The sequence below is a fragment of the Quercus lobata genome, chromosome 9 (genome assembly GCF_001633185.2).
Source record: "Quercus lobata isolate SW786 chromosome 9, ValleyOak3.0 Primary Assembly, whole genome shotgun sequence".
Lineage (NCBI taxonomy): Eukaryota > Viridiplantae > Streptophyta > Magnoliopsida > Fagales > Fagaceae > Quercus > Quercus lobata.
In genome coordinates, this window is record NC_044912.1 from 28793780 (window position 1) to 28853495 (window position 59716).

The window sequence follows — 59716 nt, forward strand, 5'->3', positions numbered from 1 at the left end:
AAAAAAAAATTTTCTTTTTCTTGCTTTTAAAATAAATATAAAATAAACTATCAAAAACTACATAATGCTAAATAAAATGATGGTTTTTTTTTCCTCCAAGTTTCATATGTGATCATCTTGATTGAAATTTATATGATTTAAAATAAATTATTACAACGATAAAAATATTGTATTTTATTTTGAACAACTAGCTACAGTTATAACTAGTATTTATACCAGTTTACTGTACTTGCAAAAAATTTAGCTTTAACTTCTTCTATAACACATGATTTTTTGGTTCTTTGGTAGTGAAATAGTTTTTTTTTCTAAAATACAATCACTATTGTGAATGTTTTTATTGTTTTTATTAAGTTTTTTGGTTGAATAGTTATTATTTGGGTTAGATTAGCTAGGCTGATTGGAAAAAAAGGACCTAAGGTTTTGGAAGGGGGCCCAACTACAAAAATAAAATTTATAATAACTATATTAAAAAATTGGACCTAGGGGGCCTGGGCCTCCACCTAGGTTCGTCCCTAACACTCGTGTAAAAAAAAAAAAAATTAATTCAAATGCACATGGATGTTTACTTCAACATTGAAGGATTCTTTTCCTATTTTTTTTTTTTTTTCCTTGTTACCATTTGGCAAAAAGTTTTTAAAAAAATATGTTTTTGGTTTTCTTATTTTTGCTTTTAAAAATAATAAAAAATAAACTATCAAAAACTACATAATGCTAAATAAAATGAGGGTTTCTTTTTCCTCGAAGTTTCTTATGTGATCATCTTGATTGACATTTATATGATTTAAAATAAATTATAACAACAATAAAATATTGTATTTTATTTTTAACAACTTGCTACAGTCAACATGTATTTATACCAGTTTACTGTAGTTGCGAAAAAATTAGCTTTAACTTCTCCTATAACAAATGATTTTTTGGTTCTTTGGTGGTAAAATAGTTTTTTTTTTTTTTTTTTTTTTTTTTTTTTTTTTTTTGTAGTAGCTAAAATACAATCACCATTGTAAATGTTTTTATTGTTTTTGTTAAGTTTTTGGGTTGGATAGTTGCTATTTGGTGCAAGGGTTGTGAACTGATGGTAAGGAAATTAAGGGTAGAAGTGATTGTGGGTAGTTGAGTTTGAGGACAGCTCTGCCTCCAGAATAGAAAGAATGAGGAATGAGAGAATAGAGATAGAAATTAGGTTGAATCAATGACAGTTTGCTTGAATTCTTATTAATGACCAATCTGGCTTTTATACAAGAGTACAACTCTATTTTGACTGCATAACTACCCGTGACTGCATAATTGCCCCTGTTTTGTTCCCTAACCAACTGACCTAACTAACAACAGTTACAAATCTCAACCTAACTAATCACAGTTACAGTATTAACCACAGTTAAGCCCTAGTTAACAAGTACAACCAACTAATACAACCATCAACTTGTACAACAACCAATACAACAGTTACAACAGTAGCATTATAAAGTGATCCTAACAAGACCCCTTCCCTTAGAGCACCTTGCCCACAGGGTAAGGAAATTTGGCTTGCAAATCATAAAGGACTTCCCAGGTAGCATCTTCCTTGCACTCACCTTGCCACTGGACAAGAACCTGAGTCACAGTCCTGCTTCTTAACTGAATAGATTTTCTGCCCAAGATCAGCACAGGTTCTGGGATAGGCACCAAATCTGCATTTACAGCAAGCAGTGTAGGCCTAGGCACCACCTTGTCTCCCAACTTAGCTTTGAGGCAGGAAACATGGAACACAGGATGAATGAGAGATCTCGAGGGCAAGTCCAATTTATAAGACACCTCCCCAATCCTTTGAATGACCTGAAATGGCCCATAGTACCTTAGAGCCAACTTCCCAAGTTTCTTATGATGCACTGAGAACTGCTTATATGGCTGCAACATTAGATACACCCACTCCCCTACTGTAAAGGACCTCTCCACCCTTTTTTTGTCTACAAACCACCTCATCCTCTCTTGAGCAACACACAAATTCTGCTTAAGCAAGGATAGAAGCTGCTGTCTTCCTTTAAGCAACGAGTCCACTGCCCCAACCCTTGTAGTACCAGCTACATAATCTAGAACCCTAGGAGGAGGGTAACCATATAAAGCCTTAAAGGGTGTCATCTTAGCAGCAACATGGAAATTGGTATTAAACCAAAACTCTGCCAAGGGTAGCCACTCAACCCAAGTAGTAGGTTTGTCAGTTGGAAAAGCCCTTAGGTAGTGTTACAGGCTCTTGTTTACCATCTCAGTTTGGACATCAGTCTGAGGGTGGTAAGAAGAAGACATAGTCAACGCCACTCCCTACAACCTCATCAATTCCCTCCAAAAATGAGAAGTGAATATAGGATCTCTATCACTTACAATGGTAGAGGGCATACCATGCAATTTAAACACAGATTGTAGGCAAACATTAGCTACCTTGGCAGCCGTGTAAGGATGAGAGAGAGCCATAAAATGAGTGTACTTGGTAAGCCTATTCACTACCACCAACACCACAAACTGCATATGAGACTTGGGCAGCCCCTCCACAAAATCCATGCTCATATCTAACCATGGTTTTTCTGGAATAGGCAAGGGTTGCAGCAACCCAGCTAGAAAACAAGTCTCATGTTTGAGTTTCTGGTAGACATCACATTCCTTCACATATTGTTTCAAGTCTTTCCTCAGGCCAGACCAGTAAAAATCTCTTTGAAGCCTCTACAAGGTCTTAAGGTAGCCTGAATGGCCTCCCAAAGGGCTGTCATGCACTTGATGTAGGATTGTAGACTTCAAATCACCACTAAACTCACCCAAATACAGCCTGCCCTTATAAAATAGTAACCCATTGCAAAGAGTAAACCCAAGATGAGCATCAGAACTTGATTGAATAGCCTGCATAATAGACTGTATCTTAGTGTCCAAAGTATAGCTGTTCTTGAGATTAGACAACCAAGCTGGAGTAGGAAATGAGATAATGCACAATGTGCCTTCTGAAGTGGGAGAAACATCTGAAATAGTTGACATACTTGGAATAGAAACATGCAAATTAGATTTGACAGAAGCAGAAGTTGACATTTCATCACTTGACCTTCTTGAGAGTGCATCAGCCACCACATTCTCTTTACCTTGTTTGTACTCCACAATGAAAGCATAACCAAGGAGCTTGGTAATCCATCTCTGCTGTGCCGGTGTGCCTACCCTTTGTTCTAATAGGTATTTGAGACTTTGATGATCTGTTTTAATAACAAATGGTCTTCCCATCAAGTAGGGTCTCCATTTCTTGACTGCCACCACTAACGCTAGTAGTTCCTTCTCATAGGTAGAGAGTGAGAGTTTATTACCTTTCAATGCTTGACTATGGAAAGCAATAGGCCTATGATCTTGAATTAGAACAGCCCCTAGGCCCACACCAGAAGCATCACACTCCACAGTAAAAGGCTTGGTGAAATTAGGCAAAGCCAACACTGGAGGATTTGAGACAACCCCTTTAAGTTTCTAAAACGCATTAGCAGCTTCTGGAGTCCAAACAAAGGAATCTTTCTTCAGTAGAGCAATCAAAGGTGCAGCAATTTGTCCATAACCCTTCACAAACTTCCTATAGTAGCCAGTGAGACCCAAGAAACCTCTCAAGGCTTTAACATCTCTAGGTACAGGCCATTGTTGCATAGTAGCAGTCTTTTTTGGGTCAGTTCTCACTCCCTCACCAGAAATGAGGTGACCTAAGTACTCTACCTCCCCATAAGCAAACATACATTTTGATTTCTTAGCAAATAGTTGATGCTTGACCAAAGTCTCCAAAACCAATCTAAGATAACCAAGATGATCAGACAAGGCTTTACTATACACCAATATATCATAAAAAAAAATAAATAAATAAATAAAATAAATAAAAAAAACAAGAACAAACTTCCTTAAAAAAGGCCTAAAAATGTCATTCATCAAAGACTAAAAAGTGGAAGGGGCATTAGTTAAGCCAAAGGGCATAACCGAAAATTCATAGTGGCCCTCATGTGTTCTAAAAGCTATTTTAGGGATGTCTTCTTCTTTCATTCTGATTTGGTGGTATCCAGACCTTAGGTCCAACTTAGAAAACACACAAGGCCCCCCTAATTTATCCAACAACTCATCAATGACAGGAATAGGATACTTGTCCTTAATAGTGTCTTGATTCAAGGCCCTATAATCCATGCACATCCTCCAAGACCCATCAGCCTTCCTTACCAAAAGAATAGGTGAAGCAAATGGACTACAACTATGCCTAATTGAACCAGCAAACAACAACTTTTGAACTATTTTTTCAATTTCATTTTTCTGATAAAAGGGATACCTGTAGGGTCTTTGGCAAATGGCTTAAGCTCCTTCCCGAAGCTAAATTTGGTGCTCATGCCCTCGAATGGGAGGTAAACCCACAGGAGTAGCAAAAACTAACTCAAATTCCAGCAACAGATCAGCAACCTGGGTAGGAACTAGGGTAGTCTGATCTGTAAAATTAGCAGTGGTATTACATGCAATCTACAAGACCAGTCCTCTTTTCACAAGTTCCTTCAAGAACTGATTGCCTTCTTAAATGTGAGACCCTGCTTCCTTCAAACCATGTAAGAGCACAACCTCTTGTCCATGAGTAAAACACATAGTTAGTAGATTGAAATCTCATTGAATGACCCCAAGAGTACTCAACCACTGAGTCCCTAATACCAGATCACACCACCCCCCCATAGGCAATACATGTAACTGAACCACAAATTGGTGCCCTTGTAAACAAAGGGAAACTATCTCACACAACCCTTGAGTCCTAAGTAACTCACCATTAGCTACCTTCACTTCCAAAACTTGTGAAGTGTCCATAGGAATGTGCAACTGAGAAAACAGTGAAGTATCAACAAAATTATGTGTGCTACCTGAGTCTATCAAAATTACCAAAGATTTATGCATAATCCTCCCCATTACCCTCATGGTACCAGAAATAGGAGTACCACTTAGAGCATAAAGGGTGATTCCAACTTCTTCAACACTACCCTCTTGACCATTCAAGGAACAACCAGTAACAGAATTCTCACCTCCCTCTTCCAATTCAACAATTCTTATTCCTAAACCATTATTTGGCACAAACTCCACACAATCCAAAAGAAACAACACAGCATTTTTGCACTTATGCCCAGGACCCCATTTCTCATCACAATTATAACATAATCTTTTTTTCTTCCTCTCTTCCATTTGAGCAGGTGATATTCTTCTAATTGGCAGTTTATTAGACTTGTTATCTATTAAAGGAAGGGCTTTGGGTGGACCAAGAATTGAGGGCTTACCTTGATCCATCTGAACCTTGGAAGACTTCTTACAACTCCAATTGTACTCTTCTTGAATCTTGGATAATCCAAAGGCCTCATTTAGTGATTGAGGTTTGAGCATACGAACAGGGAGCCTTATCTCATCCTTCAAGCCACTGAGAAAACAACTCAACTTGAGTGCAGGGGATAACCCTTTGATCCTATTCGACAATACTTCAAATTGAGCTTTATACATTGCCACAGAAGCCGTTTGCCTCAACCTAGTTAGCATTTCCATAGGATCATCATATGCAGTCATGCCAAACCTCACTTGCATAGCTTGAACCATGGACTCCCAGTCACAGAACACACCCGTTTCTTCACTTTCTTGGAACCAAATCAGTGCTTCTCCCTCCATATGAAATGAAGCTAACATCAATTTCTCTCCAATGGGGGTATTATAGTACTTGAAGTATTGATTAGCCTTATACATCCAACTTGCAGGTTCTTCACCAGAAAATTTGGGAAATTCCAACCTCATAGGCCGAGACACATGCAACAATGAAGAATTAGGGCTTTGATTTTCCCCAATTCTTGGAGATTGAAAAGACCCACCTTGATCTAAAGAACTCAATTTTTGCAAGATTGTAGTCTGCTCTTGACTCATTTCATTCAACGTGCGTGTATGAATTTCTTGTATGGTTCTCATCTCTTGTAACTACTTTGTGTGATGATTAGTTGTACTTCGAAGGGAAGCAATAACCTCGTTGGTTGCAACAGAAGCACGAGTTTCCGCCATGGATGCCGAGGAAAGCTTGCTCTGATACCAATTGCAAGGGTAGTGAACTGATGGTAAGGAAATTAAGGGTAGAAGTGATTGTGGGTAGCTGAGTTCGAGGACAGCTCTGCCTCCAGAATAGAAAGAATGAGGAATGAGAGAATAGAGATAGGAATTAGGTTGAATTAATGACAATTTTCTTGAATTCTTATTAATGACCAATCTGGCCTTTATACAAGAGTATAGCTCTGTTTTGACTGCATAACTGCTCGTGACTGCATAATTGTCCCTGTTTGTTCCCTAACCAATTGACCTAACTAACAACAGTTACAAATCTTAACCTAACTAATCACAGTTACAGTATTAACCACAGTTAAGCCCTAGTTAACAAGTACAACCAACTAATACAACCATCAACTTGTACAACAACCAATACAATAGTTACAACAGTAGCATTATAAACTGATCCTAACATTTGGATTAGACTAGTTAGGCTGATTAGGAAAAAATTGGCCTAAGGTTTTGAAAGGAGGGCCCAACTATAAAAATAAAATATATAATAACTATATCAAAAATTGGAACCAGGGGCCTAGGCCCCCACCTATGTTCATCCTTGACACTAGTGAAAAAAATAATTTAAATTAAATGTACATGCATGCTTTCCTCAACTTTGATGAATTCTTTTCTTTTTCTTTTTCTTATTACTGTTTGGCAAAAAGTTAAAAAAAAAAAAAAAAAAAAAAAAACCTATCAAAAACTACATAATGCCAAATAAAATGAGGGTTTTTTTTTCCTCCAATTTTCTTATGTGATCATCTTGATTGACATTTATATGATTTAAAATAAATTATACCAACAATAAAATATTTTATTTTATTTTTAACAACTTACTACAGTCAACTAGTATTTATACTAGTTTACTATAGTTGCAAAAAATTTAGTTTTAACTTCTCCTATAACACATGATTTTTTGGTTCTTTGGTGGTAAAATAGTTTTTTTTTTTTTGCTAAAATACAATCACCATTGTGAATATTTTTATTGTTTTTGTTAAGATTTTGGGTTGGATAGTTGCTATTTGGATTAAACTAGCTAAGCTGATTGGGAAAAAAGAGGCCTAAGGTTTTGGAAGGGATACCCAACTATAAAAATAAAATATATAATAAGTATACAAAAAATTGGACCCGGTGGGCCCGGTCCCCCTTGGGCCCCTACTTGGGTTCATCCCTGACACTTGTGAAAAAAATTAATTTAAATTTACATGAATGCTTTCTTCATCAATGAAGGATTCTTTTTTCTTTTTTTCTTTTTCTTATTACCGTCTGGCAAAAATTTAAAAAAAAAATCTTTTTTTGTTTTCTTTTTCTTGCTTTTTTTAAAAATAAAAAATAAACTATCAAAAACTACATAATGCCAAATAAAATGAGTGTTTTTTTTTTCCTCCAAGTTTCTTATGTGATCATCTTGATTGGCATTTATATGATTTAAAATAAATTAAACCAATAATAAAATATTGTATTTTGTTTTTAACAACTTGCTACACTCAACTAGTATTTATACCAGTTTACTGTAATTGCAAAAAAATTAGTTTTAGCTTCTCCTATAACACATGATTTTTTGGTTCTTTGGTAGTAAAATAGTTTTTTGGCTAAAATACAATCACTATTATGAATGTTTTTATTGTTCTTGTTAAGTTTTGGGGTTGAATAATTGCTATTTGTGTTAGACTAGCTAGGCAGTACATGCATGCTTTCTTCAACTTTGATGGATTCTGTTAGGTTCTAAGACTTTAGAAACTAAATGTATTAGAACTTCAATGTGTAATGTGTTGGCAAACCATGATAAAAACTTAGAGTCTAGTTTTATACTACTCAAAGTGTGTTTATTTATAAAATTGGAATTGAGTGATTGCAAGATTTATTTGTCTAAATCTGCAAGGCTCGATCGATCAAACCTTGTGCAGATTAATTTTCTGTAGAATTTTCCAACTCAGCTCAAGCTCGGTTTGACGTGTAGGGTTTTATATTTTACTCCAAGTATAAAAGGAAAAGCCCTAACTACATTAGATGTCGTTAATGTGTTGTGCGTTGAATCTCTTGTGAGATCTAGAGGTGTTTATTTTCATACACACTTAGGGCACGTTTGGTACACTGTAATGATTATTACATGAGAATAGGAATAACTATTACAAGAAATATATTAAGTTGGAATGTAATAAGTATTATTATTCATTAGTTTGGTGACCATTTAGGAATAAAATCCTGAATATGCATCCACAATTTAGTAGAGTATAAAAAGAATGTGTAATTAAATCATTTTTAAGTCAAATTTAATTAACAATAAGGAAAAATTATTTTCTTTCATTTTGAAGATGTGGCAACTAATGGCTTTTTAGGAATTTTAAAAAAAAAATTATTACATAAAGTGAAGGAATAGATATTCAGTATTTTTAATAAGGAATAGTTATTCTTCATTTTGAAGAATAGCTATTCATAAGGAATAACTATTCATTGTATTAAAAACATAACTAAACAACTGAATAGTTATGTCATATGAATATCTATTGCATTATAGTGTCTATTATAGTCTACCAAATATGCCCTTAAGATTATCAAGATTCATGTCAAGAACTTGGTGTTCGCTTCAGTTGCTGCATAAAGAATTTAAAGAAGATCTGAAACCTTTGAGTAGAGTCTCAAAGTCACAAGTGGGAGTACTTGTGGTTGCAGTGAATCAAGGAAAAAAGTAGTTCGTGGACTCGGAACTGTTACATGGTCATGGTAGTAAGTTTTCTACTCGAGGTAGTAATAGGATATTAGTGGTTTAAGTTTTATTATACAAATTTCAATTCTTTTACAGTGGATCTATTTTACCTTGAGAATAGCTAAGTTAAATCCTCCCCAGATTTTTTATCGGTTTGGTTTTCCTGGGTTATCATATCATGTGTTCTCTATATTTCCGCATTATTTACATGATATGATTTGATTGTGTTAACCTAAATCTAAATAATTTATCTAAGTAATCACTTGGCTAAATAACTAAGTTAAATGACTTGTGTTTTAAGGGGTCTAAAAACGTACAAATTCTTTTCTTTTTCTTATTACCGTTTGGAAAAATGTTTTAAAAAAATTGATTTTTTGTTTTCTTTTTCTTACTTTCTTAAAAAAATAAAAAATAAACTATTAAAAACTACATAATGCCAAATAAAATGAGGGCTTTTTTTTTTTTTTTCTTTTCCTCCAAGTTTCTTATGTGATCATCTTGATTGACATTTATATAATTTAAAATAGGCTAAAATGCAAAACTGACCCTACAACTTTCTTTAGAGTTTATTTTAGTCCTCTAACTTTGATTTCCTTAATTTCAATCTTCTAAGTTTTAGATTTATTCAATTACGGCCTTTCCATTAACTTTGTTAAAAAATTTTGAAAAAAAAAAATCTGGAATATATTTTTCAATCATTAATTGAATTTTTTAATTTAAAAAATTTGAAGAAAAAATTATAAAATTGAAAAATTAACCACAATATATAAAAAAAAGTTAATGGAAAAGCCTTAATAGAATAAACTTGAAAGTTAGAGGATTGAAATGAACAAAAGAAAAGTTAGAGGACTGAAATGAAATCTGAAGAAACTTAGAGGCTTAGTTTTGCATTTTACACTTTAAAATAAATTATACCAACAATAAAATATTGTATTTTATTTTTAACAACTTGTTCAACTAGTATTTATACTAGTTTACTATAGTTGCAAAAAATTTAGCTTTAGGTTCTATAATACATGATTTTTTGGTTATTTGGTGGTAAAATAGTTTTTTTTTTTGCTAAAATAGAATGACCATTGTGAATTTTTTTATTATTTTTATTAAGTTTATGGGTTGGAAATTTACTATTTGGGTTAAACTAGCTAGGCTGATTGGGAAAAAAGGGGTATAAGGTTTTGGAAGGGGGGGGGTCTGTCCACAAAAATAAAATATATAATAACTATATAAAAAAAATAAAAAATTGGACCATGCTTTCTTCCACATTGATAGATTCTTTTCGGGTTTTTTTTTTTTTTCTTATTACTGTTTGGCAAAAAGTTAAAAAAATTTTGTTTTTTGTTTTCTTTTTCTTGCTTTTAAAAAAATAAAAGTAAACTATCAAAAACTACATGATGCCTAATAAAATGAGGGTTTTTTTTCCCTCCAAGTTTCTTATGTGATCATCTTGATTGACATTTATATGATTTAAAATAAATTATACCCACAATAAAATATTGTATTTTATTTTTAACAACTTGTTACAGACAATTAATATTTATTCTAGTTTATTATAGTTGCAAAAAATTTATCTTTAACTTCTCCTATAACACATGATTTTTTGGTTCTTTGGTAGTAAAATAAATTTTGTTTCTTTTTCTCCAAGTTTCTTATGTGATCATCTTGATTGACATTTATATAATTTAAAATAAATTATACCAACAATAAAATATTTTATTTTATTTTTAACAACTTGTTATAGTCAACTAGTATTTATACCAGTTTATTGTAGTTGTAAAAAATTTAGCTTTAACTTCTCCTATAACACATGATTTTTTGGTTCTTTGGTGGTAAAATAAATTTTGTTTGCCAAAATACAATCATCATTGAATGTTTTTATTGTTTTTGTTAAGTTTTTGGGTTGAATAATTGCTATTTGGGTTAGCCTACACCAAAAACTGATTGTTCTCTTAGTTTGATGATAAAGAGCTATCATTAGGAGCAGAGACCATAGGTTGAAACTCTCTCTCAAAAAAAAAAAAAAAGGCTAGGCTGATTTGGAAAAAATGGGCCTAAGATTTTGGAAGGAGGGTCCAACTACAAAAATAAAATATATAATAATTATATAAAAAAAAAATTGGATCTAGGGGGCCAGACCCCCACTTGATCCGTCCCTAACACTAGCGAAAAAATAAAAATAAAAAAATAATTCAAATGCACATACATGCTTTCTTCAACATTGAAGGATTCTTTTCTTTTTTTTCTTTTTCTTGTTACCGTTTGGCAAAGAGTAAAAAAAAAAAAAAAAAAAAATCGTTTTTAGTTTTCTTTTTCTTACTTTTAAAAAGAATAAAAAATAAACTATCAAAAATTACATAATGCCAAATAAAATGAGGTTTTTCTTTTCCTCCAAATTTCTTATGTGATCATCTTGATTGACATTTATATGATTTAAAAATAAATTATACCAACACTATGATGGGTTGAAAATCTAAATATTGTTTAATCATTTAAATCAAAATACGAGAAACGTTCTAAAATGTTTAGTGTTTGACCGAATGGAAATCCACCAGATCAGAGAGATTTTCGAGGTTTTTCTTTATACCTAACATGCCATATATATACATATAATCTGCATATTCTACCATTTAAAAATGAACAGTGCCCAAGATGCAAAATCATCTTAGTCACGCATGCATGCGTGATTTATGCCTTCTTATTCATGCATGCAAGTGCGTGTAGGGGATGGCCCCCCAAATTTAGAAAAAAAAAAATCCTTATTATATATAAAATTATTTTAATATTTTGAAATTTTAACTTCCAAAAATAAGAGGTGACTCCTCCAAATATTTAAGTCAATCCAATGATACTCTTAAAAATTAAAGTACTTAGTGTAATTGTTATAAAGATAGTACTTTATTTTTCTTAATTTCATTTTTTATTGTAAAATGTGCTCATATATGTGTTAAATTTTTTATCAAGTTTGGCATCAAACATGTCTGAATCTATTTTTTTTCAACTCATTATGTGGCTAGTGGCGGCTCTAGGATTTTTTTATAGGGTGGTTATTAAGAAACTTAAATTATACAAAATCTAATAAAAATAGAACTTCATGTATTGATAAATAAATAAAAAGGCAAATACATAAAGTCTTACAATTTCCTTCTAATAATAATTTTTTTATATATATTTTGAAATCATTGCATGATAGTCTCATTATCAATGCTGCAAACTACATCTCTTTCAAAAATTTAGTTAAATAAAATTTTTCTTGGATCTTTTCTTTTTGTTTGTAGAGACATAATATATTGTTAAGGGGGCAAAAGTTTAAGGACAAAATTTGGCTACAAACTTAGTTGTAACCTAAGGCTACAACTCTCACTAAACAAATTAACATGGCTACATATTTATGCAGATAGGTGCCCCTTTGGCTGCTTCTCTTATTCCATTACTGATTGCTTCTAGCGGCGGATTGAAAATCTAACCATTGAATTGAATGTTTTTTATGTTATTAAAACACATGTCAAATTTCATGTCAATCAGATATTATTTACTATTCAATCCATACACATTTAAAAAAAAATAATAATTTGAGACTACAAAAACTTGAAATTTAAATATTTGATTGATAACATAACTATTGATTTTTGATATTCTTGAAATTTTGCAAATATGTATGATATAAGAAAAAAAAAATGTAATCCAATAGTTGATTTTTTAAAATTCACATCCAATAGAAAAAATATTGAGTGGAGTTATAACTTTGCTCTACAAGACTACAATCATGTTTTTTGTCAAACTTTGTTCAAAATTTAATTATGTTGGGCCTAAAAAATATTTAGGGTGGTCACAAATTTTTTTTAAAGGATAAAAAAATTATAAATTTTTTAAAATTTATATATAATAATTTTGTTTCCCAAGTCATGGACCACCCTGGACACAATGTGGAGTTGTCACTGTATGGGGTGATTAAACAAGTTATTGACTCATCAAAAAAAATATTGTGACTAAAACTATACATTAAATGCTTCTTTAGTTGCCACATAATGTGTTAGAGCAAAATAGCTCCAAACATGTGCCTCCTAGTTTTTTTAAATTTCATTAGTTCAATTGAAATATTTTTTACACACTTTGGTATAAAATTTGATACAAACATATTTTTGATAAAAAATACTAAACTTCTTTTTTTTTTTGAGTATGTGTGTGTATATATATATAACTTATCAAATAAAAAAGTGTATATATATGTGGAGGTTTCTCTTGACTAATATATTAGTGTCACATCTCAGCCTCCCAAACAAAAATTTCTAGCCCCGCCCCTGGGTGTATGCAAAATCATCTTATATAAGGTCATGGCATGCCAGTGGACACATTGACAAGTCCATGACATGCTAGTGAACATGCTGTCAATGTGTGTGTGTATATATATATATTCACATATATACAGTGGCGGTTCTAGGAATTGTTTTTAAGATGGTCATTTAAAAAATTAAATTATACCAAATCTAATAAAAAGAGAAATTCATATATTAATGACAAATAAATAAATAAATAAAATAAAGAAACAAACAAACAAACATATGCAAATACAAGGTCTTACAATTTTCTTATACGAATTTTCTTATTTTGAAATTGTTGCATGATTTATCAATACTGCAGGTTTCATCTCTTTCAAAATTTTAGTTCAATAGAATAATTCTTGAGTTTTTTCTTTTTGTTTGTAAGGACCTAATATATTGTTAAGTGGACCAAAATTTAATAACAAAATTTGGTTACAAATTTAGTTGTAGCATAAGGCTACAACTATCACTAAGCAAATTAACAAGTTTATATACTTTAAAATTCTAACTATTGAATTGCATGTTCTTTATGTTCTTAAAATACATGTCAAATTTCATGCCAATTGAATTTTATTTACTATTTAATCCATAAACTTATTTTTTATATATCATGTTAGACTACAAAAATTCAAAGTTGAAATATTTAATTGATAACACAGCTATTGATCTTTGATCTCCTTGAAAATTTTCAAGTATAGAGGAGAATATAAGAAGAAAGTGTAGTCTAATGGTGGATTTATCAAAATTCAAGTCCAATAATATATATATATATATATATATATATATATATATAACTCGAAATTAAAATATTTGATTGATAACACAATTATTAATCTTTGATCTTCTTGAAATTTTGCAAGTATAAAAGAGGATATAAAAAGAAAATGTAGTACATTGGTAGATTTGTCAAAATTCACGTCCAATAAAAAAAAAAATATATATATATATATATATATATATGTGTGTGTGTGTGTGTGTGTGTGTGTGTGTAGAGAGAGAGAGAGAGAATGGAATTGTAGCCTTAGTCTACAATCAAGTTTATTACCAAATTTTGTACAAAATTTAAATATGTTGGGCCTAAAAATATTTATGGTAGTCATATTTATTTAAAAAAAAATCATAAATTTTTTATTTATATAATATATATATATATATATATATTTATGGTTGTAGTGATCCTGTAATCACCATAGACTCAATGTGGAGCCGCCCTTGCATATATGTGGGGTCTCACCATCACAGGCCTAGAAACACCCTTTCATTTAGTCCAAAGGAAGAGTAGGTTCCACGAAATCCATTGCCATTAATACCTTATAATCCGATAATCATTCCCACCTAAAATACATAATCTAATGGTAGAGTTTTAAGAACTCTATAGTAAAAATTATTTTAAGAATTCCAGAAGGTTGTACGTAATCTTCTTTAACTGACTTTCTCCTTGTTCTGAAATCCACCCGTATCCTTTTTCCATGTCGGAAACATGAGCACTTAGTTCTTGCCCATATGTTATGTTTGCATGAAAAAAATTGGGTGATTTTGATTGCTAAGCTCTTGTACTTTTTTATTTGACCTATTAGCCATGTGCTTGTGAGAATGAGCTAGCCTTATATAGTTAAAAACTCACACCATACTAACTACGAATACAAGTTTTTTGTATCACTTTTTGTATTTTACTTTATATTTTATGTTTCGCCAATCTTAATAGGTCAAATGTTCGATTTTTTTTTTTTTTTTTAATTTTGGTTATTTTATAAGAAAAGTAAATATGTTATAATTGGTGATTAATGGAACACAAAAAGTGATTCTGAGTATTTTTATTCACTACCAACTAAGGATTTTTTTAATTCCAAATTCATAATATTTTAACAGACCCTTTTCAAAAAAAAAAAAAAAAAATTTATCAGATGCATGAATCGTGATTAATCATTTAGAAGCAAGCCATCAAAACCATCCCTTATAGCCACCACAAACATGTGCGCCTATGCGGAAATTGCATATCTGTTTTTTCTAATCTCATAACTAAAAAAGGTTCATTGCCATTCAAAGTTCAATAAAATGGCAGCTTATGAAACACGAAAGGCGCATAGAGAATAATAAGACAGTTATATATATATATATAGGATTGGGTTCAAGTTACACCTAGTGTAACTCTAAGTAATGTTACACCACCCAATAATTTGTTATAGAATTTATATTTTGAAAACCCACCGTTGAATTATATATTCTACATGTTCTTAACAATCATGTCAATTGAATGTTATTTACCATTCGATCTATAAACTCATCTTTTATGCATTATTTTAAACTACAAAAACTTGAATTTAAACAATTGATTAATGACATGGCTATTAATTTTTTATCACCTTGAAATTTTGCAAGAATAGAGAATATACGAAGATAATGGAATCTAATGGTAGATTTGTCAAAATTCGCATCCAATTAAAAATTATTGAGTGGTGTAAAAATTGTTTAGAGTTACACCAAGTGTAACTTGAACTCAATTTTATATATATATATATATATATATGAGTATCTAGGACTTTTGAGTAACCCAACCATTCAACAAAATACTAAATGATTGGATAATTTCTTTTGAACATAAGATATAAAAGTATTTAACTTTGAGGGGTTGGTTTAATGATTCTTAGGACCTCGTAAAATTTAGGAAGTTTTTTCATCTCTTAACTGTTAAGAATTATGCTAAGCATTTTGTAAGTCAACTAGTTAGTATTTTCTAGTATTTCAAAAAAACATCTAGGGTTCAAATCTTACTACCCAACAATTGAATTATCAATAAATAAAATAAAAACTATTAAGAATTAGAAAATAAATGAACCTTGATCAGAGTCACATTTTTCAGTCGCATAAACTTATGCCTATTGACAGTGGCAGCCCCAAGATTTTCTTTTAAGGGAGTCAATAGTGTCTTGAGCTAGGATTTTGTTGTGGGGAGTAAAAAATAAAATGATTAATTTTTTTTTTTTATATATATAATTGTCATATTACATATAGTAATCTAGCATAGTATTCTAAATAGTATACAACACAACTATATTGTAAAATAGTCTAAAAGAATTATTAATAATTTAAAGATTTGTAAGAAAACAACGATAGAATGCATAAATAAATAAAAATAAATAACTAATCATAATTTAATAATAATTTATTATAATCATATGTAATATCAATTAAATAAAAATATATGATAAAGAAGAATAGTAACACACCTAAGAGTAGTTCTGAGAGTAAACGTTAAATTAAGGAAAATAAATAGTAACTTATATAAGATTTTGCTTTTGAAGTGTATGGATTTTTAACCACATATGTGGTCATTCTCTTGGAATTGGAGCAAGCACTAAAAGACTTTTTGGACTCGAAAAACTATAGACCACTTATCAAACTACTTAATTAGATAGAAAGAAAATATAGAAGGGAGAAAGAGAGAATGAGAAAAGAATCATAGATGTAAATACAAATCAGTTGGTTATACAAGTGGTGTAATTTTTGGTTGATCTGATGAAGAAGAAAAGTGCAGGAAAAAATAGTTTCATTCTACCATCAACAGATTACATTAATGTAAAATTATAATAACGTAATATTACGGCGTAATGTAACATCATGACAAACCAAAAACTCCTCTAGCATTTCATGTGAGTAGGTATGAGTCATGCAAGTCCAAATTCATAAATGCAAAAATTGTCCATTATGTGAAGTTAAAATAATACCATCATAACTTACATCATAAATTAAGGAAAACTTTTAATCTTCTAACTAAGGAAAGGTTGGACCTATATATCCCACCCCACTTATATTGAGCTTAATTTAGAATCATAGTGAGCTGCCAAGCTAAGTATCAGAATCTTTCATCGTCTTTTTTTTTTTTAATAGCTTTTAGGAGTTACCATGAATTTTCCATATTCATGACGGATTAGCTAGCTAGCTAGAAGTGACAAAGTGTGCACATTTTTTATTGGAAAATGGAAACTCCTTTAAGCTTGACGTAAATTTTTCATTTTTCTTTTTTTAAAGTTACTCATTTCAGATGCATGGAAAATCCTCTCTTAAAAATTAAAATAGTCCCATTATTTCTCAACCGGAAATATGATATTCTTTCCATCTTTTTATGAACTGCAATATAACTTGCGTATGTCACATTGTTTTTTATCGCTTCTTTCAATTTGTTGTTCCCAAACCCTGAAGACCTGTACTGTGGTTCAAGATTTTCGAATGGCTTATTTCTTAGAGAAATTGAATATAATGTATGAATCTATCAACTAGAGTGTCGGAAACTTAAGAAGCAACCATTGAAAAGTAATGCACGAAATAATTTGCATGATTATATAAATTAAAACACCATCATTTCAAACTCATGCTACAAACTGTGTCCAGTATGTAAACTAATTACTCCATTTTAAAATTATATATTTTCAAATTAATAAAATCCTCTGTTAAAAAAAAGAAAGAGGACAACTAATATATCTTAATTTGTTGTTTTCAAGTATATGAACGTGCCATTTTAAGGTCACTGCCTAGCAGGTAGCTATTGGTAACTGCAAATTGCAGGATATAATGGATTTAATTTGATAATTTGACGTTTGGACGAGGAATTAGGCACATTGAAGTTGGAACATCTAAGAATCTTAGACTACTCACCGTATTTTATTAAAAAAAAGAAAAAGATTACTCACCATAAGATACTGGCTTAAAGTCAATGCCTTGTTGGGTTATTATTGGATTGAATAAGAGATTTGAGATTCAATCCCCGTCTACACCAAAAATCATTTGGTATCTTGGTCTGATGATAAATAACTATTATTAGGAACAAACGTCATAGGTTGAAACTCTCTCTCAAATAAAAAAAAGTCAAGGTCTTGTTATTTGCATAGACGGATTCAGGATTTTAAACTAGTGGAGGCCAGATTATAATAAAAAAAAATAAATAAAAAAAAACTTTAAATAGACATCTATATAGTATTAAAAAATTATAAATATACAAAATCGTCGTTTCTAAATACATTAAGATGTAATCATTTACCAAAAAAGACAATAACAAAAACAAAATAATATTTTTTCTAATTCTAGGCTGGCTCGGATTTTTATTTTTTTCTGGGTTAAAGTTAGAGCATTTATAATGGTGGTGCTAAAAATTTTAGCTTTTAATACCTCAAAAAATTACTTTATCTATTTTACCACCTCACTTTATAATACACCTAATATCAAATATTCTATTTTTGTTTATCACTTCATTTAAAATAATATAAACAACTCATTAAAATAATAAGGAAGAGAGAGAATTTGAGTTTTTTAATTGAAGGAAGAGATATAATCTTAATAAAATATTTTATTTTATTTTTAACAACTTGCTACGATCAACTGATATTTATACTAGTTTATTGTAGTTGCAAAAAATTTATCTTTAGTTTCTTTAATAACACATGATTTTTTTGTCCTTTAGTAGTAAAATAGTTTTTTTTTTTGCTAAAATACAATCGTTATTGTGAATATTTTTATTGTTTTTATTAAGTTTTTGAGTTGGATAGTTACTACTTGAGTTAGGCTATTTAGACTGATTGAGAAAAAGGGGACAACTACAAAATGAAATAGAGAATGACTAAAAAAAAAATTTAAAATTTGGACCCAGGGGGCCTTGCCCCTTAGGCCCCACCTGAGTTCGTCTTGGTTATTTGCCTGAAAAAGAGAACAAATAGTTAGGGATGGCAATTTTGCCCCGCTCAGCTTTGACCTGCCCTGCCCCGCCCCACCCCACCCCACCCCGCATGGGTTTTCCCCGCCCCGCAAAGGTGGTGGTGGGGCGGGGATGGGGCAATATTTTGTCCCTGCACCCCGAGGTGGGGCGGGGATAGGTTTAGTATTTTTATCCCCACCCCGCCCCGTCCCCGCCCACACTAATAAGGACTATAATTGTAAATTTAATAAACCCTAAATCACTAATATTTAAAGTGAAACACAAGACATTAGATAAAATATTTTTTATTCTAAACCTACTGTTATTGCCACTGACCCTTCTTCCTTTTCTATAGCCTATACACGTTTTTCAATTTTAAGCCAAACTCCACTCCAAGTCTCCAAGTCTAAGATGTTGCTTTTTACTTTTTAGGTTCATCTCATTCCTTTTGTTTTAGTCTTTCTTAAATCTTTTTTTTTTTTTTTCCAATTTGAATTGTTGGAATATTATTTTCCTCTTATTTATGGTGATGAAGCTGAAAATGAAATTCAAAAGGTTAGAGATACTTGTTATGAAATGATTCGTGACTATACTTCTGGGAGAATGGGTAGGGAAGGTACTCGTGACACTTGTGTAAGTGAGGATCCACAAGTTGATGACTCCCTTATGGACTTTGAAAGATATCTTAGTCCGAAAAAGAAGGGTGGGAATATTAAATTGGAGTTGGAGCATTACCTTGAGGATGATCTAATGCCAAGAACTTTGGAGTTTGATATTTTGGCATGGTGGAAATCTAATGGGCCAAAGTATCCTACTTTGCAACGTATTGCAAGGGATATCCTAGTCATTCCAGTGTCAACTGTTGCTTCGGAGTCAGCATTTAGCACAAGTGGTAGGCTACTAAGTCCACATCGTAATAAACTTCATGCAAAGACCGTGGAGGCATTGATGTGTGCTCAAAATTGGTTATGGGCTGAAATCAAAGGTAATCAAATTTACTAGTTAAACTATTTAATGATTTATGTTGCTGCATTCTTCATTGTATTTTTCAACTGTTTGATTGAATTTGTTTTACTTTTTTTAGGCCTTTCATCTATTGTAGATGGAATTGAAGCTAATACATTCCAAAACATCCTTGATGATTCTGATGATGAAGAAGAAAGTTGTGTCACTACATTGGGAGAAAGGGAAAATCATTCTTAAAGATCTAGTCAATTTTTATTTTGTTATGAGACAATGTTTATTTTGTTAAAGAACTAGTCAATTATCCTTTATGATTTTGTTCATGTAAAGACAATGTTTATTATGTTTATTTAAATGCTTGGATTTTAAAACATTTTGTTTTGTTGTGATTTATGTTATTGTAGCAAAAAATTTATTTATATATATAAAATTGTATTAGAGGCGGGGCGGGGCGGGTCCCACGGGGCCCCAAGGGGCGAGGATGGGGCAAGGTAGTATGCCCCGTACCCCGGGGTGGGGCGGGGATGGGGAAGGGCAACAACCATGCAGGGTGGGGACGAAGATCCCATCCTCTGGCCCTGCCCCGCCCCATTGTCATCCCTACAAATGATGACTACTCATCATATGCTTGCTTGTGTAAGAATTGGTTTCCTAAAATATTATACGGTACTTAAATTATTATTTTATTTCTTTAGTGAAACATTTAAATTCAATTTAAATATTCAAATTAATATGTAACGTAAACATCTAAATAATTGTTTTCTATATGCTTTTTTTATTATTTGTCAAGGTCAAATTTTACCTCCAAAGTTATAGGCCCATGCATTGCAGACTTTTTAAAAAATTACAAAATTGTAAATTATTATTATTAGTAGTAGTAGTAGTAGTGAAGGCTGAGAGAAAATCCAATTAAATTCTAAATTGGAGTCTAATTTTGCGTCACATGTCTCATCTAATTTTTAAATTTGTGTGTCAGGTGAATTATTATATGCAAAAATCAAAGAGTCTAAATTCAATTAGATTCTAAATTGAATTTTAATTAGAATTCAATTTTGTGCCATATGTCCTATCTAATTTTTTAATTTTTGTGGCAAGTAAATTATTGGGTGCAAAAACTGAAGAGTTTAGATCCTAAATCATATATATATATATAAATATATATATATATATATATATATATATTAATATTAATAGTCAAGAAAATCCAATTAAATTTATATAGGATTCTCAATTTTGCGTCATGCGTCCCGTTTGATTTTTTATTTTGTATCAACTGAATTATTGAGTGTAAATATCGAAGAATCTAAATCCAATTAGATTCTAACTTGGATTTCAACTGGAATCCAATTTTCCGCCACATGTCCATCTAAGTTTTTAATTTTTTGGTGCAAAAATCAATGAGTTTAAAACCAATTAAATTCTAAATTATATATATATATAATGAAACCATTACATATTTTAGAAATGTATGGTTTTAAAAAAAGTGTAACTTAATACCAAATATAATCTGAACATCTTCTATAAAAAAAAAAAATGTATAATTTAAATCGTATAATTGTAATTTTTTAATTATACCCGTATATACGTACGAGCTACATACTAATTATTGTCAGGGACGGGTCTAAGTGGGGGCCCAAGCCCCCTGGGTCCAAATTTTTCTTTCTTTGTTATAATATTTTTTATTTTTGTAGTTAGTCCATTCCAAAACCTAAGGCCCTCTCTTTCCACAGCAAACCTAACTAGCCTCATCCAAATAGTAACTATCCAACTAAAAAACTTGACAAAAACAATAAAAATATTCACAATGGTAATTGTATTTTAGTAACAAAAATATATATATATATATATTTTTCCACCAAAAAATCATGTGTTATTAGAGAAGCTAATTTTTTTGCAACTACAATAAACTGGTATAAATACTAGTTAACTATAGCAAGTTGTTGAAAATAAAATATAATATTTTATTAAAATTATATCTCTTCTTTCAATTAAAAAACTCAAATTTTCTCACTTATTTTATTACTTTAATGAATTATTTATATTATTTTAAATGAAGTTATAAAAAAAAAAAAAAATAGAACATTTGATATTGGGTGTATTGTAAAGTGAGGTGGTAAAATAGATAAAGTAGCTTTTTGAGGTGCTAAAAATCCAAATTTTTAGCACCACCAATGTGAATGCTCTAACTTCAACAAAAAAAAAAAAAAAAATTCTAGCCAATGTAGTATTAAAACAAGACATTATTTTATTTTTGTTTGTTTTTGTTGGTAAATAATTGTATCTTAATGTATTTAGAAATAACAATTTTGAATATTTATAATTTTTTAATACTATATGGATGTCTATTTAGAGTTTTCTTTTTCTTTATACTCCAGCCCCCACTAGCTTAAAATCTTGAGTCCGTCTCAGATTATTGTAATGCATAGAAACTCATAAGTATTGTTATTTAAAACATTAGGTAAAAGTAACAATTAACAAAAACATAATCATAATCATAATCATAGATTAAAAAAAATAATGTTGTTTTTTCTTTATCATCATTGAAACAATAAATAATATTCTATTTCTATTATGCCTATAATTTCTATTGTTAAAACAGTCGATTCGAACAACAAGGTTGAGAGTTTGGCATTCACTGATCAAATAGAGACAAACACACAAAAACGTTATTACTTGTGCTCGACGCTAATAAAAAGAGAAATTCAATCCACTGAAGAGTAAAGAAAAAAATAAATAGACTTAGGGTATATATGGGTAGCGTTAGGTTGGTGTACTTGATATATTTTTGAACCGAACCCGTAAGGATATTGAGTAAGTCAATCCATAAATGGTAACTAGAAAGAGATAGAAATGTTCTAGGGCCGAAAATCCCCAAAACACCCTTAAAAGCGCTATGCAAACGTCATGCAAATGTATACATTTGATTGCTAGAGTTTGAATTTCAAATTAGTTTTGACCCAAAAAAAAAAAAAAAAATTTCAAATTAGTTTTTAGAGGCTTTAGCTACGACATGCATACACACCAAAGGATAATTTTAATTTCATCCATATGTATTTAATTGTGTCTATCTCATATCTCAACTTTTAAAGTCAAATCAATTTTATAATAAACTTTATCAAAATATATATATATATATATATATATATCATTAAAACTTATAAGAATAATAGTGATTTGGTCTTGAAAGTTGAGAGATAAAACTAAACCAATTAATAGTTTATAGATTGATTTAGAAAGTCAAATTGAAAAAATTAATTGTGTAAGGATGGGAATGAGCTTGCCCATGCCTTTGCTATTAAAGCAGATTTAGTTGTAGATACTAATATGTGGTTAGAAAACCTACTACCAAATTTGGATGATGTATTCCAATAGAATTTTTCACAATAAAATATTCTTACCTTTTCTTCCAAAAAAAAAAAAAAAAAATTATAGGGACAAAACTGAAACCATGACCAAATTATAGTTTTTCCATTAAAATATTACTCTAATTAACTCAATTATCAAAAGTTTCAAAATTTTAAGGGAATTTTAATATTTATTCTAAATTATTTTGTAATTAGTTGTAATTTTTTTTTTTTGATTAGTCTTATGTGATGTACATTTGTTATGTAACTTAAAACAATTAAACTATATTTTTGAAATATGGTCTTTATTTTACATATGATATTGAATTAAGTAGTACATCACACAAGAATAATATTAGTTTATAGGCAAAAATGGATCTTACACCCACTTACTTTGCCCAAAAATCATAATAGTATTTTAAGTTTTAAATTGGTCAATTTTAGTTGTTCAAGTTTGAAATTGTTCATTTTAGCTTATTAACTTTGCCCAAAAATCTTTTTAGTTCTTTAAGTTTGGAGTCATGGTAATTTTAGTTCGTAACTTTGCTAACCCAGTCAACTCATTCCTTTCGTTCATTGTTATTGATATGGGTGCTTTGTTAAGTCACTCAAAATGACATTGTATAGGTATTTTGAGAATCAAAATATTGTTTAGCTAATATTTTATTAATTTAATGTGGTTTTAAAAACTAAATTGAACCAACTTGTTCAATAAGAAATCGAACCCTAATTTAATCCGATAAAAACCACTAAAACGTGTGGTTCAACCATAAAAACTATCAATTAAACAGGTAAAAACTAGGAATTGGGCATTGTTTCAGTTCTTTAACTAGTCCAGTTTTTAAAAACATGAATTTAACAAAAATTTAAGGAAAAAAAACCAAAACAAAACAATGTTTCTAATGACTCTACCAATCTAGTTAGAGTAACATAACATAACAAAAGCCTGGATTTTTTTTTTTTTTTTTTTCACAAAGTAAAGCTAAAATACCTCCTAAAGCTAAAATTCCCAAATTCATTTTTTTTCACACACAAAAAAAAAAAAAAAAAAAAAAAAAAAAAAAAAATTCAAGAGGGGTTTTAGCTTTGCTTTGTGGGAAAAAAATTGAGAGTTTTGTTTTGTAATGTTACTCCCTATGAAGCACGGGTGCGTTTCGAGACTCGGGTGCAGGTCCGGGTGCGAGTGCGAGTGTGAGTGCGGGACTCGGCAATTTTTGAAAAAGGTGGGTGCGGGTGCGGCGGGACTCGGCAATTAAAAAATTTTTAAAAATATTTTTATTTATATTTTTAATACATTGCTAACCATACTTTTTCACATTATATAAACATATACCAAATTTAAGAGCAATAGTAGATAATAACTAAAATATGATGTTCATAAATTAAATACAACCCACAAGATTGAAACTAAAACATTCTATGATGTTCGGAAATTAGAATACAACTCGCAAGTTTGAAACTAAAACAAAAACATTCCATGATGTTCCATGAGACTTGAGATTGAGAGTGGGTCGGTGAGGTTGTGAGTGAGTTGAGAGTGAGATTGTGTGTGACTGAGTGGCTATCTCAAAGATAGAGAGGCAGAGAGCACACAACAACACAGAGAGGCAGAAAGCAAAGCACACAGGCACAGAACCGATAGACGAATAAGAGAGAGCTGAAGTTTGATCTTAGTGTGGATGCGTGAGAGAGTTTAGCCCTTTAGGGTTTGTTATAAAGTTCAAACGGTGTGTTTTGCACCCCTTTTTTTTTTTTTGAATTTTCGCCTGAATTGACAGTTTCGCCCGATACGGCCTGAGTTAGCGCGAATCAACCCGATTCAACATGATTCGGCCCGAGTCTGAGCCGTGTTGACGCGAGTCGTGGAAAAAAAAAAAGAAGAAAAAACTGGACATGGCACCAACGTGCGAGCAACGGTGTCCCTCGTGCGTTGCCACGTCAGGCCGCATTGAATGCAGGTGTGACACGGGTTTTGCCACGTCCGTGTATCCCAGGTTACTCCAAGTAGATAGACAACGTCATTAGAAGAAGTTTGAAACACTGTTCTGATTTTTTTTTTGGGTTCAATTAATAAATTATTGTTTTAATAATATTTTAATTCTTAAATTCTTAATATACACCTATAGAACACCATTTTGACTAACTTAAGAGAGCACTCTTAACGGCAATGAAGGAAAGGACTTATTGGCAGAGTTAGCAAACTTACTAAAATAAAATGACCAACTCCAAACTTTAAGAAATAAAATGATTTTTAAGTAAAGTAATAGGATCAAAATGACTAATTTTAAAGTTAAATGACAAAAATTATTTTTGGGCAAAGTTACCAATCTAAAAGGACCAATTTCATATTTAAAAGACTAAAATAAATATATCAATCAATGAAATAGTGGGGGGAGACATTTACATGTTAGGTAACCTAAGAATAAGACAAATATCGTTTAATTCTTTATTCACTTTTAAGGGAGAAAAAAAGTAAGCTAGAGAGAGAGTTTCTTTTAATGCTTGAGATTTTGTGATTACCATTGCCTTACTACTGAAAAGGACAAGAGAGAGATAGAGCGTGTGTATAGATCGTACATGTGGTAGGATTTTATTTTTATATTTAAATATAATTAAATAATATTTATTTAATTAAGACTATTTTCATTATTATCTTCTAAATTTTTTTAATATATTTCTTATTCATTTGTTATATTTTCACTCAAATTTTTATTGTGTCTTATTTAATATTAATACCAATTTTATCTATAGATGCCCTTTTAGATTCAATTTGTTTTTCTAGTTTTCTCTTCTTTTTTTATTTTTTATTTTTTATTTTTTTCATATCTAGATAGATATTTTCTAATAGCCATTTATAATTAACAAAATATTTATAAATAAATGAAACGTGATTTATAATAGAAAATTATAATTGAACTAAAATAAAATTTAAAGTGTAAAACAATAGATCTAATTTATCAAAAGCTTTACTAAATAATATGATCACTTTATACTCTAAATTTGTACAAATAAAAATTTATTTCATTTACCTACAACAAATTTTAGGTAGCAAGTTGTTACTTGCTGTAGCTAGTAAGTAAAAAAGTAATTTTAGTGGTAATGACCTATGTTAGGAAAAAGTATTTTGTATCAAATGATACCATGTCACCCATATCCAAACCCAAAAAGATGAGAGATATATGTATAAAAATAACTACCCACTAACACATTTTTTCATTTATTAATGAGGTAGTTATTTTTCACTGATATATTTCACATTTATTGAATTTTGATACCGCTGACATGGTATCATTTAATACTAAATATCTCCTCCTAGGTTAGAACTAGTAACAACTTGATATCCAAAATTTGTTGTGAGGTCTAAAAAAAAAAAATGCTACATCTACAACATTTTCACAATAAATTCTAAGTAGTAAGTTGTTACTTGTTGTCATTGGTAGGCAAGAAAAGTAATTTTAATGGTAACATCCTAAGTTAGAACTAGTAATAGCTTGTCATCTAAAATTTGTTGTGAAAATATTGTGAACTAGCATTACTCTAATAAAATAAAATAAAAACATTTTACACCCGTGACATAATGATAATAGTTTAAAGTTTTATACATGTGATAGTACCATAGTAGTACCAATAGATCTCAGGTTTCTGATTTATTTCCTCCGACCATAAAAGGCAATCACCCTCAAATTGTTTGGTACATACGGAATCTACAGATACTTTCACTTTCACCTCCAACTTTATAATTGTTCCTCATTAAAAAAAAAAAAAAAAAAAAAAAAAAAAACCTCCAACTTTATAACCCAATTTTTCTTCTTTTTTAATGGCAACACAACCAAATATCCAGTGGTAAGAATCTTTTAATTGTTGGATCATATTACCAATTTACCACAAAGAGGGCGTTTGGATTCCAAGGAATCATGCGTCCACGTTTTAGTGTTGTGTTTTCCTTTGGTTTTTTTTTTTTTTTTTTTTTTGCCCGCATTTGTTGACTTTGGGAGACAAAATATACTGTTATGAACAGTATATGTACTGTTCATGCACTGTATGAACAGTACATATACTGTTCACATATTAAAAAATATTAAAAATAAGTCCCACGGTATTATTTACACATTTAAAAATTATTTTGTTACAGTGTTTTTAGTTTTCAATTTTCAGTTTCAGCAACAATAAGTTTAACCCAAACGGAAGAGTAATTCGAATAGTGGAAAGTAAAGGCCAAACTCTCTCTCTCTCTCTCTCTCTCTCTCTCTCTCCATACATGTTTTCTCCCAAGAAAAATCCTCAACTCAACCATAGACCACTTTAAAACCTGATTTTTTTTATCATGGTAATCCGGTAATTCTCTGCTTCTACTGCAGTATTTGTGCAAATATATGTAAGCACTATTGTTGTGTATTTCAACTTTTTTATTTTTTCTTAGCATTTTTGGATAATGAAGAATGAAATTAGATGGTGGCTGTGATGGGTGAAGAGAAACAAATTATTTAAATAAAGTAAAATTTTTTTATTAAAATATAATTTAGAATAAATAATATAAGGTGAGTGTTTTTGAGAAATAATTCAGTAAAATTATATATAAAAAAATAATAATAAGTTGTTATGTAAGTAAATAGTAATTTACGCATGAGCCGACGTGAATAACGTGTTTTTTAGGATAACTCATGCCTCAAATCAACTGTGTGATATTTTGCATATTTTTCCCCCTAACTCACACTTTTTATATAATAAAAAAATTATTTGGTGAGAACACTATTTGTTGGGATAAACCTATGACGCCCACGTTTTTGACCAGTTTTAACTTTTAACCCTTCGCGCTTTACACAGTTTCACCAAACACTTAACGTACGATCAGCTGTGTTTTAAGACCAACTTCAAAAAATCTACAAAAAAAAAAAAAATATACAAAAACTTCAAAAATCTACTGTGTTAATTTTTTGTTTTCCTCTATATAAACACACGTGCTTCTGGTATTGTGCAAATCTCTATTCTCAGCTTCTGGTATTCTGATATCTGGTTTCTCTCAAGGCTTTTTTCATTCCTCATCTGGGTTCTCTTTCTTGTTTCTAGATTTTGTGTTGAAACAGTGAACAAAATGCAAAATACTGCGCATTTCGTGTTCGGAATCTTTGGTGGGTTGTATTCAATTTCTCTGCGTTTCTTTCTTTCTTTCTTTCTTTCTTGGCCTTTTGGACTTATGGTTCCTCTGTTTTGTTATCTTTCTCTGCAGGAAATATTAGTGCACTGTTCCTCTTCTTGGCTCCAATGTATGTATCATTTGAGAACTCCTTTTGGCTCTTATAAATCTGCCAACTTTTGGTCCTTTTTAACTCTTTTCTCCTAAAGGGTGTTGTTCTTTTTGATTCTTGGACATGTTTTTACAATCTTTTCTACTCTCTTTTAGCCTTTATATTATATATATCTGATTAATCTGACTGACATATTCTATTACTGAGAAGTTGTTAATCTGTGTTATTCATGTGAGGAATTGTGAATAATTTTGGTACGTATTGTAGGATAACATTCTGGAGGATTATAAAGAGCAAGTCCACAGAGCAGTTTTCGGGCATTCCATACGCGATGACCTTGCTCAACTGCCTTCTTTCTGCTTGGTATATAATATATGCTTCTTATTTCATCAACCGAGTTCTTTTTAATTTTTATTGTTTCTTTTCTTTATTTGTTACCTCTTTTTAACCCCTATACTTCTCTGTTTTTGTCATGGATTATGAGTGTCTTTAATTACTATTATTATGGTGATGATAATGATGGGGATTTTATAGTTAATTCATGTTAATTTCATGGCCACCCGGGAATTCAGGGGCCTCTGTGTTGGTTGGTTGGACTTGGGAGTCTAGGCTAGCAATTAAACAGGATGACAATTTGGTTTAGCATTTCTTGCTTTAGGAAAATTTAATGCTTGGTTGATTAATATTAATGTTAATTTATTCTGTACTGTGCATGGAACTGTTTAATAAAATTTCAATTGGTGTGTCATTCATAAGAAATTTTAGAACTTTCCCAAAATTATCACTATTTTTTTTTCAAAGAAACATTCTCTCGTTCTGCTAGTTCCTTCAATTTTAAATTGTAAAGAAATAAAATAATCAAAAATCAAAAATATGAACCACAAAATCTTTTGAAATTCTCCTTTTTTTTCCTTTTTTTTTTTCAATTAATTGTTCTGCCAATAGTCCAAAATGATTTCCTTGTTTCATATTTTCAGAGTTGTCTAGTTCAATTGTCTTATAATTACTGATTTTATACATGAAATAAATGTTGAACAGGTATGGCCTACCCTTTGTGTCAAAAAACAATCTTTTAGTTTCAACAATCAATGGCACTGGTGCAGGAATAGAGGTCATATATGTGTTGATCTTCATCGTCTATGCCCCAAAGAAAGAAAAAACCAAGATTTTGGGTCTCTTCGCGTTTGTGCTCACCTTTTTCGCAGCCGTGGCCTTGATCTCCCTCCTAGCCTTGCATGGCAATACCAGAAAGCTCTTCTGTGGCTTTGCTACTGCCGTTTTCTCCATAATCATGTATGGCTCACCTCTATCAATCATGGTGAGTTGTAACTTCTAAGCTATTTCTTGATTTTTTTTGTCTTGTTAAATATTTAATGAAGGAATTGACTGGACCCTGATTGATTTGGTTTCAAAGATTATGCCTCAGCTACTGGACCCAGGTTCAGTTATTTTCAATATGCAATTTGCACTTTTTTTGTGTATATTATGATAGCTTGGTTACGGGGGAGTGTGACAGCTTTGGTCCATTTCTTTATGTTAGGCCAATTTCTGAGCAAGTTAGCCAATCAAGAAATTGGTTATCCCACTCAGGAATCAGAATATAACACTATAAGACAAAATTTTGGTATAGTATCCTAATTTCTAAGAGGATTATATAAAAGAATTTTAAAAATTTTAGCATTTAACACTTCAAAATTTTACTTTATTTATTATATCACTCTAAAGATACATCAAAAATTTTATATTTTTTATCATTTTATTTAAATAATATAAACTACTCATTAAAATAATAATAAAACAACCACACAAAAAATTATAACAATCACCTCCTACACCACCCCTACCACCGCTCCACTTGCCATAACCTCCATTGTAGCAACCACAACCCACCACAGCCACCACTACCACAAGTCACAGCACCATCGTGGCAACCACAGCCCCTGCAGGAAGAAAAGAACCAGCCACCGCAAAAACACCCAACCACCACAAAAACAAAATCTCAGCCAAGCACTCACCGATGATTGATCTAACCCACTGCAGGAAAAAAAAAAAAAAAAATTGTAGCCCAAAGATCCAACTCACGCACTCACCGATCTCACCACCGTGCCTCCAAATCAAACCCACAAATCACCGCCACTGTGAGTTACCATCAAAACCAACTGAAAAAAATTGGAAGCTACAGGGGGATCGATTTCAGAGAGTGAGAAAAAAAAGAAAAAAGGAAAAAAGAGTAATAGCAGGTCTGAACAGAGAAGGAGGAAAGAATAAAAAAATAGAGAAATAAAATAAGTTTTTTAAAGAGAAGAAGAGAGAGAAAGCTTTAAAATAATTTTTTTTGTTAAGATATAGTTACAATAAGCTGTCAAAGATTAGCTAAGGTGTTATTTCATTTACCTATAACACTTTTGATGTAGGCTCCGTTTGGATACAGTTGAAAATTGAAAAATATTGTAGCAAATAATTTTTAAATGTGTGAATAGTATCGTGGAACTCATTTTTAATGAAAAAGTTATTGAAAAGTGAAATTTGTGGGTCCGTGAATAGTGCATAGTGTGCACTGATTTGCTGAAAAAGAGTGAGAAAAGTCAAAATTTGTGGGTCCGTAAACAGTGCATGAATAGTAGCTGTAAGTCTCACAAACACATGCAAAAAAAAAAAAAAAAAAGGGAAAGAAAAACGCCAAACGCAGACACTGGGTTTTTCAGCCCAATCCAAACGTAACTGTAACCCACTTTTTAGAGTTTTAGCATTTAAATTATAGCATTTTAGCATTTGACATCTTAGCTAAGAATGCTCTAAGTACTGTATCCTAGCAGCTTAGGTTGTCAAATTGATTTCAACAAAAGGATTATGTTGACCAGTTCAACAAAAATAGTTTTACATTTTTTAATATTGATTAAATTCAATAATATACAATTCTTAAATACAGTACCTAAAAAATTGCATGTAAAATTTTACCAGTATATCAAAGCATTAGCATTCGAGGATGTGAAAAAAAAAAAAAAAAAAAACCTATTTTCCATCCTCAAACACTACTTTATCTATTTATCAACCATTTTACAACCCACCTTACATCTCAGTTTTTATCTTTACATACAACCCAATAAAATAATATAAACTACTTAATAAAATAATAAAAGTATTATTCTCTCCTTTTCCCACTCACTTTTTCTCTTCACACACAATCACATATTATAATAATATTTTTTTTAAGGTCCGGTTAATGTGTGCCCTTAGGGCATATATTAGTAAAATCCTTTTTTTTTTTATGCAACCTTACTATTCATAGGTGGCAAAATTTTTTAAGTATACAAATCCGGATGGATGAGTTTTAGATGACTTAGGTTGAAAAATAACAACTGAGGGTGTTTACCCCCCAATGCTAGTGCTCTTATTATTTGTTTTAAAGTTAAACATACAATTATGCTTCCTAAGAAAGTTTGGTTAAAACATACTTTTGGTGCATGAACTTATATGGGTTTTATATGTATATGCAGAGGACTGTGATTAGAACAAAGAGTGTTGAATTCATGCCATTTTTCCTGTCACTGTTTTGTTTCTTGTGCGGCACTTCCTTTTTTCTCTTTGGTCTGCTCGGCAATGACCCTTTTGTATATGTAAGCATCTTCTCTCAATTCCTTAACTATTACGTTATAAATGCTTCGTTGTATGGCTGAGAAGTCTTGGGAAAAGGAAATATTGGAATGTTGTGGATATATTATCATACTCCCCAAAAGTTTAAGATCAGTTATAAATTTTTTCAACAAACTAATCGAGGTTGGTCACATGTATTCTTTTCAATTATTCTATTTTACTTAAAGTTGCTCTCTTTTTTCCTCAAAAAGTCATAGTTTTATTTTTATTTCCTTAATGAATATGTTAGTATCTTTTACAAATTTTAATGTTATTTTAGATCCTCTCACTGCCCATATATAAAATTCCTTAACATTATCTGTTTGCATATCCATAGTAAGAAAATTTGTGTTCCACAAAGAGCTTAGGCATGGCCCATTTACAGCCTGGGTTCCCAAATTTTGAAGCTGCTATCTCAAAAATAAATAAAAATGAAATTGCATTGCTAAAGTTCCCTCAGTTTCAAAACAAGTAACAATATGGTGTCTTATAAAAAAAAAATACCAATATTGTGTATTAAATTTTATAAAAAGGGAAAAAGCTATTACACACAAGCGAAATAAAAAGGACTTAAAAGTCGTGTTTTTTAGTTTGGAAATTATGACCTCAGATTATGATTTCAGCTGATTTTCTCACGGGTGTGAATGTATGTATAATTAAGTGTGTATAATAAACACTGCTCGCTCTTATGGAAATGTGTAATGTTGTTGCAGGTGAACAATGGGTTCGGTTCTTTTCTTGGGGCCCTGCAGCTGATTCTGTACTTTATCTACCGTAAAAACAAAGGCAAGGACAAGGACAAAAACGAGAACAAAAACAAAAACACCGCTATAGTATCCATGGAGCTGGGACTTCCTGATGAACCCAACAAAGATAAGGAGCTATCCAACACAAACGGTGCTCAGGATGGCCACGTATAAACTCGTAGCTTCTGCCCTTTTGGGGGCTTGGGACTGTACCCCCAATCATTTTCTTCAATCGTGCTCTGCCTCTAGTATCAAAAATTTAGTTCTATTATGTGCTGAATATTTACTCTGTTCCTAATAATCTTCTAATGAAACAATGCTATTTTGGAAGGCACAGATCATGGTACAAACAAAATGTAAAATGTTGACTGAATCTGGGGATATGTCTTTTGAAATGGTTTCGATTTCCATTTTTTTTTTTTTTTTTCTCTCTTACTATAGTGGATTAAGATTTTACATATGATAAAATGTTCTGTAAGAGGGTACTATCTTATCATGTTCATCACATGATCGATGAGATGAAGTACTGTTTTAATTTCATGAAGCTACCCAATGTGCTAATGCCATGACTAGTTCATTGTGTACATTTGTATTTTGCTTTATTATAATAAAATGGATCTGTATTATCATAGGCTCTGTCCTCCTAATTATGTTGCTTTCGCTTAAGTTTATAAATATTTTGGTTTATATATATTTATATATCTTGTGGCGGTGGATGATTGCCGCTTCACCATGGAATTGTCAGGTTTCAATTAAAGGCGCCTGAAAGAGACAATTAAATTAATATGCAGCATTGTACGTGGGATATTATCTGCTAGCATATGTAACCTTCGAAGGGTTTGGTTGGGGGTTGGCTCAACATAAACACGACGACAATGCCATTAGTATTTTCTGGAATTGTTGATTTTTAGTGATGAGAAATCGTTTACAAATCTTTAAGGAGATTGTCACATAGAGTGAGTATTAAGATAATATGTTGGAAGACCACTTTAAAGTTTATGTTTGTGGGTTTATCAACCAGTCATTCATAACTATCGTCCAATGTGAGGGACTTCATCGTTCACACTAACGCATCTAGATTTCCAAAATAATAATAATAATAATCTTGATAATATCATTGAAAATGTAATTTATAGAGGCCGAAAACTCTAAATTATTTGTAAAAATGTTTTGATTTTGATTTTGATTTTTTCTTTTTCTTTTTAGTGTAATCACCTTTTATATATTATGATAATTCCCAATTTTTTTTAATTGAAGAGCACAAGCAAAGACAGGAATTTTTTATTAGACGTTTCGATTATCATATTAAAAAATAATTGAACTATAGGCTCACACACACACACACATATATATGCATCTATATAAAGACATGTTTTGGACTAAATTGTGATAAGGCCAAATAATAGGGGATAAATTGTAATTTACCACATTTAGGACATCTAATTTTTTTTTTTTTTAGGATAACTCATAACTTTGATATTAAAATTATTTTAAATCAACATAAGTGTTTTTGTTGAAGCAAAACCCTCAAACTCAAATCTATCATATATCTTATTTTAACTTTTGTTTGATCTCATTATATGATGATGCACAAAAATTATCAGTGAGTTGATCGTCCACATACATGCCAATGGGTGTACCTGAAGAACAAAAGCGAAGAACCAAACAGAGAGCACCAGTGGGGTGCCGGCCAAAAACCCTCCGAAGGTTAAGTCAATGGTGGAAGAATCTCCAAGAACTCAAGAGTGCAAGAGCTAGGGAGAATTCACGTACCTAAACAAGGTTAGGGTTTGTTGTTTATATAGTAGCAAATAGTTGACCTAAATCCCTTGATACGGGGAGAATTTCCTTATAGAGAGAGGGATCTCAAGATCTTGGGGATCACCTTCCCATATAGGGGAGATTTGGTTGTGCAGTAGGATCTTTGGTCATGGTGTACAAGTTATTTCCATGTAGGGACATATGAGTGGGCCCCACGCAAGTCCCATAAGAAACCGTAGGGTGATGGATTGTCGGGATGGGGGTTGGATCGTCATCCAACCTGACTTAACGACCCATGGGATTGGCCATTCCCATAGGATTAGTTTAGGCAAAAGGTCGATGATCAGGTGAGGAAGGTTCAACACCCTGTGTCCATTGATAAAAAATTATCCTCATTAGCTACCCCCTAATCCGTGAGTCATCAGGGTAGGCAAAGGGTCACGGAGTATGTTGCCATAAATGCTTTGCTTAGTGTCATGTGTCATAAATAGGGGTAATTATGTCCTTTTGACAGGGCTAAGGACACGTGTTGCTTTCTGATTCGGGGTGCCAAGCGTAGCGACACTTTGTTTTTCGTGCCAGACCACCCTATAAATAGTCCAATGCTGTTATTGTCCTCATTATTTGAATATTTTCCATTTCTGATTCTAGAGCCCATTCGTCGACTTTTCTCCTTCGTTGCTTTTCTTTGCATTCGTCTATTTTCGGTATGCTCCGCCGATTTCATTTTGTATTTTCTTTTTTGCTCTTTCTCCATTATTAGTTACATACTTAGGAGGTAGAGTAGAATCTTAGTTTTCATTTGTCACTTGTAGGTAAGAGATGTTTGGAGATAGTGAAGTGACGAGTGAGCGTACATTGTCAGTCCGTATGGGTTCAGATGACGACCTGACCAATCAATCTAGGCTTAAGTATATGTTGGAGGGTTCGTCGGTTTTTGAGAGGGAGTTAGCGTCCGATCCTTCTTTTGAGGAAGCTAGTCCCTTTGGGCAATGTCCTAAGGAGATTGTTCTACTTGACAACTGGTCAGTTCATGACTTCCCAATTGATATGAGGGACAAAGTTTTTTGTAGGTTGAGGCTCACTTTCAAATTCCTGATGATGTGCCCATTAAGAAGGGCAACAGAGGGGAAAAGTGTTATATTGGGAGCTTGTCGAATGTGTGCTTTTATGAGATTGCCTTCATAGCAAGGCTTCGTCTTCCTTTGACCTCCTTGCATCGTTAGTTAGCAACTTACATAGGTGTATCTGTTTGTCAGATTGCCCCCAATGCTTAGAGGATACTCATCGAGGCCGAGGTGCTATGGGGTCAACTTAGTGGAGGACACCGATCTATAACTTTAGAGGAATTTTTTCATTGTTACAAACCCTAGGAGATCCCCTGTTCTAAGGGTTTTTACAACTCTGTACGTTGATGGGCTACCTTAAGATTGATATCTGACATGCTCGACTCTAATTGCCAATGGAAGGCTAGGTTTTTCTTTGTGTAGGGGGTCAATTGGGTATGTTGTCCTGACGAGTGGGATAGCATAGGGTCTTTTTTTGACTATTCTTGGGGGGTTTTGAATAAGTCAGGTGAGTTGTCGGTATAGTATTGGTTGTCGGTTTGTGTTTTCTACTTAACTGATGTAATTTTTTGTTTGTTTCAGCCATAGTATGTCCGAAGATCCTTCCTGTGAAAGAGGCGTTTCTGGTAAGGGTTTTTGAAATACCTTTTGAGGAGAGGTCTTGGAAGAGGCTTGTCATTTTGGACACTCTTCATGCATTTTGCGGTGGACTCGTCCTTTCCAAGGAAGCTCGACGACTTGATCAGTTTTGGCGAGGTTGTAAGTATATTACTTCATCACCTTCATTTTTTTTAGTATGAACTTCCCACTTTTTAACTTATTCGTCAATTTCAGAGATGGATTCTTTGAAGAACAAGCAAGCTACGAAGAGTAGGCAGGAGGAGATCAAAAAGGCTTACGCATTAAGGGCTTAAGGTGGGGGATTGTCAACATTGTCCCTTCATGCATCCAATAAGACGAAGTACTCTTTGGACCTTCAATCATCGGGAAAAAGTGCTAGTGGCCCCTCCATTCGTCCGGAAACATGCGAGGTTGTTGTTGACGCTCCTCACCATGGGATCGAGAAGGGTCTTATGACTTCCCAAGGCCTCGTTGCCCTCCTCTTCCTTTGCTGGTGAAGGATAAGAAGTATGCAGTGGACACTACCCATTCCATCATCTGTGATGCTGACTTGGACAAGTGCTCGGAGTATGAGACTGACCTTTTGGGTGACTTTGGTCTCTATGATATCGTAAGGGTATGTTGTATTTCTATCTCATTCGTCCATTTTTCAAGTACTTTTGTCCCTTTTTGACTCTTTATTTTACTTATCCCTTTTGACTTACGTTTGTCCCTTTTGATTAGGGCTTGGTGAGGATGCGGGCTCTGCAAATCCGCTGTGCTTCGTAGGAGGCGTCGGTTTTTTGTCTTACTTACACAAAAACCAATTGTTCATTGTCTTGATTATAATCGATAAAAAGTAAATTTTATGAAGTGGACACCATAACTTTAAGTCTATTGTTTCTAAAATAAATTTTTTTAATAAAAAGAAATCACTAAAAGCAATTTTCCCACCCTTCATCATTTTACTTTAGTAAAAGTATATGTTTTGTCCTTGAATTTAGGTCAAATTCTAAATTAAACTTGAAAGTTGAAAGGTTCTATTATAGTTCTAAAAATATATATAAACATATTAAGTTAATCTTTTTGTTTTATTATTGTTATAATTGTTGCTTATGTAAAATTTGACAAAATCACGTTGCACTCCATTGCAATAGAAGGTTAGAAAAGACATAACTTGGAATGTTCACAATCTTTTTTAGGACATATGTTTTATACAATACTAGTTTACAATCTGTGTACATGCATAGTACAATTAAAAAAACAATCATAATTATATATATAAACATATGAGTTTAAATTATACCTGATGTAAGAGTTATAGCTTTTTTTAAGCCATGGATGAGTTCTCTCTCTCTCTCTCTCTCTCATTGTTTTATTTTAGTTTTTTTTTTTATATATACACATGAGTTTATTCTTCTTCTTTTTTTTATTGAGTTTTTGATGATTTAATTATATTGGACTCTTCATTTTTTTGCATAGCATTAACTCACCTAGAACAAAAAATTTTTTTAAAAAAAAAACTTAAATAGGACATGTGACACAAAATTAGGCAACAATTGGAATACAATTTAGAATCTAATTGAATTTTTTTTCTCAACTTTGGCTTTAATTATGTTTATATATGTATGTATGTATGTATATATATATATATATATATATGAACTTCCTAGTTACTATTTTACTTCATACATGGCAATTTAATACAAGAAATACTAGCGACATAATAATTTCACAACAAAATTTATGTGACAAATTATTAGTGGTATGTAGATTAAAAAAAAAAAAAAAAGGTGATGTCTGTGGTGACCCAAATAAAAACTAATAATAGATTGACACCTAATATTTATTATGAAAATGTTAGGGATGTAAGACTCATCATTTAATATTTAATATCACACGATCTAAAAAAAAAAAAAAAAAATACTACATCCACAATATTTTTACAACAAATCTTAGGTAGCAAGTTGTTACTTGTTGTAGCTAGTAAGCAAAAAAGCAATTTTAGTGGTAATGACCTATGTTAGGAAAAAGTAATTCGAATAGTGGAAAGTAAAGGACAAACTCTCTCTCTCTCTCTCTCTCTCTCTCTCTCTCTCTCTCTCTCTCTCTCTCTCTCTCTCTCCATACATGTTTTCCTCCAAGAAAAATCCTTAACTCAACCATAGACCACTTTAAAACCTGATTTTTTTATCATGGTAATCCGGTAATTCTTTGCTTCTACTGCAGTATTTGTGCAAATATATGTAAGCACTATTGTTGTGTATTTCAACTTTTTTATTTTTTCTTAGCATTTTTGGATAATGAGAAACCAAAAACATAAAATCCAGCAACCTATCATGCTTGAAAACAGAAAGAAAACCTAAAACTAACCTAAACAAACAAATAAAAACATAAACTCAGCAAAAGAAACAGGTTAAAACAAAGATTAAGGCAGAAAAGAAAAAGAAAAGTTTTTAAAACATACCTTAAAATAAAAGCTCCTAGGCTTGATTTTTGACCATTTCCCTTAGTCAAATTTATTACAATTCAATGAAATAATGATTAGTAATCTTAAACTCAAAGGATTGGGACTAGAAAATGTCCCAATCAAATAAAAAGAGATCTTGAGGGTATTTTGTGAAAAACTCCCTTATGATTCACTATTTTCTAGTGAATCTTAGGTTTTTCCTGTGGGATATCTGTGTGTTTTAAAAATTTACCATGTAAGGCTTTTTATAGTTGAAAAAATGAGGTTTGGAATGGCTCCCAGACAATATGAGATTCATTTCAAATCTCAGCCATTATTACAGAAAACTTATCTTTCATATGCTTCTGAAACCTTAGTTGCGTACGCAAGAACGTGCTTGCGTATGCAAGAACGTGCTTGCGTATGCAAGAACATGCTTGCGTATGCATGCTTCAATTCACATATGCAGGCTAAGGACCACTTTGGTCATTTAAAAGGTTATATTTTCCATTTTAACACTTCTCAAGTCAACTTAATATCTAATTAGACTCTAAACTGGCCTTAGGCCTTAGAATTCAAGCATTATTGGGGAACAAAGGCCCGAGTCGTAAGGGGTACAAAACGCGATGTTTACAATGGACCATAGTATAGCAGAAGGGGTTAAGGCCCAATAATACAAGAAAGGCCCCACAAGCGTCAATTTGTTTTATTAACAAAAAATCTTAGCATAATTATCAATTACTTAATTTCCTGGAACTAAGTAGCATTGGATTTCACTTGGACATTAGTTATTTAGGTTTGGTAAGTGTTAACTTTGAATTTTAAATTTTTTTTCTTTTGCATAGTTCACAATTACTAGCATCTTCTCCATTAATCTTAAAATTCCTCTTAATTAAGGCGATGGTCACTCCACAAGTATAAGTGCTTAAGGGGTATAGGGGGCATGGGGGGGCAACGGCCGGAGTTCAAGTCTCCAGGAGGAAGTTTCCCATACATATGCATTTAAATTAGGCTTGAGTATAATTTCTATCTTATATAAAAATAATAATAATAATTATTAAAAAAAAAAAAAAGTCAAATAGCTGATCCAAATCCATAACCCACCAAATCAAAACTTGGCAAAAGTCATCAATCAACTTGTAATAACATCAAGCAGGTAAAAATTAAAATCATATCAAACAAGTGCAATTGTTTGATTCAACTTGATTGTTCTTTGGAGTTGGGTAGGCTGAGCTTGGTAATCCCAGGAGTACTTGTGGTTGGGCCGAGTATGTATTAAAAGTTGGACTAGTGCCAACTATATCCATGTCAATATCCAACCTCAAAGCCCATATCAAGACTGCACACTCTTGGCTAGTCTATGCTTCACTAGTTTCAGAAGAAACTTGGGCCTACCATCATTTTCATTACAAAAAGGCCCAAATATATACTAGCTTGTCTTAAGCATTTTCGGCCCTGTCCAAGAACCTTCTTGGGCCGAAATAGAAAAAGAACCTTGCAAATGCATTAGAGCATTCGCATTTGGAAATTGTATCCTATCATATTTTACCATCTCAAAAATCTATTTTATCAATTATACCATACCATTTTACAATATTTCCAGCATCCCAACTTTTATTTTACAATACAACACATTAAAATAATATTTCTACACAATAAAATAATATATCCCAAAATCAAATCTATTCTCTCCCATCTCTCTCCTCTCTCTAATTTTTACCTCTCTTCCAGCTGCAACTTCCACCGGAGCCTTCATTTGTGGCGAGGTGGTGAAATAGTCCGAAGCCATAATCTCATTCAGCCTCTCCCTCAATGCCGAATCTACAACAACACGCAAAGAATCAAAATCACACACACCAATTATTCAAAATTGATTCAAAATAAAGAGAATTATATTCAAATCAAAGATTATACAAGTAAGGCCTCACTGCCCATCACCCATCACCCACCACCCACCACCGTCAAAACAAAACCCACAAATGACCAACAAAAACCCAGCAAAATTGGACCCAAACACCGACGATCTCCGACGACCAACAAAACCCAACAAAATCGGACATAAACACCGACGATCTCCGACGACCAACAAAACCCAGCAACACCGGACTTGAGAGAGCCACGACTCACGACCCACTTCAGCCATACCCACTCATGACCCTGTCACATCAAGCAAAAAAAAAAAAAAAAAACCACAGAACCCAAAAGTCCAAATCCACTGATCCATCAATCCACTAACCCATAACCCACACACTGAAGTGGAGGCCCAACCACTAGCACAAAGAGAGAGAGTGAGAGTTAAGAGCAATTCAAAGACCGAGAGGGAGATAAAATGAGGAAAGAGAGAGAGTTGAGAAGCCTGACATAAAGGAGAGAGAAAGAATAAAACATATTAAAAAAAACAAATACAATAGTCTACAATGCCATCATATAAGTAGGATGGCATTGTAGTAGTATTGGAAATTTTTTTACAATTCTTTACTTTTACAATTTCTGATGTTGGAGGTTTTTGAGAGATAAATGCTAAATAAAGGCAACATATGGCATTTAACATTCCGAATGCAAATGCTCTTACAAAGTAAGTCTGGAAATCTTGGGCTGTTATTATTATTATTATTAGAGATAGTTTCAACCTATTATGTCTGTTCTTGATAATTACTTATTATTATCATACTATGACATCAATTAGTTTTTCTGAATTTTGGGTAGTTATTTGTTTCAACAAATTAAGGATTTTTTGCAAGCAAAAAAAAAAAAAAAACAAAAGAAAAATTAAGAATTAAGTGCAGGTAGGCTAGGGGATTGCCAATGTTGGCCTACATGAAAATCAAAAAAAATTTCCTATTATAAACAACCATAGTTAGCACAATTCTTTATTATCCATTATGTTGGATTTCTGAGTTTTAAGAGTTACGCATCAACGCATTAAGGGTTCGTTTGAGAATAACTTATTTAGCTGAAACTAAAAATTTTTTGTTGAAAGTACTGTAGACAAAGGTAAAAGTTAGCTGAAATAGTACAATGAGACCTGTGAATAGTACCAAAAAGTGCAATAGAACCCATGAATAATAGCAAAAATAAGTTAAATAGTAAAAAAAGCTAGTTTTTTAATTAGGTGCCAAACGAACACTAAGTGTCCTTTTAGGAACAGTTTATTTAGCTAAAACTAAAAACTTTTTGCCGAAACTACTATAGATAAAAGAAAAAGTTAGTTGAATAATGCAATGAAACACATGAATAGAACCCAAAATATAGTGAGACTCATGAATAGTAGCAAAAATAAGCTGAAAGTGGAGATAAGCTAAAAAATTTAGTTCATCCCAAACTCACATGAAGTAGCCTTTTTTTTTTCTTTTTTCTTTTTTAGGAAGTTGCCTCTTTGTTAGACATGCATATAGCATGTTAAAAAACACTAGTAAATCCAAAAGTTTAAATCATATGTTTTCGTTCAATTATATTATATTAACCACTCAATCTTATCTTTATCATCTGTAACGTTGTGATTTACAACTATATTTTATGTTGGCTTTATTCCATGACAAAAAGAGGGTTTAATTGCTTTAATTTCGTTCCTTGTATTTTATAGGATTTTATTGTATTGAGTTTAGTATTAAGTTGGTGAAGATTTAAGCTTAAATGAAGATCAGTGCATTTCATGACTAGCTCGCGCGTAGTTCGCGAGAAGGGTTCCTGCGAAAAGGGCATGTGAGAAGCACATGACTAAAACTGAAGAGTCATGCTAGGCTGTCAATTTCGCGAGTATTTCGCGAGTAAGGCCTTCCCGTGAAATACCCATGAGACTCTCTGCCTAGAGGATTTTTAAGTGTGACTTTCTTATCCTTCACCCATACTATATATATTCTCATTACCCACAAATGTAAAAAAGGTCATTCAAAGAGAAAAACCCTAGATAGGTTTCGACAACACACACACCCATCTTTTAGAGAGAGAGAGCTACTCATCGTTAGTGAGAAATCATTCTAACCTCTTCTCCTTCCCTCTCCCATTGTCATACCTTGAGAGGAGATTTGTACCCAAACACAACACACACCTATTCAGAGTGTAAAGAGTGTTTTGGAGTTTGGGAAGCTTTGGAGATTTGCTAAAAGAAGCCGGTGAGGCTTGGCGGATGCAATCAGGCGTATTGCGGGATCCGAAAAGCTAGACAAGACACGGTTCCGAAAATCCTTGTTAGAGTAAGAGCTTGGAGGGCTTAGGTACATTGGGTAGATTAGGCTTGGAGGGTCTCTTGCTATTTGTGTATCCCAACTTATTGTCTAGTGGATCGATTTACCACTTGGAGGGCAGCAGAGAGGTTTTTTGCCAAGTTCTTCGGTTTTCTCTTCAATAACACATCGCCGTGTTATCTTGTGTTTGAATCTCTCTTCCCTTACTTTTGTACTTTACTTTTATTGTTTGTTGTTCATATTTATGCACTAGAGTAGTATTGGTTGATTGCACTTCATTTACTCTTATTTCCGCACTTAGATAAGTTAGAGTAAAAGCAATCTAGCCTTAATTTTTAATTGGGGGTCTAAACAAGCTCTTGTGTTTTCACACATTTTCAAGCTTGCATCATCTAATGTGAATTCTAGTTAGTTTAACTGATAAAGTTTCTGATGATTGAATAAGAAATTTGAAATTTAATCCCCACTTACAGTAAAAATCGATTGGTGTTTTGGTGATGATAAAAAGCAAATGTTAAGTCTCACTCTATTTTTTTTTCTACAGTAATTTTAGCACGCAAAAAAAAAAAAAAAAAAAAAAAAAGAAGACAGTCAACTTATTTTATTTAAATTTTTACTTTTATCCACAATACTTTTAACAAAAAAGTAGATGAGTTGTTCTCAAATTGACACTTAACTTTTGACACACATTTAACATGAATATTACCAACAATTATATTTGTTAATAAATACTATGCAAATAAGTAACTGAATATTATGAGATACCCAAAAAAACACTAAATGTGTCACTGACTTTTTCACAAATATGATGTTTTTTTTAGCTGTGATGGATCCCAATAAAATAAATTTGTGAGAAAAAAAAAAAAAGTAAATTTTTCTTTGAAAAAATGGGTATATGTATGTAGCATAAGTGCGTAACACATTTTTATTTCAAAAATTATTTTTGGGGGTAATTATTGTTACACACGTACTCTTGCACATAATTATACACACGTAAAATTTATATGTACAAGATTTGTATTGAAATCATGACTTCACTATTTTAGTGCAAATTTCGCATATGCATATAATTGTGTGCATTAATACGTGTGTATCAAATATCAGCCTTTTTTTTTTAAGATGAATTTCTATATCAGGAGCAATTACATCAGAACTATTCATATTTCACATGCATGCACTATCAAAGTGCCATACACAGCTGCATGAAAACATTGAAATTAAAGACAATTAAGCACACAGAGAAACTGATTAAGTGGCCGTGATACCCTAAGCTCAAGGCATCGGCTTCTTCCCAGCATCTTCAGCTGCAGCCTCAGCAGGTTTGGTGCTAGTCTCCGGTTTGTCATCTTCCAGAGTCATCATCTATTACCAAAGAACAATTTACTTTAGCATCATCATCTATATAACAAAACGATATCTACGTACCCAAGAGTTGCATGGTGCTTATAATTAGCAATAAATTTCTTAACATGATCTATGTAAGTTTCACAACAGTAGCAAGAAAGAGAGATGCAAAAACATAACAAGGATATATAGTGTGATGTTCTCAAATTTCTTAGGAAATATTTTTAGAAACTTTTTATGCGAAAAGAAAAAAGTAACGGACTTTTTTTTTATAGCTTTTTATATTTCATATGAGTGTGGTATTACAAATTTCTTAAAGTGGTCCATTAACAAATTTCTCTAAAGGCACCCATTAACGGATCTCATTTATGTTTTATAGTTCCTTGAGGTTTCAAGATATTGATTTATTATGCCACCTAGATGGTTTCATCTTTCGATGAATTGGGATTTGAAAATTTTGGGGTGCTATATTAGGTCTCAACTTAGTTTATGTAGAAACCTAATTTGAATCCCAAGCCCAAGAGTCAAAAGGATTTTAGCCCAAAGAGTCCAATACAATGAATTTGTAGAAAGTGAGTTAGAAAACTAGGCTCTAACGAATTGGATAACAATTATGGTCGGTCTAGATCACTTGAAAGCAAAGATAAACAGGTTTTATCTAAAGAAAATCATCATCGGCACAATCCGAAGAGATCAGTTCTTATATATACTGCTTTTGAATTTGATTACAAGTCTAGTTCTTGTTTCTACAATGTTTTTCCTTTTATTTTCCGATCCCTTTCCCTCAGGATCTTCTTTCTCTTTTATACTATCTTCCTTCTTTCATCTCCACCCTCCACGTGTAGGTTAGATCACTGGTGTTGATCCTTGTCTCATTGGCACCTTCATGAAGTCTTTTGGGAGTAATCCGCAGAGAACAGTTCTTATATATACTGCTTTTGAATTTGATTACAAGTCTAGTTCTTGTTTCTACAATGTTTTTCCTTTTATTTTCCGATCCCTTTGCCTCAGGATCTTCTTTCTCTTTTATACTATCTTCCTTCTTTCATCTCCACCCTCCACGTGTAGGTTAGATCACTGGTGTTGATCCTTGTCTCATTGGCACCTTCATGAAGTCTTTGGGAGTAGCTGTAAGGCTGAAAATTATTGTTCAGATATCACTTCCATATTAATGCAACCAGAGAGTTAGCTGCAGAGTATTTAATGTGGTGGTGGCAGCTTTCTTTTAGATATTTCATAGCTTTCCTTTGTCCTGTGCTTTCATGATATGTCCTCTTATCAATAGAATATCCCGAAACTTTGCCCTAGATGGCAGACCACACCTTTTGATCTCTGTTTTGCTTAGCCGAGGAGGCATTTCTCTTCGGCCCACCTTCCCCAACCTTCTCAGTCATTGCTTGCTCATGGAAATCAGATTCTTATGTCTTCACTATTGTTTATCTATCCTCGAACTACTAAATGTCCCCGGACAAGGCCCATGACCCAATATATACTCCTGGGCCCTTTGTCCCCACAATAACCCCTCAAAATTTCCTTCTTTTACTCTCCAAAAAAGAAAGGGATTTTGATACTCCAATCCTAATTCTGCTCTTCCCTTACATCATTCCTGTCTATGTAGGTGTCTTTTCAACTACCTAGAAGCACGCTTTTAATGCTTTGGCATTCGGAACGCAACTGCAATTAATTCCTACGACTCCATGTTCCCTATGTTCTACGGTACGATGGGGATCGAATGGCTGGGGATTTTATGGGAATGCGAGTGGGAGTTTTCCCGCTTGCTCTTCTCTCTCTCATATATATATACTACTAAAAAACTTTATCCATCTCACTTTTCGCATTCAAAATTCAAGAGCTAGTCTGAGGAGCATTTCTTCACTCTCATAAGTAGTTCCCAATCATTTCTTCCTTCTTTCTTCACTTTGGTCCTTCCTGTCTTCCTTTTTATTCAGTGTCTATTCTCTCCTCGACCCACTTAGTTTCGTTTCGTCTACCTATTCAGTTCCTTTCCCCTCTTAAATGGGTAGATTTGCCTACTTAGTAGACTTCCCCAAGGATATAGAAAGCTTTAAAGCTCAATACCAAATCCCACCATGAGTATCCATTAGTTACTGCAAACAGGGAGGGTGGCACACCGATAGGCAGGAAGGAGAAGTTATGATCCCCATGATTGCCTTCATAGAAGGAGGGATGAGAATCCCTATGGGTAGAGTTACTAGGGATTACCGTATAGCTCATAGGCTTTCCCCTACTCAGTGTGCCCTCAATATGTTTAGGATCTTAGGGAGCGTAGATGCCTTCAATGAAAAGATGGGCTTGAACCTCACCTGCCACAATGTCAATTGGATTTACAACCGTCACCATTTATCGGGGCAAGGGTATTATCTAAAAACTAGGTACCCTAAGGGCCCATTTGGATGGAGGAGTGGAAAGTTAGGAGGATGGAAAATATTTAGTTTTCCCTCTTGTGTGTTTGGTTGGAGGGTTGAAAAAGTGGGAGGGTGGAAAACTCTTTTGTTTGGTTGGAGAGAAAAATGGAAGGATGAAAAATGTAATTTATATAAATTAACTATTATACCCTTGTTATGTAATATGTAAGAAATAGATTTATTTGTACTTATTACATAATATTAAATTTATCACATCATATATATAAATTTATATTATTATTTTTATTATTATAATTTAAAAATTAGATCAGGTCACATTGAAAAAAAAAAAAAGAACGTTTCAGGTCACGTAAAAAAAAAAGAAGAAGAAAGAGAACGTTCAGGTCATTGGGAGGGCATTACCGTAAAACTGCCTTAGTGCAGTTTTCTCCCCCTTGCTTTTCCTCCAGATTTGGGAGGAAAAAATTTGTGGGCCCAAGGAGAAAATTTTCTCCCTGGTTTTCCACTCCCCCTATTTTCTTCTCATTTCCAAACAGAGGAAAACTCAGTTTTCCACTCCATTTTCCTTCTTACATTTTCCATCCCTCCTAAAATCTACCCATCCAAACACAGTGTAAGGTTAGACTTATATCGTGCCTATCCGATTCCAACAAAGGCATGAACAAGGATTTACATGATTGTCTCTAGGGAGTAGCACAATGGCCTCCACTGCCCGACAAGAGAAGGGACACCAGGTGGGGCTCTTGAGTCTAGGTCTTTTTGCTCTAATGATAACTCCCTCCTGATTTATGCTTAATTTCTTTGCGCTTTTGGTACGCTACTATATATGTAAAGTTCATGAAAATTCATTAACATATCTCAAGGTGCTAGATAAATAAGGTGATCAATATAAAAATAAAAATAAAAATAAAGAGATTTAAGAGTAGAGGAAAGAACAAACTTTATAAAGGCAGCTGTGTCTGGTTCACCATTTTCTTTATAAAATATTCGTGTTGCGTTGCTTTTTGAATGTTTATTTGACAATTCATGCTTTTGATTTGCATAGTCCAATTTTCTCTTCTGAATCCAAGGCTGAAAAATCTGCATCAATGTTTCCAAATGGAGATGCTGGCATTAGTATCAATGTTTCCAAATGGAGATGCTGGCATTAGTATAGAAAAGGAGCAGGAAAAGTTTACGTCATATTCTACAATGGATGAAAAAGTTTGGCAATTGATTAATAAAAGATACTTCAATAGCTAGCAAATAAGAACCACTGGTAAATTCAAGTAATTAAACGACTACCTGATAGACTCCATAGGAAACCAATAAAGAAAATGAGACAATGACTGAAATCAATAAAGTATAGTGACTCTGCGATGTTTTTTTAAACGCTTGTGGTAGTAAGACTACCATGATTGGGATAACAGATATAACCATGATCCTTGCAGCATAGGTGGTTTGGATATCAGTCTTGACAACTGACCCTACAAAATTGAAGAAACATGCATTATATTGTGAAACATATCATCCATACCACAAGCATACTCATTGGCAACAAATTTGTTACTAATATTTAGTATATATAGTTCCATTAAAGTGAAGAAATGAAAGTTGACTTTTTTAGTGTAAACTTTAGTTTTAAATCGCTTTAAAAAAGATAACTAAACCATGGCATAGCCTTCGGTTTAAAGGACCAAGTTAAGCCAAATGTACATATTTATCTTCACCAATTCTGTGCCATATCTGTAAGACATGTTCAAAATTTTACTAGATTGGGAATATTTTATTCCTAACAATAGATTTATATATCATATATAATAGCAGAAGGTAATTGTTTTGTTCATGTATCATACAAATAACAAACTAGTGAACACGAGAGAATTCATAGATAAACTGTATGTAAATATTTATCATACTTACGGATAACTTTAAACATATTTCTCATTCCATTCTTTTTGGTAACTACTGATTACATTGAAAAGATGAAACAAGAAAACTCATGGAGTATAGGAAAATTGTGGTAACTACTGATAACAAAATAGTGTCTGTAGATTACTCTTGGGGTAGAGGAAAATTGTGGTAGGGAGTTTAATTAACATCATATGAGTATTGGAAAGAACATTGCTTTAGCATGATAAATAGCACTCTTAAGACAAAGGACCTATGATTTTCATTATGAATTTTTTTCCCTTCATGATTATACTTCACCACTTTCCTGTAATGATTGGCTGTGTTAAGCAAGGTGTGATGATTTACTTCAAACAAATGTTTTACTAGCTATGTACATATACTAATTCTAGAGATGTCCTTTCAATAGAGCAGTGTTTTGTTTTGCCTAAAACTTAGGGAGCAATAAAAGCTAGATTACCAACATTGTCAGAACCTAGTTAGATTTTTCAGAGTTTAAGGACCAGAAAAAAAAAAAAAAAAAAAAAAAAAAAAAACCCTAGGTTTTTAATCACGTAATATCAATTTTGTAATATGGACAATTGAGATTTAAGAATTGTCCAAATTGACCCCATCTCAATTTTGATAACTATAATTGTCATAAAATGGTTATGTGTTTTGCAAGTACTATTATAGTGGTTACGTACACACCATGTGACCAATTTCTGTTAGTTATGGTCAATGGAGGTGGAGAGGTCAACTTGACCATTCTAACACGGTTAATAATACAAAATTAATAACACATGGGTCAGTTCGAAACTAACCCAAACCCTAAGATTTTAAACACCATCCAAAACCCACTATAAAATTGAATTGATTTCAATCAAGTAACTAATTCTTACAAACTAAATCAATAGATTCTCACAAATAACACTCACATCCTTTGACAAACATAAATACACTCAAAACTCTTAAAAACACAAATTAACTCAAATCACATTCCACCCAAACAAACCCTCAATGTTTTTGAAAATTTGAAAATTTGAAAAATAATTTTGTTATTCTTAGGTGTCAATTGGTAGCCGAGTTTATACAATAGTGATCTTCTTTGGGTTATCAATGGAAGGAAAGATAGAACCTTTGGTTTTAGTCTACTGAGGCCAAAAGAGTGCTTGTGTTGTTTTGACTAATGAGGTGTAAATCAAACTAGAATTCATGCAAGTACTAGTAGAGAGATAGAGAGACTGTAATACTATATACAAAGGGTTGGATTTAAGTTATACTTGGTGTAACTCTAAGCAATGTTATACCACTCAATGACTTGTTATTGAATTCATATTTTGAAAATCTCACTGTTGGATTATATGTTCTATATGTTCTTAACATACATATCAATTTTCATGCCAATTTGATGTTATTTACCATTCGATCCATAAACTCATCTTTTATGCATTATTTAAGCAATTAGGTAAAATAGTAAAGAACACATTTCTTAGGGGGCAGTGGTGGCTCCAGGATTTTTTTGTAGGGGGGTCAGCTGATGAAGCTAGAAATTTATCATGGGGGCAAATAAAAAAAAATAAAAAAATTAAATGTTTTTTACATGTGCAACTTCCATATTATATACATTATACAATAATCTAAAATAGTATTCTAAATATAATTTAGTATAAATATTGATAAGAAAACAACCATTGAATGCATAAACAAATATAATCAAATAACTAATAATACACGTGGTCAATCTCTTAGAGAATAGTAACTTATATAAGTTTTAACTTTTGAAGTGTATGACTTCTTAACCTTACATGTGGTCAGTTTCTTGAGATTGGAGCAAACACTAAAAGACTTTTTGGATTTTAAAATCTATAGAGCATTTATCAAATTACTTGATCAAATTGAGAGAAAAACTAAGAAAACATAGAAGGAAAAAAGAAAGATAGAGAGAATGAGAAAAGAATCATAGATTTAGATACAGACCTGTTGGTTTTAACAATGGGTATTTTTTTGTTGATGAAGAGGAAAAAGTGCAAGAAAAAACAACTTTTTTCTATTGTCAATGGAAAAGTAAGCCAAAGTCTTGGAATTTTTTTTTTTTTTTTTTTTTTAACGAATGAGAAAAAATTTGAAACATTTTTTTTCTTTCTTATAAAATTAAATATTTTAAGAGTAGTGCTATTAACATAACACTTTCACAATAAAACCTATGTAGGAAGTTGTTAAAGATAGGAAAAAAAAGTGATGGTAGTTGTGAGTCCTAATAAAAACCAATTACAATTTATCACTTAACCTTTATTGTTAAATTATCATGAAAATATTGTGAAATTAAAGTAGCATTAAGATGATCATATTCAAACTTATATTAGCTGAGTTTAAACAAAATTTATGGTCAAGAGGTTTAATATTATATATATAAATATATATATATATATATATATATATATATATATATTATGGTCTGGTCAGGGGTTTCATTTGAACCCCTGGCCTTAAGGTAAAGCCACCCCTGTGGGGTTAATAATATATTTTCTTATTTATAATGGCTCTCTTAAAGAAAAGAAAAAAATCTAGGTTAATAACATCCTATCAATATTTTGACCCATTAAAAGTGATGTTGACACTTCCTCAAGGATCGCAAAGAAAAGAAGAGTGAATATGGATTTATTGATTAGTGCCAAAATTGATCAAATCCATCCTTACGTAAGAAGTCTTTCCAAACATCTCTAAACTTCTCAAAAATATAGACTAGGTTTTGAAAATTTGGAGATTTTGTGTGATTGGGACGATCTTAAGCCAATTAAGTCTGTATAACTTCATTTTTTTTATAAAAAAAATTTTAAGGGAACATTTTGTAAGTAGGATTTGATATAGATATTAAATATGGTCAATGATTTGGAATAACTGTTCAATTATTAGGTTGTATTTTTGTTACGATGGATAGATATTTTTTAGTAAAAGATCCATAATAGTTATTTTCCTAAATGAGGAATAACAGTATCTTATTAAGGTCTGTAAGAGCTCTTTTTAACATATTTAATATCCTAGAAGACAAAAGACATAGTGTTATGAATTAGATCTAGAATATAATTTGTTGGGTTATAGATTGACCCTAGTTAATTAATTTAATTACCCAAATTGATTAATAAGTCAAATTACATGCAAATCAAGTGGTGGCACAATCAAATCACTAAACTAAAAAGAATGCAATTGAAATTAAGTTTGACATGGTGATTTGATCACGATGAGAAAAATCTTTGTAGACAACCCCCCCCTCCCCGGTTCAAGTCATCACTATTGAAGAATCTACTAATGAAAAATCAAGCGGTTACAAGTATAAAGAATCTTACCATAACCGAACTATCCCAAAATAACTACCTACCGTAGAACTTACTATCCTATACTAGTATCAACTCCAATAACCAATTGGACTTGTTTTTTTGTAGAGACTTCTCCTTTACACGGATCCTAGAACGTGACTAACATCACAACAACACAAAGTTCTTCAATTCACACCTAAAGATTTGGAAGAAGCTTGGTACAAAACCCTAAGGCGCACAAAAAGTCGCAACAACTCCTATAAACGTGTATCTATGTATGTCTTTTTGTGTGTATAATGGTGGCTATAAAATATAGCTTTTATATGCTGTGGAACCCTAGTGCATGACTTAGGAAAGCCCAGTCATCATGAGCCAAAAACAAACCTTGGATTTTAAATTTCCCATGTTTCAATAGATCAAGAGGTGTCGAGCTAGGTATTGAGCAAGTGTTGAGATATGTAGTTCTAGCTTTTCTTGTATTGTTCTTGAGTATTCTTTATGTCTCCAATAATACCACTTGTTGAACACTAAATGATCTTCTTGAATGCATTAGAACCTAAGATTCCATTACAAGTAAAATGTATTTTGCCTAGGGATATGCCAATTACAAAGATGACACTTACATGATTCTTATTATGTTTTATTGTGTTGATATGTAAACTCTACACGAACTTGATGTTAGGATTAGTGCCCTTAAATCCTATTATATGATATTAAGTATGACATTATGTATGACTTAATATTGTGATTAATAAATTTGTTTTATTATTATCTGAAATAATGGTAACATAAATATTCGGACATTATCATATAGTCCACGAGATACATAGTATGTGATTTATGTGAAAAGTCACAGAAGATATAAATCACAAGTTTTTTATAAACTCAAAATTATAGTTCATAGTTGGTGATGAAATTGGGCATTTCATCTGCGAAGATTATAACATATCAACTAAGTTGATTTGTTTTAATCATGGAAGTGGAGACTTCTAGTTGATATGTTGATATATTTTAAGAGTTAAGACATATTGAACTAGACCGCTGTAAGATTTATTATTCTCCTAACAACTGTCAAATGAACAATAAATCTCACGACTTCTATTTATATGAACTCTTAATCCTGAGAGAATAATGGACTTAATCATGAAGTGTAGGTTGCTTTAATATATAAGGAGTGAGATCTAAAGTAACGGTCAAAATCTCAGTATGTTGGGCAGCCACATTTAGTATTGATGGAACATATATTCTCAAGATGGAATTCATAGTCTCTTAACGGGATATAAAATATTCCCTTGAGATAAGTTTAATGGGTACGGTTATTCAGAGTGTTAAACCTAACCACTTTAGTAAGAAATTACTAAAGTATATATTTATATAATTGGATTTCATAAATATATGATGAATAACTTAAAAAGATTAAACGGGGTACTCAAGGATTAAGATGTAGTAATCTACAAAGTGGCAGTCTTCATTTATGACTTTGTATTACTACGAATATTTTATGAAAGGGTTGCATGTACAATAAAGTCTGAGAATATAATTTATTAATAAGTCCTAGAGTGCAATTATATTTATATAGTGGTATTAAATATAATTAATGGTAACTTTAGACTTGTCAAGATCAGTTGACAGAAAAGCCCAATGGCCATTGGAGCTAGTGCCTTATTTGTTCTCTTTTGGTCTCACTCTAAGCCACATACTAAAGCCCAATTGGAAAGGCCCAAAAGGCTAGGCCAATTAGATAATCAATTGTAAGAGGAGAAACATACAGATTTTTTGGAACATACATAAAATGGTGTATGTGAGTGTTGTACATTCTTTCATTCTCCTTTGAACAAACTCATAAAAACTTATTGAGAAACCACATTTCTTGGGCATTAGTGGAATTAGAGTGAAGATTAAAGGTGTTCTCAAGAACCTCCAATCTTTGGTTTTGAATTTCACCACACTAAGATACACTCTCCTGTTCTTATATTCTGAAACTTACATAGTACATGTTATCAATTGCGAATGAAGTAGATCCGTTAATTTTCCGCTGCATATATGCATATTTCCATTACTTGAATCACTTGATAAGTTATTCTATTTTTTTATACTCATTTGAGATCTGCTTACCTCATAGGTTATTGATTTCATTACTATCATTTATGGTTGTTTTGAAATGACAGTTTATAATTTATAATTCCTTCCTTGCAATTTGATTATTTCTACAAAATTTTATTGACTTACCTAGTTACCTTCTTTGTCTTGTTCAATGGTGTGTGACTTTCTACTTACTAGGTTGTGTAACTCACTATATTATTTCAAAAATTTTCAGATTAGTTGCTTGAGGTCGTAGTCATAACAGATTATTAGGATACGATCGTTCTTGCTTTCAAGTGAGCTAATGTTAAGATTTCAAGCAAACATTTATGTCTGGAGAATTTCATGGTTTAACATTTCGATGAATAGGGATTAACAATTTTAGGGGTGGTACATTAGGTCTCAGCTCATAAATAGTACATCTAAGTTCTTGGTGAATGGAGTCTAAGACTCAGGTTACTCTGCAGAACTTTTGGCAGAAGCCATAGATGATAGAACTAGATCATTTTAGAAAATTCTGTTGAGAAGCTTGAAAATAGACACTAACAAGATTATATATTAGGTTACTATAATCAATTTAGTTAATTGCCAGGTATTGGAAACATGCTTGAACATTTTCTCTCAATTCATTGAAAACAAGCTGGCATATCCTCAAAGAAAACTTGCATGCACGCCCACACACATTCATACACAGCCTTGCTATGTGAAGTATGAGAAAATACCACTAAAGCTAAAGCGTTTTGCATTTGTTGAATCTGCAGAATCTTAAGGTCATGCCTGCTAAATAAAACAGAGGATCCCCAAAGTAATGTCAGAAGATTAACAGCTGTTCCAGCCAGCAAGCCCATTCCAATGGAGAGCTGACTTTGAGCAGTTTCCTTGGTCTCAGATAGTCCAGATGCTAAAAAAACGTAAGAAAGTTCATTAGCATTAATGTATCTGCAGACCACTATAACAGGTACTTAATAGTGGTAAGTGATTAAATTCACCTTTTTGAAACAACAAATTGATTTAAATAACAAGATTTAACATGAAAACAACCATAAATCTGAAGTTTCCAAGTGACTTGACTCAAGTTGTTTCTATGTTAAACAAATTCAGTCAAGGCAATTAACAAGTATTACCCTACGTACCCCTACCCGATCTTCCAGATTTGGTATAGGAAATACCCATACCCTATACCCAAATCCTCTAATGGGTCGGGTAAAATCCGTGACTGCTGGGTGGGTACCCATCTCTTAACGGGTTGTTGCCAAATGGATGGAATTTGCCTCTTGTAGGAACATTAGTACGTTAAGATAAAATGTCTCTGGCTAAGGAACAAACGGATCTATAATCATTCACAAAAATCGAATTATAATAATGTTACAGTTAGACCTTAGAAATGACATTAACACATGGACTTTATGGTTTGGAAATTGGAACCGCACCCCTGGCCCTTTCTGACCTTTAATCTTTGAAGAATTAAAGAATTGAAGGACAATAATGCCCATACAAGCAATGTAGCACGCAGAAAGTGCTGGTTTCAAATAATTCCAACAAAGAATAAAAGCAAGTCAGACCTACCAAGGATGATAATAGCATTAGGAAGTGAGCTGAATATGGGCAAGGAGAGCCCACCAATGATGCCCGGACCAAGAATCTCAAGCAAAATCTCACTTCCATCAGTCAAAATCTTCGCAGCCCAGAAAATGCAATAAGCATATACAAGAATTAGAAAGCCATTTCCTAGGACAGCGTTGGTGCATGGCATAACACCATAGGTTTGCTCACAATCATCCGATGAAATCAAACGGTTATCATGAAATGTTGGCAGCTTAACGCGTTGAACTTCATAAGGAAACTTCCCTAAGGACGTAATGTTTGTGATAGGTTCACTCCAGCAGGGATAGGCTAGTGTAATAAGGAGGAAGAGTATGGCTAAGAGGATAAATCTAAGCTTCTTTGCCATGTTAAAGTTTCGAAAATGCTTCGTTAGTGTCGTAGTATGCAAGCAGGAAACAAATAAAGATAACAGAAAGACCTCTGAAGTCTGTAGGGTGAAAGTCAAGTTCAAGTCAACTATATATATGTTTTTTACAATAAAATAATATATACATGATTTAAGAATATAAGCATCCTTTATTACCAAAATAAAATTACTTATTTATCTCATCTATTAATTATTTGGCGGGGTGGACTGAGGTCTGAGAACCATTGCGGCTGTCCACGTGGAATCGCAGTCTCTCTCTCTCTAAGATGGCTGCAGCCGAGACATTTGTATTTAACATAGCACAAAAAGTGCTGGAGAAATCGGGATCCCTGGCTTTCCAAGAAGCTCGCTTGATATGGGGTGCTGAAAGTGATCTGGGAAGATTTGAAAAAACCCTCTCCACCGTCAAAGCTGTGTTGTTGGATGCAGAAGAGCAGCAGGTTCATAACCAGGAGCTGACCGTCTGGCTTGGGCAGCTCAAAGAAGTGTTTTATGATGCTCAAGATGTCCTTGATGAATTTGAGTGTGAAGCACTGCGGAGGCAAGTGGTGGAAATGCAGGGGAGCACCACCAGGAAGGTAAGCCGTTTCTTTTCTTCCTCTAATCCACTTGTATTTCGAACCAAGATGACTCACAAAGTCAAAGAAATCAGAGCACGTTTAGATGAGGTTGCAGCCGGTAGGGCTAAGTTTCATCTCTCTCCACGGTCGGATGATAGGCATGTGGTGCGTGGAAAGGAGATGAGTTACTCCTTTGTCCAGGCTTCAGATGTGATAGGAAGAGACCAAGACAAAGAAAAAATTGTGAAGCATCTAATGGATCCTAGTGATGGTCAATCCATCTCTGTTGTTCCTGTAGTTGGGATTGGAGGTCTTGGCAAGACTGCGTTAGCTAAACTGGTGTTTAATGATGAAAGAGAGTGATAGAGCATTTTGAGTTAAAGTGTTGGGTGTGCGTGTCTGACGAATTCGTTTTTAAAACAACTACTGGTAAAAATTATCAAATCAATAACCAGTGAAAATTGTAGCGATTTGGATGAAGAGCAGTTGCAAATGCTACTTCGAAATAATTTGGATGGCAAGAAATTCTTGCTCGTCTTGGATGACTTATGGAACGAGGACAGGGGAAAATGGATTGAGTTGAGAAATTTGTTGATGGGGGGTGCCAATGGAAGTAAGATTCTTGTGACTACACGCAGCCCAACAATTGCTTCCATGATGGGCACCATGTCCCCATACAACTTGGAAGGTCTTTTACATCAAGAGTGTCTGTACCTATTTATAAAATGGGCATTTGATGAAGGAAAAGAGAGGCAGCACACAAACCTTGTGGAAATTGGGGATGCGATTGTGAAAAAATGCAAAGGGGTTCCCTTGGCAGTGAAATCGCTAGGAAGCCTACTATATTCAAAGCTTGATGAACGTGATTGGCTATTTGTAAGAGATAATGAAATGTGGAAATTGAACAGAAAAGAAGGGGATATTTTGTCGATCTTGCAATTGAGTTACAATCAGATGCCATCTTACTTGAAACAATGTTTTGCTTTTCTTTCACTCTTTCCAAAAGATTATGAATTCAATACTTTTGATTTAATTCCATTTTGGATGGCAAATGGGTTTCTTCAATCACCAAATGAAAATCAAGAGCCGGAAGATATTGGCAACCAATATATAGATGAGCTCTATTCAAAATGTTTCCTTGAAGATTATATTGATATTGGTCATGTGTGAGAATTTAAAATACATGATCTTGCACATGACCTAGCACTATCATCAGCCCAAAGTGAGTGCTTAATTATTAATTGTTAGATCCAAAACATCTCTAAAAAGGTTTGGCATTTGTCATATACTGACAATACTTGGCAGAATGAAAATGTTTTAAAATGTTTACAAAAATCAAAGAGTTTACGAACCATTCTTTCTGGGGTGGAGGGAGTTGGACCTTCTACTAAATCCTATGTTGATTTATGTCTCTCAAAATTTAGATACCTACGAGTTCTAGTGTTAAGTGACTCAAGTTTTGAGGTGTTACCCAGCTCCATTGGTACCATGAAGCATTTAAGGTTGTTGGATTTGAGAAACAATTGTAGAATTCAGAAACTCCCAAACTCCATTTGCAAGCTTCAAAATTTGCAAACTTTAGCTCTCTGTGGATGTGAAAAATTAGAAGAATTACCAAAAGATATAAGATACCTGATCAGACTCAGAATTTTTTTGGTGACAACCAAAAAGAACTCTCTACCTGGGTGCCCTAATTCCCTACGATTTTTGAGATTATCAAATTGTGGTAATCTAGAATCTTTAGTTGAAACGATGCAAGTTTGTACAAGCCTTCGGGTGTTGTTTATTGACAATTGTGGGGGTCTAAACTCTTTGCTTCCTACCCTAAAATTCCTTACCGCATTAGAGGCTTTGCTTTTTGAGAATTGTGAAAAGCTTGATCTGATTGAAATGGAAGACAATCAAGATGATTTCCCAACGAGCCTTCGAGCATTAGCCTTTGTTGGATTACCACAGTTGGTGGCTATTCCCGATTGGATTAAACGCTCTACAAAATCTTTACAAATCCTTTATATTGAGAGTTGTCCTAACTTGACAGCATTGCCAGAGTGGCTGGTGAATCTCGAATCGCTTAGACGACTTAAAATTAAGAATTGCCCCAAATTGTCTTCTCTATCAAAGGGGAAGCTTTGTCTCCCAACTCTAAGATCTTTCATAATTGCAGAATGTCCTGAATTAATTAGAAGATGCCAACCGGAAATCGGAGAGGATTGGCACATGATTGCTCATGCCTCAAAAATTTATCTTGACGACAAGCGGATTAAAAAAGCTTATAATTAGGTATGGAGTAATCCCTCTCCCTCTCTTTTATTTGTTCCTTCTTCCAAGAGTTTAACATTTATAAAATATTATTCTATTTCTAGTAGTGTGATCATTGCAAATCAATATATACATTAATACATATAAATATGAATTATATGTCCACCGTACATTAATTAGGTCAAAGTCGGAATTCTTGTTATGTTAATTAGATGTTGAAATGGGAAGTATTAATGGACTAATGGAGATATTCTTGATTTGATAAATTGCTTAATTTGTACAAGTGCTCTTAATTGGTGGAGATACTTATAGACTATATTATAGAGTAATTATACAAGTGCTCTTTTCTCTCCTCTAATAGGGGTCCATTTGGTAGGAGAGGTTGAACAGTGGGAGGATAGAAAATGGGGAAGGGATAGAAAATTGTGTAGATAGAAGAAAGTTAATTTTCTTTCATATATGTTTGGTTTGGATGATGGAAAATGGAGAGATGGAAGATGAAATTGGTATAAATTTACAATTATATCTCTATTAAATGAAACAAAAAGTAATACATTTTTTTAATTAAAAATTCTATATATATATATATATATATTTTAAGTCCACAAGCCAAAAGATCCAAAACAGATGAGAGAAAAAAAGGTGGGGAAATAAAAAAAAAAAAAATTATGAGAGTGTAAGAAATGGATAAACGCAAAAAGAAGAAAAAGACAAAAAGTGAATTGTGTGAGTGTGTCTAATACATACGCGTTACATTTATTTATTTATTTATTTTGGTAAACGATAATAACACTAACTAAGAAACACCGCCAGTAGCCACTTTAGTACAAAGTCTAGGGCAATATACGCCCATCATATCATCATACAGATACTGAGCTATAGCGGAGGGGGGGGGGGGGAATCAAAAACTAAAGACAAAATAGCAGAAGCCGACCCCAATTTAGCTAAGGCATCGGCACAAAAATTTGCTTCCCTGAAGCAATGTGATAATTTAACTTGAGGCAGACGCAACAACAATTCCCTACAATCATCAACAAGACCAGACAAGTCTCCATTAGTATTGACATTGCTAGAAACTAAGGAAATTGTTGCGGAAGCATCAAGTTTAATTTCCACTGCAAAAATTCCCCTTTCTAAACATAGCCCCAGCCC

At 32.5% G+C, this 59716-nt stretch overlaps 5 protein-coding genes across 5 annotated transcripts; 4 read left to right on the forward strand and 1 right to left on the reverse strand.

The window, feature by feature from the left end:
- The first annotated feature begins 28046 nt into the window (after positions 1-28046).
- LOC115962119 (bidirectional sugar transporter SWEET1-like) lies at positions 28047-33132 on the forward strand. Its single transcript, XM_031081003.1, has 6 exons — positions 28047-28217; positions 28316-28352; positions 28602-28697; positions 29373-29652; positions 31832-31951; positions 32681-33132. The coding sequence occupies exons 1-6, from the start codon at positions 28181-28183 to the stop codon at positions 32885-32887; spliced, it is 777 nt and encodes a 258-aa protein (XP_030936863.1). The 5' UTR covers positions 28047-28180; the 3' UTR covers positions 32888-33132.
- A 10914-nt stretch (positions 33133-44046) lies between these two features.
- Positions 44047-55724, reverse strand: LOC115961530 (sodium/calcium exchanger NCL1-like). The gene is made up of 3 exons (XM_031080502.1): positions 55340-55724; positions 54496-54674; positions 44047-44136 (listed from the first exon to the last, which is right to left on the reverse strand). Exons 1-3 carry the CDS (start codon positions 55722-55724, stop codon positions 44047-44049), a joined length of 654 nt encoding a protein of 217 aa, XP_030936362.1.
- A 286-nt stretch (positions 55725-56010) lies between these two features.
- Positions 56011-57296, forward strand: LOC115959404 (disease resistance protein RGA2-like). The gene has a single exon (XM_031077772.1). It carries the CDS (start codon positions 56012-56014, stop codon positions 56666-56668), a length of 657 nt encoding a protein of 218 aa, XP_030933632.1. The 5' UTR covers position 56011; the 3' UTR covers positions 56669-57296.
- LOC115961532 (putative disease resistance protein RGA1) lies at positions 56015-58585 on the forward strand. Its single transcript, XM_031080505.1, has one exon. The coding sequence runs from the start codon at positions 57794-57796 to the stop codon at positions 58583-58585; it is 792 nt and encodes a 263-aa protein (XP_030936365.1). The 5' UTR covers positions 56015-57793.
- Positions 56798-57475, forward strand: LOC115961531 (putative disease resistance protein RGA4). Its single transcript, XM_031080504.1, has one exon. The coding sequence runs from the start codon at positions 56798-56800 to the stop codon at positions 57473-57475; it is 678 nt and encodes a 225-aa protein (XP_030936364.1).
- Positions 58586-59716: the final 1131 nt, after the last annotated feature.

Bases quoted from the DNA above. Each gene is read 5' to 3' on its own strand.
- LOC115961532 (XM_031080505.1), top strand. From the start codon at position 57,794: ATGAAGCATTTAAGGTTGTTGGATTTGAGAAACAATTGTAGAATTCAG.
- LOC115959404 (XM_031077772.1), top strand. From the start codon at position 56,012: ATGGCTGCAGCCGAGACATTTGTATTTAACATAGCACAAAAAGTGCTG.
- LOC115962119 (XM_031081003.1), top strand. From the start codon at position 28,181: ATGCAAAATACTGCGCATTTCGTGTTCGGAATCTTTG. The intron at 28,353-28,601 runs GTATGTATCATT...TACGTATTGTAG, and splicing joins TTCCTCTTCTTGGCTCCAAT to GATAACATTCTGGAGGATTA. The intron at 29,653-31,831 runs GTGAGTTGTAAC...ATGTATATGCAG, and splicing joins GCTCACCTCTATCAATCATG to AGGACTGTGATTAGAACAAA.
- LOC115961531 (XM_031080504.1), top strand. From the start codon at position 56,798: ATGCTACTTCGAAATAATTTGGATGGCAAGAAATTCTTGCTCGTCTTG.
- LOC115961530 (XM_031080502.1), bottom strand. From the start codon at position 55,724: ATGGCAAAGAAGCTTAGATTTATCCTCTTAGCCATACTCTTCCTCCTT. The intron at 54,675-55,339 runs GTAGGTCTGACT...ACGTTTTTTTAG, and splicing joins TAATGCTATTATCATCCTTG to CATCTGGACTATCTGAGACC. The intron at 44,137-54,495 runs GTATTTTCTCAT...CTTTGGTAATAG, and splicing joins AAAACGCTTTAGCTTTAGTG to ATGATGACTCTGGAAGATGA.